Source organism: Lucilia cuprina, chromosome 2 (genome assembly GCF_022045245.1).
Source record: "Lucilia cuprina isolate Lc7/37 chromosome 2, ASM2204524v1, whole genome shotgun sequence".
Classification (NCBI taxonomy): domain Eukaryota; kingdom Metazoa; phylum Arthropoda; class Insecta; order Diptera; family Calliphoridae; genus Lucilia; species Lucilia cuprina.
In genome coordinates, this window is record NC_060950.1 from 54,436,128 (window position 1) to 54,502,453 (window position 66,326).

A 66,326-nucleotide genomic window follows, 5' to 3' on the forward strand; every position below is an offset into this window, starting at 1 on the left:
GTCTAGTCCATAGTGTAGTCTATAGTCTAGTCTATAGTCTAGTCTATAGTCTAGTCTATAGTCTAGTCTATAGTCTAGTCTATAGTCTAGTCTATAGTCTAGTCTATAACTTCGCTTATTACGAACAACTTTGCCCTGTCTCGCGGAGTTCGTTTTAAGCAAGTTTGACTGTATTATATAGACATTTATTTACTTATATTGAAGGATTGTCGTTTGATACTTAAAGCAATAAAACATTTGAGTTATCATTTTACTATTAAATAGTTTTAGCAAAAATTGTCGTTATGAATTGGCAACTAATTTGATTAAACAAATATTTATTGTTTAGAGAATATTAATACGATTACTAATGACTAAGTAAAAAAACAAGAACAATAAAGAGATTAATTATTTATTTTATTTAAAAAAAAGTTAAAAACGTTAGTAGCAAAAGTGAAACGTATTACAACCTTTCAATTTATTATTGAATTAAGTAAAACATTGGCATACTTTTAGGCTTTACGCTAAAAACAGACACTGGTATTTGAATTATGAACTCTTTTAAATATTAACTAATTGATAATATTGTTATGTTCCATGTTTTTTAATTGTTTTTTTCCGCAAAATGTGACAATTTATTATTTGATTGGTTTAGGTGGTTGGCAGATTTTGGATGTTTTAAAAGTGTGGGAACAAAACTTTAGAATAATAATTTTCTAGTTTTTTTTGTGAAGTTTTTATAATTTCTGTACATGTTTCATGTTTGAATTATTTCTAATGAACATTATATTTTGTTTTGCTATTAAATAATATTTAAATTTCATTTAATCGTTATTTATATGCGCAACATCAAAAGTAATTTAATTTCACTTAATGGGTGTTAGTTATTTAAGTTTTATTTTCTATAATTTTGTTCTTAAAACATTTTATTTGTTTTTTTTTTTGGCAATTAGCAAATCAGCGAGCGCGTAAAATTTTAAATATTTTATTTCAATTTTTTATTTCATTATTATTTTTTTATATAGTTTTTTATTGTATATTTTTCGGTTTCTTTGTAAAATACATAATTTAATAGAATAATTAGTGCGAAGAGTGTGGAGGGAAAATTAAAAAGTCTTTAATAATAATATTTCTTAATGTTCTTTTCTACTAATAAAAAAAATTATATTTAATATAAAAAACAGCAAAGTTAAACTTTAAACAATTATTACGTATTGTATTGTATTCATATTGTGTCATAAACTACGTGGCTTGTATGATAAATCGTTTCAAACACACGCAGACAAATAATTTATAGTATTTTTTTTCTTTTTTTTTGCGTAACTTCTTAAGAATAATTATTATATTTTTTTATATTTATCGAATTGTTCATTAGAAGAAGTCTTTGGCCGCAATATTAAAGTTTAAATTAATATTTTAATATAAAACATTTTTATCATTATCATAACCGTATATCATTAAATTTCGATTTTATTTATATTACAATCTATATAGTATTATCATTAAAAGTTTACCAAAATCAAAGTAACTGATGTTCATTATAAAAAAATTTTGATTGATTTGTGTAAAACATAAAAAAATGAAAAAAGAGGACATTTTTATCCCTTAATCGATATCGGTATAAAAAATTTAGAGAAAAGGTTTCTTAAAATGAACCAAACTTTAATTTTCGTTGGGAACATCAGTGCCTTATGATTTCTATACAACTTAGTCACCCTTATATATGGGCAATTCCATGAAAAGGTAAGCCACGACTGAAAAAAACTCTTTTAAGTTCTGCATTTTTGAAGGTCTATTTTTAAACCTCGCCGCCACACAAACGGACCCGAAAATATCACTATAATACTAACCCTTCAAAAATGTTTATAAGCCTTAAACAATATGCAGATTTTTATAACGATTGGACCTCTTTTGACCCTAGTGTTATTCAAAGTTTAATTTCAGAAATACACTTAAACGTCCGTAACTCACCTCTAATCACTAGTATTATGATAAAATTTGGCACAAATAACTTTTATATGAATTAAAATCACACCCTAGAATTCTATGAGGATTGGTCCATATTTGACCCTAGTCGCCATATAACGTCAGTTTTTTTTATTTTTATCTATAAATTGCTTAAACATGTATATAGGTCGGCCATGTCCGACTTCACTTTTCTACTCCTTTTGATTTCTTGAAATGTGTGTATGCATATATTTCCAAAATATATATTTTATTACCTAAAAAAATCAGGAGAAAAATCTGTCTGATATCGCCATATTTTGGAAAATAAGGTTACGTTTGCAAGTATAGTATTCTTTAAATGGAACAGAATGACAGAAGTGTTTTCCAAGTACTCCTAATTTTACAAAGTCTATATAACTCTGAAGGCGTGCGAATGTCACAATGGTATGGAATTGTCTATATATATGGAAAATTTCGTAACAATAAATGTGGATAAATTTGCGACAAGTTTGGCACATTAGCTTTACGGGTCTACAACTGTCAGAGTTGGAGTAGGTCAAAGAAGACTCATTCTTGAGATGGAAACCTGACTGACTAACTAACTAACTAATAAACAAACTAACTAAGTAACTAACTAACCCTTTAGTAATTACTATTAAGCTCAGAACCACTTTCAGAGTCGATTTAGCTATGTCTGGCCGTCCGTTTGTCTGTGTGTCCATGTAAACATTGTGCGCACGCTACAATTGCAATTTTCAAGATAGAAAACAAATTTAATAGCAAATATAGGCCAAGCCCTCTAGAGATTGGTACAATGAGGCGCAATATGTATAAATCGCTTAATGACGACTTTTAAACAGAGTCGATTTTAACGCCCGCAAGACTCAATGCTGATTTTAACACATAAACGTGTGACAAATAATGTTAGTCCATCTATATTTATTGGTGGTGTAAATATTAAGGGATTAGAAACGCTTGATGTTCCACATTTCCCAATTGTCCTAAAAAGAATTCAAGTGTCTCGGTTTTTAGAATCGGTGTAAGGCATACTTCACTACATCTGATCTTCTAACTATTTACACTACTTATATGCGACCGAAAATGGAATACAACTCTCATGTATGGAAAGGAGCTTCGAAGTTTATTTTGGTGCTACTCGACCGCGTACAAGAGAGGGTGAAGGTACTTATTCTATTGATTCACTGGAGCACCGTGTGGTGTATTTCACTGTTTTATCGATACTATAACGGAGTGTATTCCTCTGAAATTAGGGAACCACCTTTGAATAATACCGATCAAAAATTTTGAAATAGGCAAAACCTAGAGAGCAAAATATACTTTATTAAAGGATTTGGCTCAGTCACTTAAGACCTCCTTTGAATAATACCGGTCAAAAAAGAGGCAAAACCTTAAAAGATTAGGCGCGCTGCTTTCGAATATGGCTCCAAATTCTTCAATCATATCATGTCTTTGAGATATTGTAAAATATTTCTAACGAAACAACCCACATACAAAGTCTTATTTAACATGTTTTTAATAACGATATTTGTGTTTGATTTCAGAATTTTACAAAAGACTACTTAAGCATTTTGTTGTACATTTGTTCTAACTTCGTTCTAATTCCATTTAATGGCTCGTTGATTTTAAAATAAATTATTATATACTTATAATATACTTTAAAAATTATAATTGGTGAAATCACATAAATTATATAAACAATTTACGGTGATTTAACCTTTTTAACTAGAAAATCGAAATAGTTTAAAAAAATTCTAGAAATTAAGGTCTTTAATGGGTAAAAAAATACTTTTAAATAAATTTTATTGAAATTTATTTTACGAATCATTTTATATATTTTTAAATATATATTAAGGAAATATATTTTCTTAAAGTACATATTCCCACCTTCCTCGACATCACTATGACAACAATCAACATAAAAATATCATTAATAAAATATTAAATCAGGTTAAGGATGTGGAAATTTTAAATGCAGGAAATATTTATAATAATTTTCCATTGCATAAATTGTTTGTTCAATAAACCAACTGTTGATATGCATCTTTAATAAATATTTCGTAAAACTATTTACAGTGTCGAACAAATTAATTTGTCTACGAAATGAAAATAATAGAAGATTAATTTTAAAAATATTTATTAACATATTGTCGGATATATTTCCAACACACCACATCTCTTTTAATAGACGTATATTATGTATATCAAATGAAAGGTCTTTCGTTATACATATGTATGTATATTCATTTGAAAGTCTAGAAAATTTTGCGATTACTTCCAAATTTCGTTCATGTACCAGATTCAGCTTCACCAATTATTTGATGATTAAGTATGTGATCAATACTGTTTCTGTTGGGATGTACAAAGTAATAAGGTCCCTACTACTTTTATAACATACTATATATATATATGAAATTTCCGTTCAATCTTCTCGCGAATTTGGGTTTAGTGGATCGCGAAAGAACCAACTGACCAACAAGTCCTACGGACAACTTTCCACCCATAGTACCAGATTATGTAGTTCTCTGCTTAGACCTCATGTCAAATCATTTCAATGAGAAGTGAATTGATATCAACAGTTTACAGAACGGACTAGATATACTGATAGCACATCTTTTTCCCATACACCAAGATGAGTGTCTTCCATCAAGAAAACATGCATCGGGGGGAATGAGGATTTGTTTAATGGACAAAAGTAATATATATATATATAGAAGATTGTCATTCCGTTTAAAACTTCTACACTACGTGGATTCCGAAGGAACCCCAACCAACTGACCAGCCAGGACATAGTCATGCGGGCAACTGGCCACCTGGTATTAGATTATGCGGAGCTCTGGTATGACCTCTGGCAATCTATACAATGACTTTTCAGTCCCGGCCAGACTGGAGGTATTGGCCACCATAAATAACAGAGATATGAACAAAATTCTGCAACAACTCATAACAATATTACGTTTTTTTATACCCACCAACAAAAAAGACTTCCAAAAAACAGCTTTAACGGGCATAACTTACACGAATACATTATGTACGGACTTAAATTCTTTAAAGATTTTTCATAATCGGCTTTCCTATAAAGTCCGCTTCAGAAAATCACTTTAAAACAAGTAAGAAGTTATAGTTATATACCCTACACCTGTATACGAATAAAATGTGATTTAGTTTTCATAATAAAACATTTTAGTTGAATTGTACCTTGCCTCAGATATACTAAAGCCATTTACTATTTAATAAAACTGTGGATATTTAAGTAAAATTTTGATGGGGGCTTTTTAGAGGGGCTAGGGTCAAATGAAGCTCTATAATTATAAAGTTCATCAGGGTCATCAAGACTAGTATAGAACTTGGTTTTGTAGCTTTTTATCGAGATACGAGTATATTAAACATAATTATGAACTTAAAAGCCCTATTTGGCGGGTTCAGTTCTATGGAGCCTAGGTGAAATAATGGACCGATGTTAACTATTTTCAATAGACTTCGTCTACAGTACCATGAAAGATCATGTGCCCGATTTCGGGGGTTCAGTTGTATGGGGGCTTGGTGAAATAATGGACCTATGTTAATCATTTTCAATATAATAGAAGATCATGTGCCAAATTTCATTCATTTATCTCCAAAATTTCGACCTGTTGATTACAATGTTTACATGCCCTATTCGGGGGTACAGTTGTATAGGGGCTTGGTGAAATAATGGACCGATCTTAACCATTTTCAAAAAGGTTCGTTCCCTGTGACAATAGAAGAAATGTGCCAAATTTCATTTTCAAAATTGCGGCATGTATTTTGATTACAAGGTTTACATGGAAGGACGGACATAGCTAAATCGACTCAGAAAATGATTCTGAGCCGATTGGTACACTTTAAGGTGGGATAGGGTCAATATTATCGTACGTTATAAACATCAGCACAAACCCAATATACCCTCCCCACTAAGGTGGTGCGGGTATAATAAATAAGTCATGATTTAATGACTTATTTTTGGAATATGTTGTGTATATGTACAGTAGTTTTCCGATTTAACGACCATTCAATTCTACGAACATCGCATTTAACGAACAAGCTAATTTTTCCTATTGACTACCTTAAATAACGAACAAAACTTGTTTTTTGTACTCTGTTTAACGAACTAATAAAAATATTATTTTTTTAAATGAAGATAAAATGACATTTATCAAAAATAACAAATAACCTAAGTTGTAGCAAGCGTTGCTTTTATACACAAAACTGTAACACATTCTGGGTTCTTATTAAATTTTAGTTCGATGTAGCTATGTCCGTCCGTCCTTCAGATAATGACTTTAACGCTCAATACTCGCTTAACAATATTTTATGTACCTATTTTTAATTATTTTCCTATCAAAAAACCACGTTTTACTTAGTACTGCATATAACGAACTTTTCAATTTTACGAACAGGCCTGACAACATATGGGTTCGTTAAATCGGAAAACTACTGTATATACAAATCATTCTGTGAAAGTCTTTCCGATCGGCCCATTATTAGTCATAGTTAATTAGTTCGATCGCTACATAAGTGTAACAATTTTGTCTGTCACTGTTTATATAGTATTTCTAATAATGATATGATTAATTTCATATTATATATCTTAAAGGAAGAAGCCAAATTGTAATAATAATAACAAAAACAAGACAACAAAATGCTTCCAACTGAGTTGTGTTTTCATTCGTATATTCATTCATTAATTTGTGAGCGACAAAAAGCAACAAAATAATTGAATGTTAATAGTGGTTAACGGTTTGTGTTAGCTGTATGCATGCATGCACATACATATGTAGTTAAACTAGTACGAGTAAGTATCTCAGGTTTAAATAGTAATTTCATGGATTTGTATAGAGTTGACTTGAGTTGACTTGGGTTGTGGTTATTTCAATTTTGTGTAGAAAGCTTGCGCGCAAATTTAACGCTAACGTTAAAAGCGCAATTTCAAATTTCATTTTAAGTGTGGTCGACCGGCTGTACGTGTTTTTTTTTTTTCTTTTGGTTTTTGTTTAGAAAAGTATATTTTAGTTAAACGCAAAATGTTTTCAGCAACTATTCGCGATTTAACAACGTTCGTGTTAACAACGTAAAAGTCAAATTGAAAAAAGTTATTTCAAATTAACCTAAACTGTCAGCCTATAAAGTTTATTTGTCAGACTGACTGTCTGCTGCCTGACACAAGTACATACTTTTCAAATTCAAGTTCAATTATTAACGATTTGTTGTCATATCCATTCATTTATTCATTAATTTTCTTTAAATTCGATTTGTAACCGTAATAGAAATTTGATAAATTGATCATTTATCATTGTGGAAAAAAATAAACTCATCTTTATTAAAACTCTGTGGTTTATTTAGTGAACATCTTAAATATTGGTAGTTGGTTTTTATTGTGTTTTATTAAAAAAAAAAAAAAAACTTACTTTCGTTTTTCATTCAATCAATGTCGCTGCTGTCTCTATTATTAAATAATTGTCAATTATTCATATCAATCTCCGCCTAAAAAAAAACTAAAAACTCAAAGTGAAATTACATCAAAAAACTACTAATTTTGGCAAATTGTATTTAAACGCCTGTTAGCGCTTGAAGAGTTCGTTACAAAATTGATCGTGTAGCTTGAATCTTAAATTTAAAGTTTAATTTTTTATTATTATTTCTTTTTTGAAATAAAGCACCCACCTTATAAATAATAAATACTTTCTTTTAACATTAAACTAAAAGCTTTAAATTAAGAAAAAAATAACAATAAAAATTAAATTTAATTTCCGAAAAGAAACAAGTGTTTAAAATTGTTGAAAAGAAAAAAAATCACAAAAAAAACTAAACAATAAAAGTCTTATCGGCGACTTAAATACAAAACTCACTGAACAAAAGTAATTAAATCTTTTGAGAAAAATGGTTGAAAAAGTTGGTAAGTAAATAAAAATTAACAATTAAATACCTACACTTGTCCCTCAAATATCGCAGTTTGTTGAAATTCATAAACTTTTAACTTTGCGCAACTAAAATTAAAAGATTTTTACGGATTAAAAGTTATGGACCGATTTTGCTGAGTTTAAATAACATCCACCGAGGGCATGTTATTTTTGTGATTACAATTCCGGGATTATACTCTGGTGATGTTCAAATATATCGGCGGACCTTTCTTCGAATGATTTTACATAGGGTCTAACCAAAGAACCACATAATCTGGTACTACGAGTGGCTCGTTTCCTGCAAGACTTTGTCCTGGCTGGTCAGTTGTTTGAGGTTCCTTCGAGATCAATGCAGTGGCTGTGGTTTAAACCTAATTTCGTAAGTGGTGGTTAAAAGACGGTAAAATCTATATTTCCTCTCCACAGAAGATTGACTAAGGGCGAGTTTTTCTGATAAAGATAATCTTCATTCTTTGGTTAAACCTGGTTTAATATATGTTTCGTGTTTTTCAGTTATCAATAAAGTTACATATTATCTTAGTTTAACTGAGTGTAATTGGCCAATTAAACTTAAGTTATAAGTGAGGAAACACAATTAGCAAAAACAATGATTTCGGAAGTACAAAAACATAATATTTTAAGTAAATTGCATTTTTCTGATTTGTTTTATTTCATTAACTATTGTTTTAAATGTTTGTTTAACATGTTTCCAAAATTTTCCATTTTACAAAAGTATTATTTGCAAAAAACAGCTGTTCATTGTTTATGTTTTTGAGTGAAAACTTGGCAATACTAGCAAAGTTAACTGAGCTTAAATCTAAAACTGAAAAACACAATTATCGGTTAAAGTCCGCCTAAATTTGTTCCGATTTTAATCTAACAGCAAGTTAAGCTTAGTTTAACTAATGAGTAAGAAACCCTAGGGCGGGTTTGTTGGAATTGAGTTAGTGTTTTATGTATGTGATAGAGGATGATATATGTATACGGATTTCATCCGCTCGTATACCTAGTATAAGTTTGACGTATGTTGTTCTCTTATGAATGTGTAGGATGAATGAGAAGTGTGCAGAGTTGTGATGGATAAAAGTTATCTAATACAGTGATTCTCTGTTCGGCTTATTTGATAGATTCGTACTTCGGTCTAACGTTTACTTCTCTAGATGCTTTTGTCGACTAAACAAAGGCCACCCAGACGCAAGGGGGCAGAAATGGTCTGATATTATATAGCTTGAGCATTTGAACAAAGTGCATGTATACTGGACCGAAAATTCCATAACCGTAAATTGCCACCTGCGTTTACACAATGAGGCGGTAGTGAGTCGTCACAGAGGTTCAGCCAGTCGTTGAAAAAGAAATAAGACCAATACGTCCGATGTTCACTTGAACACTCATACACATGGACAAATAGACATTCAGGATCCAATATATAAATACATATGTCTATACTTGATAGAGTCAAAAATTATATTATAGTAATTTCAAACGGAATCACAAACTTATATACACAAACTTATATACTTTTTGCAAATTAATGAAAAGTCGACTTAAGGATTTTTTGACGTACGTTTGAAATTTTTCGCATTTTTCTTAAGCCAGCATTCAGAGGTTGACGCCTATTCATGCAGTTCGTTGTGTTGGAACTAGAAAAAACATATTGTTCGAGGGAGTATTGTTTGTGAATGTTTCATTTAAAAAATTTTGCATAGAAAGTAACGGGGAATATTTCAGCGAGAAATTTGTTTCACATATGGACTATACAGTCAAAACATTGTTAGCACTGACCAATGTAATTGAAAGGGCTTGGCGTATAACTTAATGAATCAGAATGACAAGTAGCTATCGTCTTTAGCCGACGATTACATAGTGTTGTAAGTTTGTTAAAAAGGTCGTTCATGAAAATATAGTCCACAGTTTGTAGTCCATTCGAGTCTATATCCGAATGTAAAGCTTCGTCTACAGTCCAATTAAAACTCTAGTCTCTACTCTATAGTATAATCTATAGTTTAATCTGGATTTTAGTCTAGTTTACTTTACGGTATAGTCTATTATATAGTCGAGTTTAAACTATGGTCTAGACTATAGTCTAATTTATTGTACAGTTAAAAATAAAAATCTAAAATATAATAGTTCCTCTTACATATGATTAACTTTTCTAATTTTTCATGTTTATTACTTTTTTTACTTTCAGCAATGTCAAAATTTGTGGGTCTAACCGATATAACGGAAAACAAAAAAATATGGCGAATGTTATTCGGAGAAATGATAGGTACATTTCTATTGGTAGTAATCGGTGTTGGCAGCTGCACCGGTGGCAGTGATTATTCGCCTACAGTGCCACAGATTGCGTTTACATTTGGTTTAACAGTAGCAACATTGGCACAGGTCAGTTCCTAAAGCATATAAGATATATTTAAAAAAACTTAAAGACGTACAATAACAGTTGATTATTAAAATTATTTAATTATTTTTTTTTTTTCTATTTAGACTTTTGGTCATATAAGCGGTTGTCATATAAATCCAGCCGTTACCATTAGTTTTGTAATTGTTGGCGAAATGAGTGTTTTGAAGGGTATTTTCTATATCATTGTACAGTGTGTGGGTGCTATTGCTGGAGCAGCAGTTTTAAGTGTAAGTAGTTTTTGTTTTTAATTTGAAGTATTTTAATATGATTAATTATTTTATTATTTGGATACAATATTTTTATGACAGATTGCCATACCAGAGACTATAGGTGGTATTGGTCTTGGAGTTTCTTCTATGACACCCACACTGGGCGAAGGTCAGGCGGTATTGATTGAAGCTTTAATTACTTCTATTTTGATTTTAGTTGTCAAAGGTGTTTGCGATCCCAAGCGTCAAGATGTTAAGGGTTCAGCACCATTGGCAATTGGTTTGGCTATTGTCACGGGACATTTGTGTGCGGTAAGTATTTTTTCCCTTTGATAAATAGATAGATAGATAGATAGATAGATAGATAGATAGATAGATAGATAGATAGATAGATAGATAGATAGATAGATAGATAGATAGATAGATAGATAGATAGATAGATAGATAGATAGATAGATAGATAGATAGATAGATAGATAGATAGATAGATAGATAGATAGATAGATAGATAGATAGATAGATAGATAGATAGATAGATAGATAGATAGATAGATAGATAGATAGATAGATAGATAGATAGATTGATTGAGTGATCAATTATTGAGTCCAATTTACTTACTTTTTAGATTAAACTCACTGGTGCCAGTATGAATCCAGCTCGTTCGTTTGGACCCGCTGTGGTGCATAGCATGTGGACGGGACATTATGTTTATTGGGTCGGGCCCATAATAGGCAGTATAATAGCCGCCATTATCTATAAACTATTTTTTCAAGTACGCAAAGGTGACGATGAAAGTGATTCCTATGATTTTTAATTGCATTTAAATAGTATATTAATAATTAAAATTTATATTATTTAGTAAGTAGGTTTATAACAGTTTTTTGTTGTTTTAAAACAAATCTAAAAATTCTAATAATAAAATATTTGTAATAAAACTAAATGTTTTACTTCAAGTTTATTTGCTACTATAATTTCAATATTTTATGAAAGCAAACATAAATATAATAATATGTTCAAAAAACTAATTTCAATGGTAAGTGATATGATCATAAGTATTGGCCATTGGCAAAATGTAATTTTGTCAATTAGATTTAATTTTATTAAACATTCTCAACACCTTAAAAACCACCTTCAATGACATTGAATTTTTTCTTTTTTACTTTTTTATACAAAATAATTAAAACATAAAGATTTTATTAATTATTTTGTAGCTCTTATTGGCATGACGTGCAAAAAAGTGTTTTATAAATATTTTTTGTTAAATCGATGGACCAATATTCTCCAAACAAAAGGTGCGTGTTTAAATAATTTGAAATACTCGCAAAGAAGAAAAAAGTGTATGCATGTTCACATATTTTATACATTTATAAATAACTGTAATGGACAAAACTGTTAATACTATTTTGCAAATCATATATTACACAAATCAAGTTTCTATTAATTGTCCTCCACTGTACAATAACACTTATCGTTAGACACGCTCATTCATGCATACATGGTTACAGTTAATAGTGAATTTAAATTTGCCTGAGGTTAAACAATTAAAGAATATGTTACAATAATTTTATTAACAAAACGTGATATAAAGTATAATAATAAATTTATTATCATATAGAAACACGAGTATCTATTTAGATCTGAATGCGTATATGTATTTGTATATTTATCATAAAAAACAAAGATATCGTTATAAATGTGTTAAAAATTATTGGCACCTTTAAAGAAATTGATTTAAATGATTTATAAATGTTTGACATGAGAACCAACACGTTCCAAATGGGTCAAGTGTAAACAACACTTATTTAATTTGGTTTTACTTTTAGTTATTTTATCCTAAATGGATTACTAGGTTGTACTTTTAATGATAAACAAAATACCCAAAACAGATGAACCACCGAAACCGAAACATATCATAACCAATTAGGACCTTATGTATTTCTTACTTCGTCATAACGTTTTTAAAATGACTTGGTCAACAAACAGAATATTAAATCTAATGATTACACTATAGAATGGAAGTAGATAAGACTATAGATTTAACTATACACTAGACTATAGGCTAGACTATAGACCAGACTATAGACTAGACTATACTATAGACTAGACTATAGACTAGACTATAGACTAGACTATAGACTAGACTATAGACTAGACTATAGACTAGACTATAGACTAGACTATAGACTAGACTATAGACTAGACTATAGACTAGACTATAGACTAGACTATTGACTAGACTATAGGCTAGACTATAGACTAGACTATAGACTAGACTATAGACTAGACTATAGACTAGACTATAGGCTAGACTATAGACTAGACTATAGGCTAGACCCGATGGAAGCCTAGATTCATTGGTGTTGCTTAAATGTTGTTCATGATAGGTAAAAAAATTAAAATTAACTTTCATTAATTCTTTTTTTTTTTTTTGAAATCTAAACATAAATATAGAAAATATTTCTATCTATTTACTTATAACTGAAATTTAACGTTTGCTTTATTTTTCTTTTTTATTTATTTAAAAAAATCATCGTGAGAAATATTATTCACATATAAAAATTTTAGGTCAAGTTAGCTAGATAATTGACTTCTAAAACTCCACTTGTAGAAAAATATATACGTAAGTAACTACTTAACGTTTGTTCTTCTTAAAAAATATTATTGGTTTTGCACCTTCAAATCAATTTTAAACACATTTTTAAATGATTCATCGACTATAGATTATTTGAATCTGAGGTGTTTTATGTTTAGAAATAAGTTTATTTTAAAAACATTATTTACAAAAACAAAACAATTTTAATCAAAATTATGTTCTAAATTAATTTTAAAATGATCTTGTTTGAGAAATCTTAATGATCTTAACGAAATATTATATTCTGTAATTTTTTACATAAAATTTATAAATTGTATCCCTTAATTAAAATGTTGATCATATTAAGTAATTACTTAACAGTTTTATATCAAATGTTTTGTTTCCTTTAATAATTTTCTTGACATTTTTCATGTTTAAATTAAAAATACGTTTGTTAACGTCTTTCCACACAAACAATAAGTAACGTTACGTTAAAACTCGCACGAATCACAACATCTTGCACATCCAGTTATCAACAATAAACTAAACGGTTGGCAACCCAAGCTAAACATATGTTTCTTTTTTTTCGCTGTTGTTATTGTTCGTACACAATTGTAAAAATTACAGAATTTAAGGAAAATAAATTTTCATGTTTTAAATATTTCTAAATATATAAATAACTTCAAATTTAACATGAATATTTCCAAAGCAACTGGAGAACAAAAACTTCAACTTTGTCGCACATATTTTCGTGCTGGTTTTGCTTTATTGCCGTTTCTGTGGGCGGTAAACTTCTGTTGGTTTTTCAAAGAAGCCTTTACCAGACAAACATATCCGGAACAGTCACAAATAAAAAAGTATGTCATTTACTCAGGCCTAGGGACATTCGTGTGGACAGTGGCTTTAACGGTATGGATTATTATATTCCAAACACAACGTGCCGAATGGGGAGCAACAGCAGACTATATGAGTTTTATTATACCACTGGGAAAACCTTAAATCTGGAGATGTTTCTACTCTTTTGATATATAAAATAAGTTAAGTGTAATGAAAATTAAAGTGTTAAATTATAAAGTTTTTGAATATGGAATCTATTGTTTGATGTAAACAATGAATATTTGACAAAATATACTGTATTATGATTCATTAAAAAATATTAAACAAATTTGTTTATATCAGGCCTGGAAAATGGTAATTTTGAAATAGTACTTTTTGGTATTGACAGAGATGTTCGTCAGATTTTAGAATCTAGACTAGTATAATAATAAACTGATGTAGGGATCGGACTATGTCGAGTTTGTAGACCCATCAATAAAGTAACATATACCCAAGTCTATGGACTAGCATATATGTTAAGCTATGTGATCATAAGCTTATATACTGATCAATTTCTATGTAACAAGAACTTTTTTGTGGACTAGTTTAAATAATTGTAACTAACTAGCACCAAGATTAGCCTATGGACTAACATGTTAACTAATCTATAGACAAGTTGACTAATCTACGAATTAAACTAAAGTTTAACAAAGGGGCTATTATATGGATTAGTTTTTGTACTAATCTGTTGACTATACTACGGATTAGTGTCTGATATATGGAAACTTTTTCTTGACATGGATATTCATTAAACTATTATTTTGACTTGTGTGTGGACTAGGGTATAAACTGTTATACCACATAATGACATGGACTAGTCTATCACAGGAACTTCAAAAATACTTTATTATTCAATTTACAAGCGATGTCGTATCGTTGTATGTATGATTTGAAAGACCTGGTTTACACTAGGACACTTTTTTGGAAAGCTGTTGATTTTTGTGTGGGAAAGAAAGATATGGTTGATATTTTTTCTCTTTCTTTCACACACAAAAAAACAAAAGTTTTCCAAAAAAGTTTCCTAGTGTGAACCTGATCTAAAATGTTTTATTCAAAGTTGAAAAAATTACAATAGTACTTATGTTTCCATTCCTGATTTATATTGTTATTGTTGATTTTTAGTGTTACCAATTTGATTTTTTTCTCTTTTGTATAAGAATTCGTACCTGTATGTGAATAATAAACCAATTGATAAAACAAAATTACGCAGTGCGCAGATCCATTAGTTTTGTTTCTTGCAATCAGCTGTGACGTATGTAAAGACCATTGTGTCTTCAATGAAAGAAAGCAAAGTTTTCCAACACAAATTTTAAAACTTAATAAAATGTTGTACCGATGTGCAGTAAGAAATTGTAATAATAACAATAAGATAAAACCATGCGCAATAAGTTTCTTTAGCTTTCCATCGGATCCTAAATTATTAAAGCAATGGAGAAGTTTTTGTGGTTGCGGCAAAGACATGAATCCAAAGACCTCACAAATATGTATGGAACATTTCAAATCGGAAGATTTCGAAAATGAATTACAATTTAAATTGGGTAAGTTAGGGGTAAGATATAAAAATCATCCAAAATTTATAGTTTTTAATGTTTTTTTGTTTAAAAAGGTTTTACCAAAAGACGCATATTGAAGTGTGGTGTAGTGCCTAGTGTACGAAAATTATCGACGGAGGAAAAAGAACGTGATAAGCGTAGACAAAAGCGTGAAAACAAAAAAATTGTAGAAATGCTTATTAAAGAACATGATGAGAAATCTGTTGCGCTTAAAGGTAAGAGGGGTGTAACTCGCAGATAACTAGAGTATTCAGAAACCCGATTTTAATGTGATATGGATACAAAAACCGACATGGTTTAATCGACTCCGAAATCTTTAAGGACTTTATAGGGTCAGAAAATATCGGATCAGATCAATTAGAAATATATAATATAGTTTTTGGTTTAAAGATTTGTTAACTTTTGTTATGGATCCGCAGTCATAAATTTCTATTTAAGCTTAGATTCATTACATTATCATTTTCTAGAAGCTGAAAAAAATCAACAATCAGAACAGGCAATGAAAACTGAAATTGTAGTGGAACCTGAATTTAATCCAGTATCTGATCTGCTTTCCATACCGCAGAAGGTATTCTCTTTAAATAATAATAATAATAATGATATGGACTCTTATAAAATGGAAATGTAAGTACAAATATAAGTATTTTGATTTGCTTTCAATACTCAATTGTGTTCACTTCCAGAGAACGACTGCGTATAGAAAACCTAATTCTAAATGAAAACTCAAAAAAGCAAACGGCTGAATTAAATGCTTTAATGAAGAAAAGAGAGTTGGAAAACAAAACTTATGTGAAAAATCTAAAAAGTTTAGAAACGAAATTATTGAAAGCTAATTACGAATTAAAAAATTTGGAAGAAAAGCTTTTAGGTATTTTTACTAAACGTCAAATTGCAAAATTGAAAGTAGGCGACAAGCGTATTGTTTGGTCCAAAGAGGATCTATCCCAAGGTCTTGTGTTATATGAAACGAGTCCTAAATTTTATAAGCTGTTGTATAGAAAAAATTTTCCTTTGCCTTCCGTACGCACTCTACAAGTATGGCGTCGAAAGTTTCAAGACATTGAAATAAATCGCGTTATAGAAAATGAAGACGCGAATGATCTAGAAAGAGAAATAAATGAAAATCTTCAGAAACAAATAGAACAAGATTTAGAACAACAAATTAAAATGGAAATTGAAATTGATGAAATTAATTAGTAAAATAAATATTTTACCAAATAACTTTTTACACTGTATAAAACCTAGTTTTTTTTTTTGGAAAATTGAGAAAAAAGAGAAGCTTGCATAGCAACTACATACAAACTTATGTTTATATGTATGTCAGTAACGGTTACCACACCCTGAGAATGTACCTAGTGTGCAAATGGAAAAGTTCTGGCTACCACACTTCGCAGATAGAGTTCTCAATTGTGAGATTTTTAGGAACATTTAAAAATTCAGCTTAGAAAATTTTCTAGATTTATCTTAGGAATTTGGCCATTATAGTGAATAAGAGTCATGACTACCACAACTTATTTTCAAATATATAGACATAATTGTTATACAAATTAATTTCCCAACTAGGTCAAAATACTCTGATCTTGCATTATGATTTAAAGTTTAAAAAAAAGTTCTTTTAAATATCAACAAAAAACTATTTACATAGTTTTTCATTGAATTTTGAATTTTTTGAATTTTTATCGATTTCAGGATTTTTCGAGATTTTTCAAAAGTTTTCATAATAATTTTTTTTACGTTTTAAAATAATATCTCTAAATTATGAGAATTTATTTAGTTTTTTTTTTATTAAAGGATAACTCTAATATTGAGCCCCAAACATGGTGTGGTCACGATCAGTGCTACCAACCTCTAAAATTGACTCCCAAGCCCGTTGTGAACACTACACCATTTGCAACAGTAATTCAGAAAAGCTCAATTGTAAATGAGATTTTCCATTTGCAATTTAGAAAATTCCAATTGGAAATGGTATTTTTCATTTAACATTTAGAAAAGATCAATTGAAAATTATAATTTTCATTTATACTTTAGAAAATATCAATTGAAATTGAGATATTCCATTTGAAATTCAGAAAAGAACAGTTTTAAATGAGATTTTTTATTTGAAATTCGGAATACAACAATTGAAAATGAGATTTTTCATTTTTAATTCAGAAAATTCTATTTAAAATTAGAATTTTCATTTGAAATTCAGAAAATTCCAACTGGAAATGAGATTTTTCATTTGAAATTAAGAAAAATTCAATTAAAAATAAGATTTCTCACAATACTAATACATTCTTAGAGTTAGGTACCATAGAAAAATAAATAGAAGTGTTACTGAGAGTAAGAAATATTACTCTCTCACATGTACACGTTCTGTGTGAATTTAATACAATTGTATGAGTATTTTTATTTTTGTTTACATAAAATAACAAAAATATGAAAGTACAAAATGTATCCGAATACATCATACCCTACCACATTGCGAGTAAGTAGCAATAAGTTATTTAGTAATTTTTAATTTAGAAGTTATATTCAAGAGATTGATGTTTGCTTAATTAATAAATGTACTACTCATTTTAACAATATATAGTCAAAATTTCGTATATATAAAATTTGTTGAGTCGAATTTTATAAATACCCTATTCTTGTGTAGCATGTACCGCTTACAAAATATTTCAATAGGCTAATTTATGGACGGATTACATAATTACATCGACGCAGGTGTTACAAACTTTAAGACATAAACAAAATGCCGTTCCCATTAGTGTGGTGTAGGGTGTACTTTGACTGCATTTGGGCTGCTTTGAAATTAACAATAATCGTTCATATCAAGCGTTAATTTTAGCATTAGCACAATTCCTTTGGCAAAATAGCCCCTGCTGCTGCAATAAACACTGCTAAAAGTTATGTTTTTCCTATAAAATTATTGAAAACATTTTCAGAAAAAAAAAAAAACAAATTTTTCAATCGTTTTTATTTTTTTAATATAATTTTTAAGTGTCAATATTGACTCAACCCAGCAAACACAAAGAGTTTATTTAAAATTAAGAATAATTTTTAACGAAGATGTTTCTTACATTGGTCAACTGATATTGAATAAAAATGGCTAATTCAAAACATTATTTCATAAAATATCGAAATATAATGTCAAACAAAAATATAAAAACTTTTTAAACGAAAGAGTTTGTGTTTGTTGGGTTACATATTTTTCAACTAATACATTCTCACGACTTAGGTTTTTGACAGCAGACTTAGGTTCTGTCATGCTCAGATTCGTTTCTATGTATAAAACAAGTAGGAAAGTATAGTCGGGCATGGCCGACCATATGATACCCTACACCATGAGTATATTTTTACAATTTTTACTTTTATAAAATTTTTATTTTTTGTAAAGAAACTTTTATGTTAAATATTACCATAATTCCAAAATATTTAAGCCATTTATTGATAAAAAACTAAAATTTCTTAATGAGGCTTTATATAGGTCAAATATGGGCCGATCCTCGGTAAATTTGGGAAAAGGATATATTTCTAAATAACAGTTAGTTTTGTTGAGTTTCATTGCGATACAAATGGTTACAAGTCAATTTTAGACGTTTAAGTCAATTTTGAAGGGGGGTTTGTATGGGGGCTAGGGTCAAATATAGGCCGATCCTTACGAAAATCTGCACTATCATTTATACTTATATAAAACATATTTGTGCCAATTTTTAGAGAGATAGCAGAATATTTGACGTAATTATAGCATAAAAAGTTCAAATCGGGAGGTACGGTTGTATGGGGGCTAGGTGAAATAATGGACCGCTTTCAACCATTTTCAATAGGCTTCGTCCTTGTGCCAAAAACATGCTTGGTCCAAATTTCATCAAATTATCTTGAAAATTGCGGCCTGTACCTTGCGGCCTTTACATGGACAGCCAGCCAGCCGGACAGACGGACGGACATGTCTTAATCGACTCAAAAAATGATTCTGAATCGATCGGTATACTTTAAGGTGGGTATTGGACCAATATTTTTGTATGTTACAAACATCAGCACAAACGTATAATACCCTCCCCACTATAGTGGTGTAGGGTATAATTATTCTATGTTAGGTACCGACTGACAGTAGACTTAGGTACTTTTTGACAGCGTTTCACTTCTTAGTGTTCAGTGTCCAAAACATTCAAGCTGATACAGAAGTTTAATTTTTTTAAGTATTCTTCAAAAAATTAAAAATTTCTATATAAACATATCAGTCTTTCATAATGTGTTGCCACACTGCTTAACTCTGTTTGTTTTGGTATTGTCATCTGGTAGTAAATTTTTGGTTTATGTCCTTACTAATTAATTACATCATTACCGACTGTTAAAAAAATAGTCTGTTAGTGGATATAACAGTGTTTAACTGCAGAATAGTAATTATATTCTTAATTATATACTTTAGTATGCTTTGTACACTGCTGTAACTTAATATGGTGAACTTTTCTTGAGGCGAATCTCCAGGTGCAGGTTTAGGGATCAAATTAATACTCGAAAATTGATTTTGAGTACGCTGTTAATTTTGTTTGCTAGTTTTAGCAAAGGAATGCAAAAGTGTAAACAGCAAATTATTACAATTTATGAATTTTTAAAGTAGTAAAAATTATGGAGACATCATAGTTTTTTGGCTTTAAATTTTAGACTAGACTATAGTCTAAACTAGACTATAAATAAAATAGACAAAAGACTAGACTAAAAACTAGGCTATAGACTAGACCATAGACTAGACTAAATACTATAATATAGACTAGACTAGACCAGAGACTAGACTAGACCAGAGACTATAGACTAGACTGTAGACTAGACTATAGACTAGACTATAGACTAGACTATAGACTAGACTATAGACTAGACTATAGACTAGACTATAGACTAGACTATAGACTAGACTATGGACTACACTACAGACTAGACTATAAACTAGACTAAACTATCGACTAGACTATAGAATAGAATAGACTAAAGACTAAACTATCGACTAGACTGTAGATCAGACTAGACAATAGACTAGGCAATAGACTAGACAATAGACTAGACTATAGGCTAGACTATATACTAGACTATAGACTAGACTAAATACTAGACTATAGACTAGACTATAGACTAGACTATAGATTAGACTATAGACTAGACTATAGACTAGACTATAAACTAGACGACCATAGACTAGACAATAGACTAGACAATACACTAGACAATAGACTAGACTATATACTACGCTATATACTAGACTATAGACTAGACTAAAAACTAGACTATAGGCTAGACTATAGACTAGACTATAGACTAGACTCGACAAAAAGCTGCAAAACTAAGTTCTATATTAGTCTTGATGACCCTGATAAACTTTATAATTATAGGGCCTAATTTGACCTTAGCCCCTCTAAAAAGCCCCCATCAAAATGTTACTTAAATATCCACAGTTTTATTAAACAGTAAATGGCTTTTGTATATCTGAGGCAAGGTACAATACAACTTAAATGCTTTATTATTAAAACTAAATCACATTTTATTCGTATACAGGTGTAGGTCGGCCTCGCCCGACTATAACTTCTTACTTGTTTAGATTATAGTTTTGTCTTAGTTATAGCCTAGCTTTAGTTATAGCCTAGTCTATATTCTTAGCTATAGCTTTGGCTATAGTTTCTTCTAGAGCATTGACTATTGTCTTGTCCATTGTGAAAACTACAGTCTTGACCATAGTCTAGTTTATAGTTTTGACTGTAGTTTTATCTATAGTCTTGAATATAATCGATAGCACTGTCCATAATCTTGACTATTGTCTAGTTTATTAATATTGTTCTAGTTTAAAGTCTTGGCCATAATATAGTTTATAGTCTTGACTGTAGTTTTATCTATAGTCTTGAATATAATCGATAGCACTGTCCATAATCTTGACTTTTGTCTAGTTTATTAATATTGTTCTAGTCTACAGTCTTGGCCATAGTATAGTTTATAGTCTTGGCTGTAGTTTTGTCTATAGTCTTGAATATAATCGATAGCACTGTCCATAATCTTGACTATAGTATAGTTTATAGTCTTGACTGTAGTTTTGTCTATAGTCTTGAATATAATCGATAGCACTGTCCATAGTCTTGACTGTAGTCTAGTTTATTAATATTGTTCTACTCTACAGTCTTGTCAATAATCCTGTCTATACCAGAAGAGTTCGTGGTGCTGTCTATAGTCTAAACTATGTTTTTGCTAATTGTCTTGTCTATAGCCTTTTCTTGTATTTTCTTATCTACAGTCTTGTCTATAGTATTGATTATATCTAGTATCTTTAATATAATCTATGGCCTTGAATATAATCGATAGTTCTATCCTACAGTCTTGACTTAAGTCTAGTTTATAGTATTTACAATAGCTTTGACTATACTTAGTCTAATCTATATTCTGTTTTGATTATGTTTTTGTGGCCTTAAATATATTCCAATCTATAGTATTTAATATAATGTATAGTCTTGACGATAATCTTGTTTATAGCCTTGAAAATAATCGATATTTCTTTACATAATCTTAACTTGTTGTTGTCGATAGTCTTTCTCCTAATATTTTCAATTCAAGTTAATTTCCTTGACTATAATGTTCCTAAAAGCCGTGATACACAGTTGTCGGATATTACAACGTTGTCAGTAAAATGTTCAGAAAATATCTAACAATCGTCTGAACTTACAATTTTTCTTTTGAAGCGTTTTCAGAAAAAACATATATGACAATATTGCAAAACAAAATTTGTAAAATGGTAATGTTATTAGACATTTTCTGCACATTTTACTGTCAACGTTGTAAGATCTAACAACCGTGTATACATAGTTGTATAAATGTGCTGTCTTCAGGAGAACAATTCATGTATATATCCATTTAAATAATAATGATTTATTTCTTTTTCAATATAGAGAATTTATATATTTTTCTTTTTTTTTCATTAACTATATTAATTTTTACATACAATTCTTAGGGAAATCTAATTATAATTAATTAAACTTAATATAATAAAAATAATTACTATTTACACATACCATTTATATAAAAAACTAACTAAAATTATTATAAAATATCCAAATAAAGTGACAGTGTTATAAGCTTAAGTTTAAAAGAAACTAAGAAAACATAAACTTACTTAAAAGTTAAATAGTTACATTGAACAAAAAAAGGAAAACGTAAGTCAGTCTAAACTTGGTTTAAATTATACAAATAAATGCATTTATTTTAGAATTGTGTAACATATAATTAGCCATTTTACAATCGGTGTCGTAGCATTGTATATTGTAATTGTTTTTATTATTATTATGACTTACAACGATACAACAACGATAGTGAATAGGACAAATATTAATGATTTGAGTTATTTTTTTTAAAAAAAGCTGTTACATATATGTATATTTGCACAATATTATGATTAAATATGGGTTTTAATTGATGTATATGTATAATTGTGGTTTAAACAAATGACTTTTGCAAGGTTAGTGGTTCCATTTCATAACGTTTCTGTAAAATGTTATCGATTTGTTTGTTTGTTTTATTAATGCTAAAGTTGGACTAAACTAAAAGAAGTGATTAAATATTTAAACGCTGATACCTTGCATTATATTGTTATACTACAGTTTTTAGTTTTTTTTTATTAGTGAGTGAGAGTTCCTTTGGACATTACTATAATCTATGTAGTTTAGGGGCTGTAAAGGCCTATAGATTCGAAAGACTTTTTTGTTTAGGGAGTTTGATTAACGAAAATGACTGCTTTTAAATATTAAAACTGAACAGTTTTTTTTTTTTTTTTTTTTTGATAAACTCATTAAACTTAACTTCCTACTAACCCTATAAAGGGTTAAGGTAGAGAGTGGAAAGTTTAGTGAAATGATCACCGTGTTTGAAGTTTTAATATTTTAAACATGATTGTCAATTGTTTTTAGAAAAACTATATTATTTTTAATGCAAAAGAGAAAGTGTAATTCAACAAAACTTTTTCGTTTCAATTCCTTTAGGGTTGTGGAATCAAAATACTTTAGTGAAAGTTTTTAAACGATTATTTTAACTATTCCTCTTTATCTTCATTCTCTTTTAAGGAAAACTTCTCAAGTACAATTGACAATGATGTTTCTCTTGCACCTTCATTTAGAGCCGGGCTCCAGGAAAGCCTTTTTCAATTGGATCTCATAGGCAACATGCCGTAATGTTGATGCTGCTGCTGCTGCTGCTGTTGCTGGGGATGAGGTGGAGGTGGTTGTTGTTGCTGCTGTTGATGTACCATCATCTGTTGCTGTTGCTGTAAAGAAGGTGGCCCCTGTGGTGGTCCTTGACTTGTGGTATATTGTCCCACCGTTGTAGAGGTAACTGAAGAGGCTTGTGATGATACTACTGGCGCGGAAACTTTACGTTCCGATTGTGTTCTCATGGCTGAGGGATTTGTGGAAGACACTTGATTGTGATTTGGTTGTGGAGGAGGATTGTACAACAACATTGGTGGTTCTGTGCTGGGTATACGGGCGGGTGGTGTTACCGAGGAACCATGATAAGAACCATAAGAACTATCATCTGATTGTGCTGATTGGCCACGATTACGGGGTACTGTCATGCCATAAACCGATTCAGGACGACGATCGTATTTCGTATTACCATCCATGGGATTGGGATTGTGTCGGGTGCCATAAACTGCCTGGAAACCTTGAGTATTGTCTTGGGTGGGATGTTGTGGTGGCTGCTGTTGTTGTTGTTGCTGCTGTGGTGGTGGTTGCTGTTGTGGATGTGGCATTAGTTGTCCTACATGTTGCATTTGTGTTTGATGTTGCTGCTGCTGTTGTTGTTGATTTTGTCTAGTCGAGGTGCGTACACCATAGATACTTTCCGATCTCTGTTGCAATTGATTTTGTAAGTTCTGATTTTGCAAATGAGAAGACTGTTGTTGCTGCTGTTGTTGTTGTTGCTGCTGCTGTTGCTGTTGTTGCTGATGATTCTGTTGAGCATTCATGCGATATAAACTTTGAGCTGGCACCAAAGGACCCGAACGTGGCACTATATCACGATTAATGGCAGTATTACTTTTAGCATAAACCGATTGTGAACGATTCAAATTAGTGCGTGTCAAGGTGGGGGAACGACAATACATAGAACGAGTGCCACCATATAAAGGTTCAGCCTGATCAAATTTGGGTGGTGCTGTATAGAGATTTTGACAATAATTGCCATTAGCTGCGGCATTGGTAGCAGGATTTTGAACTGGTGCTGTATTGGAGGCTTGAGCTCTTTGGAAAGTTCCCGGATATTTACCATGCATATTTTGTTTTTCCATATCCAAATCATAATTCAATTCATCCTCGGAATTAATCGAAGAAGATTCATTATCCATGGAGGCCTTAATATGGCGAGCATTTCTTTTGGTATTGAAAATAAACTCATAAACAATGCCCGAAGCAATGCCACCAACTAAAGGACCAAACCAATACACCCAATGATTATCCCATTTATTTAAAACGAAAGATGGACCCAATGAGCGTGCAGGATTTAAATAAGGCATCTGTAATTTGAGAAGAATAGAAAAAAATTAAACATAAAATTACAAAAACAGCATGTAAAAATTACTATAAAAATCACAAAGGATCTATGTTAATCTGTGTGCGTGTGTGTGTGTAAGTTCCTAAACAGCTGCCTAAAGATTTTCCCACAGTTTCTCGTTTTACTGAAAATTGTGTTGGATTTCCTTTCATTTGCTGTTCTATTATTTAAGAGCAGGTACCTGCAAACAGCTGCAGGTTTTTTTCCCATTTACGCACTTTATTTTTTCCTTTTTGTTCTCTGTAAACAATTCAGGGAAAACTTGTGCAAAAATTGTCATGGTTTAGAGAGGGATCTTTTCAAAAATAACTATAGTGTATAACTATTTTTTATCTAGTAGTTCAAATCAGGTTTTTATTTGTTTTTGTTGTTGTTAAGAAATGTGTCATTAGGGGATGTAAATTGGAAAAAGGGAATATTGTGGAAAAAAACTGAGGTTTCGAAATATAGTTTCAGCTTATATGCTATATATGTAAAATCTGTTTTACAGTCTTTATTATTCTAATATATACATATAGCACTGATTATAATCCTGACTATAGTATAACCTTTAGTTCTATATTCTAGTATATTGTCCTTACTTTAGTCTAATAAATAGTTAAGACTATAGTATAGCCTTTAGTCCAGTCTAGTTTATAATTCAAATTTCATCGTACTCTATAGCCCAGAGTATAGTATATTAGAATATATAATTAGTCTTCATTAGAGTCTAGTTTATGTTCCTATATATGTATACATATATCACTATTTATAATCCTGACTATATCCTAACCTTTAGTCCTATATTCTTGTATTTTGTCCTGACTTTATAGTCTATAGTTCAAATTATATCGTAGTCTATAGCCCAGAGTATAGAATATTCTAATCTATAACCAAGTCTATAGAAAAGACTATAGTCTAATCAATACTCCAGTCTATAGCTTATGCTATAGTCCAGTCTAGTGTAGTAAAATTTAAATTCTCGTCCAGTTTATAATCTAAGCTGTTTATACATCCATGTTGAGCTTTAGAAATGAGAGCTTATTGAAGATTATTTAAAGCAACTTGTCAACACTGCTATCACGTGTTGTCTTATTTCAATTTCAAAAAAAAGAGCTGCCATATCGTTATTCACCTAATAGCTGTTCAATTTTGATTGTAACGTTTTTTTTTTCTCTTACTTTGAAAACTGTGCTGGTAATACTATAGCGTCTGCTTAATTTATGGTCATAAATTCATTAATTTAACTATTTTTAGTTACTGTCATGAATCTTAAGGTTATTAAGGATAAGTTTTTTTTCTTTAATTTATCAAAAAATAAAGATAGTTTCTTAAACCAAGTTATTTTTTTGAAGGTCGCCCAATGAAACATCATGTTAAATAGGTAGACAAAAAATAAAGCCGCCTTTGAAGTCTGTCTCTGGCTGACTGGCTGGCTGTCTGTCTATAATGAAAATGAGAATCATATGACAACCTAAGAGACCCAGAGAAAGAAACCTTAAGATTTTACAAGCTCAACAACATTAACAAGGAGCGGGACGTTAAAGTAAATCTTTAGTAAATTGCTGGCAATATTATTATTATAATAAACAAGAAAAAAACCAACATGTTTAAGAAAATACCAAAACAGCAGGTGTTTTTTTTTTGGTTTTGGAACGAAACACACAAATTACAAGATACTAAAATATTACAAAACAAAAAATTAAATTGCGAAAAAAAACAGATTTTTTCGTAAATAATTTAACTTACCGAAACAAAACTGCACGCACTATAGGCGGCTGCTATGGCGGAGGCTGAATGTCCCATAACTTTTTTAACGGAATCGGTTGAAACAAAATATGTCAGAACAACAACAAATGTTAAAATAAATTCCACACCAAAACGTTCCCAAGCTGCTAAAGAGGCGCTGTGTGAAATGGCCGCCTGTAAATTACCCTGATAACCAGGCACGGTGACACTAAAAAGAAATAGAAAAAAAATTATATAAAAATTGCAATAATATGAATTAAAATTTGAAAAATCTTTTAAAATTAAACAACTTAAGGTCAGTAAGGAGTTTAACCTTTCATTTTGCCAAGTTTTGATTCCCAGGTAATATGAGATTTATCATTTAACAACAACCACATCAGAGACCAAAAGGGATAACAGAAACAACACTAATAACACAGTAAAGTCAAGTCAATGATAAAAATCCTAAAAATTCTCATAATTCACTTGGTACTAACTTCCCAAAAAAAACTTTAGCATATGATGTGTGAACAGATTTTGTTTAAGGTTTTTTTGCTTAAATATGTTGCTGCCCAAAAAAAAAGGTTCACATCATAACACCATCTTTCCTTTTTTTGCATTTTTCTGATTCCTTGCCAAGTCCATGAGTTTTTTTTTTTTTTTTTTTGCTAAAGGTATAGGTCATCATCAACACAATCATATTGTAAGACATCATGATCAACAACATCTCTATATACATGTGTATACAAATTGCTGCTAAGACTTTTTCAGCAGAAGCTTGAGCAGCGCCAGCTAACGTACAAATATTCACTTGGCATAAAACTAAAGTTTAATAAGACCTCGTCAGTTAAGGAAATAACAACAACAAAAAGGAAGAAAACTACAACAATATCCACAAAAACAAATCACTGAAACAAGTATATTTAAGTGTTGAACTTTTGTACTTTAAGCAATGTACCAAAAACTAATAGGGGTATTCATAGTATGTAAAATATTACATAACAATACTTTGCCAAACCAAAAAAAAAACCTAGCAAATCTCAGCTGTTTTTGTTTATTTTCTTCTCCTTCTTCTTGCAATCATTATCTTTTAATGTTATATCCTAACTATTACAGGACAGAGGTGGATGGAAGAGAAACACATCTAAAGATATTAGACAAGGGTTTCCTTTCTTCTTATCTGATCCGCTTTCTAACAAAATAATAGAAATAGCATAAACTCAATTATTCTAACGTGCTAAGAAAGATCCTTTTTAACAATTGTCAACACTGAACGCCACTAATGTCAAAGGTACTTCAGTTAGCCATTTTTACTACCAACACTTTATCCACTAACCCTGACATTCTCATCACTCTCTTCATAGTTTGTATATGTAAGAGTGAATGTGTTTTTTTTTTTGGTTGGTTGGTTTATATAAAGGAAGATGGTACTTTTTTCCCACGGTCATATAATCAACATACAATGGACCTGACTGCAACATCATTTACTTTGATTAAAGGTTGTTCAAACAACAACAAAAACAAATGGCTTTAAATTTGCAAATTTGTTTATAAATTGTTATTGTTTAAAATGGGAGGTCAACAGCAAAATTAAAAGCTATGAAAACAAAAAAAAAGTTAAAAGTATGTTGAACATTCACAGAGAATGATTAAGTTTTTCTTTTGATAGTAAGACCTGGTTCACACTAGGAAACTTTTTTTTGGGAAACTTTTGATTTTTGCGTGTGAGAGAAAGAGAAAGAAATATCAACCATCACTTTCTCCCACACACAAAATCAAAAGTTTCCTAGTGTGAACCAGGTCTAACATTCACACTAAATGATTAAGAAACTAAAAAGTTGTATGAAAAAAGTATTAGACATTGGAGTAAGTAGAGATTTACTAGAGAAAAAATTTTATAGATCTTAAAGAAATGTTCGAATGAGTGCTTTAAGAAAAACACTGTTCAAAAAACTTTGTTTTGATATATCCACTGGGAATGATTAACATATTTTTTACTTAGTGTTGATCTCATTCAGCAACTTTTTAAATAATAAGATGATTTTCTTAACAACAAATATACACAGAGAATCATTAACATCTTAACTTATATGATTTATTACTTCCATATTTCATAAGCCGAATAATAATGAACAGGTTGAGTTAACTCTTTAGGAGTTAAACATTCAAAGAGAATGATTAACAAATAGTAAACTGGTTTAGTAGCTGCCGGTCCACACTAGAAACATTTTCTGGGAAACTTTTGATTTTGCGTGAGAGAGAAAGAATATCATTCATATCTCTCGCGGTACGGAGTTTCTCGTACTCGGAAACTTGTTTTGTTTTGTTATTCTTCTCATTCGTACAACAACAAATCAATGCAATTAACACGTAGTTTCTGAAAGAAAAGTTTCTATGTGTGGACATTAAGGAATCTTCAAAAGAGAATTAAGAAAATGTTTCTCAACAAAAGTTTCCTAGTATGGACCAGGTCTAGGTTAAATTATATTAATTTGAAAAAGACCGAAAAAGAATAGATAAATATTTCAAAAGAAGAATATAAAAAAATACAAATACGGAGTAAATTAACATTATAACATTCACAGGGAATGATTAACAACTAACTATTATAACTGTCTTAATAATTACACAAAATGATAGCAGAAAATTAAAAATATTTGAAAAAATCGAAAGGAGAAGAAAGTTGTCATGATAACTATCACAAAAGTTCATTGAAAATTAAGGTACTTAAACGTTTACACAGAATGATTAACAATTTATTAACTTCTGATATTGCAACCTGTTGTTATTTATAAGAAAGTTCAATGATTTTGAAAAGTTTATCAAATTTATAGAAATTCTAAAAAAACTACTTTAAAACTAAAGATTATTGAACCTTTTTAATGAAATTTTTGATCTACATATAGATAACTTTTATTCTCAAAAGTAACCACCTGCTTAAACAAACAACCCAGAGGTTGATCTTAAAACAGTTTTTATTTTTGATTCAAAATCATTTTTGTCTTTTCAATGAACATTTTTTTTACTTCTTCTTCTGTAACATCAAACTGACATGTGATATTTTGTTTATGTGTTCAGTTATTGAGAAGAGAAGTATAAAATAAAGTATCAGACATAAGTGGTTGTCTTTTTGTGTCCACAAGATGAAAGAGAAGTAGTGGTAGTTGTTGTTGCTGTTGTTGTTTAATTTGTAATTGAAACCTTTATTGTACCGTTAAAACTACAAACCACAAGTTGAAAATGAATACATCCTGTTTTAAATTTATATTAACAACCCTCCTCTTGAGCAGGCAGGCAGCCAGACAAGCAGTCAGTCATCCCGTCAGCCAGACGAATCTATTGTTATGATCATGCTTTAGTTAGAGAACAATTAATCAGATTAACACGCTTATGATTTTCAATTGAAAATAAATGTCCAAAGTGAAAAAATTTATAGTTAAGCATTTTTGGCAATTTTAATTTTTAACAAAAAAACTAAGAGCACTTGTCCAGTTAATTGAAATTTTCAAAAAACATGTGTCCATAGAGAATTTCTAAGGGGTGTAGAGCGAGTAGTATTTAATGAAACAATGTCATAATTTCAAAATTTTATTTGTTTCCCGCTTTTTGGCAAATTTCTAAATTTATTACTTTGCCAAATTTTAGTTTAAAATTTTTTATGCTGTTCAAATATAATCGACATCTTTTTGGACCCTTATATGTGACCATAAAGTATAATTACTAAATTAATATTTAATTGTAATGTGTTCACACTTATCAATTGTTAAAATATGTTTGAGTTTAAACATTGATTTTTTCAAACAATAGATTTTTGAAATGTATTGTGTTATGCTTTAAAGAAAATATTTATTTTTCCCAAAATCTTTTACAGATAATAAATCTGTGAAAATATTTTTAAATTCTTTTTTAAGTTAAATGAAGCATTTAATGTAAATTTTATTTACTTAAAATTTGTTCGATTTTAATTCCAAAAAAAAGGGGCTCATTTACTTAAGTTTTGTCAATAAAAACAAGTGATTTTTAAAGTTATTTAAATTTTATGTTAATATAAATTTTAAAATATTTAAAAATAAGGGTGTCTTTTCGTAATTGTTGCTTTTTATGCGTTTAAAAAAATAAAAGTTTAAAGTTTAATCAAGCATTTAAGTACATAAGCTGTACAAAACAGTACAGTTTTTTTATTCGAAAAGCTGAGTTAAATAATGGTACTTTTTTTTAGGAAGTGTAAATCAATTCTTAAAGTTTTAAGTTTCACACGCATAATTTGTTAAATAAGTTATAAAATTATTATGTATTTCAATGAGTTTTTTTTGCTTTTGTTGCTTGTCGTCAGCTGCCGTCATCATAATCATGGTGTTTTGTAGTAAAAGAAGGTTTATCATCTGTGACAGAATCATTCACACTAAATGAATAGCTTGTTGTATTTCTTTGTACAATTGAACTAGAATTTAAGTAGAACTCTACTACAACTGAACTAGAACTGAACTAAAACTAAAGTAGAACTAAAGTATAACTAAACTAGAACTAAACTAATACTGAATTAGAACTGAACTAGAACTGAACTAGAACTGAACTAGAACTGAACTAGAACTGAACTAGAACTGAACTAGAACTGAACTAGAACTGAACTAGAACTGAAAAAGAACTGAACTAGAACTGAACTAGAACTGAACTAGAAATGAACTAGAACAAAACTAGAACAGAACTAGAACTAAACAAGAACAGAACTAGAACGAAACTAGAACAGAACTATAACAGAACTAGAACAGAACTAGAACAAAACTAGAACGGAACTAGAACAAAACTAGAACAGAACTAGAGCAGAACTAGAACAAAACTAGAACAGAACTAGAACAAAACTAGAACAGAACTAGAACAGAACTAGAACAGAACTAGAACTGAACTAGAACTGAACTAGAACTGAACTAGAGCTGAACTAGAACTGAACTAGAACTGAACTAGAACTGAACTAGAACTGAACTAGAACTGAACTAGAACTGAACTAGAACTGAACTAGAACTGAACTAAAACAGAACTAGAACAGAACTAGAACTGAACTAGAACTGAACTAGAACAGAACTAGAACAGAACTAGAACAGAACTAGAACAGAACTAGAACAGAACTAGAACAGAACTAGAACAAGGCAGAACTAAAACAGAACACGAACAGAACTAGAAAAGAACTAGAACAGAACCGGAACTGGATTAGAATGAAATTATAAGTGAACTGGAATAAACTAGAATTGAGTTAGAATTGAATTATAACTTAATTATAACTTAATTATAACTAAACCAGAACTTGATCTCAACTAGAACTAAACTAGAACTGAACTAGTATTGAAATAGATCTGAACTAGAACTAGAACTGTACCAAAATGGAACAAGAACTGAATTAGAACTGAGTTAGAACGAAACTATAACTGAACAAGAACTGAAATAGAATAAGCTAGAACTGAGTTAAAACTGAACCAGAACTGAAAAAGGTTAGGTTAGAATAAACTAGAACTAAATTACTAGAATAAACTGGAACTAGAATAAACTAGAATTGAATTAGAAATGAACCAAAACTTAACTAGAACTGAACTATAACTTAACTAGAACTGAACTAGAGCTTGATCTCAACAAGAACTGAACTAGAACTAAACTTGAATTGAACTAGATATAGAAGTGAACTAGACTAAAACTGAACAATAACTGAAATATAACTAAACTAGAGCTTAACTAAAACTAAACTGAAACTATTAATTTCAATAATAGCAGTTATAAGGGTTTTTTATTGTTTTCTACTTAAAAAATCTAATACTAGCATTAATGTCCCATAAATATGCAAAAAAAATTGTTTATCGGCAAAAAAAATCCTCTTAACCAAAATGTCTATAATCAAATAAAACCTTCAGATTATTGATATTTTATCAGACATATTTAATCAGAAATAAAAATCAAAATCCTATCAATTGATTAGGCATTATAAACAATACTCCAGAAAATAACAATAAAAAAAACAAATTTATTTACTACCGTTCTAGACCCAAACATGTAAATGTGTCATGTAAATTATTTCCTTGTTATTCAATACACAATAAAAAAAGGAGGAACAAAGCGATCACTGCACTGAAAAAAACAATAAACAACAATTTCGTGGTTTTGTTATAATTTCACCGCAAGAAAATGAATAAAAAAAACACAAATTAAATTAACCCCTCTACTCTTCTTTGTGATTGCTGCAATCATGATTATAGGGGTTGTTCACTGTTCCTCTGTGTTACACTTTCTAGTGGGTAAATCACTCCCTATGCTTGTTATTTTCCACATATAGTGATACTTTTTTTGTATTTTATTACTTGTGACACTTTTTATAAGTGTCACTTAATTTTGTATTATTTATTTATTCTTGTGTCTGCTGCACTTTTTATTCAATCGTTTATTTTCGTGTCATATGTTTAATGTAACTCGAAAAAATTATATCACATTCAAATTTATGTTAAAATTTATGACCAAATGTTTGTTCATAATATGTAAAAGTACAAGTTTTCGGATGATGATCTGTAGTAAAGAGGGTGGTGGAGAAGAACTGTGGGTGCATTACAACTTGTTAACCGTTATATTTAAAAAAAGACTAGAGTTTTAATTGTTTTTTCCATGGCATATGCAAACATTTTAGGAAATTGTTTAATTTTTATAAAATAAATTAACATATGGGTTAAATTTTGTATGTAATTTCAATACAACAGGTAGCCTTGCTTTAAAAATTGAAATTTTAACAGATTTTTTATTAGAATTGAAAAAAAAACTTTCAATTAAAAAGGTCACGATGTTGATTTAATTAAAAGAACATTTAAAATGTCATGTTTAAATAATTTATAAAGAAAATAACAAATATATGGGTTAAAAATTGAAATTTTAATAAATGAAATAATAAAAGAATGTTAAGAAGTTGAAATCATTATTTTCTAAACTTCCTTAGTTTCTGCCCTTATATTGAATGTTTTCATTCCCTAACCTTTAAATTCAATGGCAACTCTTTCTTTATAAACATGTCATCAATTTCCAGTGAATGCAATCAGTAATGCTTATCACGGTATTTTTTAAAGTTTAAAGTAAATAAAATGTTTTAAATATATCATTTACTTTCTCTCAAGGGTAGAGTTAATTAAAATGCCATTTTCTTTTAATCAATTTCTAAAATTTCATGGTTGATAGTTAAATTTTGCCAATAATAACTTTCAAGTGTACAAAATGTTTATTTTTAATAAAATATGCAAATTATTTTTAAACTTTTTGCCACCCTGTAACATTTTGCCATTATATGCAAAATTCAAACAAACTATTGAAAACCTTGTCATTTCCATGCCATTTTGACAAATCAATAAAATATTACAAATTAATTTTAAATTTTCTAAAAAATCATTAACATATTTTTGCAAATTTGCACTTTAGTTGAATTTGCAATCGTATGAAAATTAATGATCAATTGTTATTTACACGCTTAATATTTTAATTATTCTCATCATAACTTTTCAAGAGGGAGGAGTATGCAAAATTTTTATGAAATGTTTTTATTAAATATGCAAATTTGTAATAAATAAACAAATTGTTTATAAATTAAATCATAAAAATTTTGCAAACCGTTTAATTTTTTAAAGGATTAGTTTTAAGTGACTGTTAAGAGCTGGATCGGAATTCACCCCTAAGTGATCGAATAAGTTTTCGTCTCTATATATTTATCTGTACTTGTAGTTTTGAGCAATTTTAAAACGTTAGAGGCATCTTCTGAGAAACATCTTATATGAAGTTGATGCTGGGTCAATATTGGGCCGATTCTTTTTTTTTTTGATTGATATTGAATATCAAGCAAAATGCTCTCTTGCTTCTCTCGTATAGGTTCTATCGTGTTTTCATCATTATTAAATATTGATATATTAAAGATTGAAAGAACCCTATAAAATATAGTCGAAATTTTAAAAAATTGTCTTAATGCAGACCTGACGAGATCGTCTAGAATATTTATTTATATTTTTATAAAGTTAAAACTAAACAATGTTAGGGGATCGAATGTCCTATAAGTTTTTATTTTCACTATTTATAATTCCTTTTCTTATAAAGTTTCTTCCACATTTTCTATTTGTAAGACTTTCGTTTAGATTTATCAAACTTTCTCTCTCAATAAAAACAGTGTTGCAATAATGTAATTGTATTGTAAAAAAGCCATGTTGTTTTATATTTTCTTTCAGATTTTTTTGCAATCAAATCTATATCTTAAAACTTTTGATTGAATTAGTAAATCATAAATCAAATCAATTTAACTTTTTCTTACCTAAATTGTGGAAAAAAATTATCTTTATCTTTTAATTCTACCCCATAAATCAATTAAATTTACCACAACTTGCAAATATGCACACATACACATATACACCAGGCATGGACAATTTAGTGCATTAGTAAATTGTGATTTCGTAAATTATAGCGATATTTTATGACAAAGACTAGTGTGGACTAGTTTGTAGTTTAAAGTACAGTGTGGTCTAGTATCTTGTCTATAGTCTTGACTAGAAATCAAGTCCCTAGTCTAGTATTAAAAAAACTAGAAACTATATTAGAGTCTAACCAAACTAGACTAGAAAATAGACTATAGACTAATCTATAGTCTAGTTTAAAGTAATGGACTAGTCTTTAGTCTTGTATATTGTCTAGTCTATAGTCTAATCACAAGTCTTCTCTATAGTATAGCCCAAACTATAGTATAGTTTTTAGTATATTCCATAGCCTTGTCTAAAGTATAGTGTGTAGTCTTGCCCTTATCAAATCTGAAATCTTGTGTATTCTAAAGTTTAGTCTATAGTTTATCATATCGTCTAATCTATAGTCTTGTATAAAGTCTTGTCTATAGTATAGTCTATAGGTTTTGGTCTAGTATCTAGCCTAGTATATAGCCCTGTCTGTAGTGTAGACATGAAACTAAACTATAGTCTTATTTATGGTCTAAAATAGAAAAATAGACTATAGTCGAATGTACAGTCTGGTCTATAAAAATGTTTCTACTGTAGTCTAAAGTCTTGACTATAGTCCAGTCGATAGTCTTGACTATAGTCCAGTCTTTAGTCTTGATAGTCTTGACTGTAAAGTAGACTATAGTCTAGCCTGTTGTCTAATCTCTTATCAAGTCTATTGGCTAGTCTATAGTCTATTATACAGTATTGTCTAAAGTCTAGTCTATAGTCTAGTGTACAGTCTGGTCTAAAGACTAGACTAAAGTCTAGTTTATAGTCTTGTTTACAGTATAGCCTATAGTTTAGTCTGTAATCTAGTCTACAGTCTATAGTCTATATTGTAATCTATAATCAAATCTATAGTATATTCTAAAGTCTAATCTATAGTATAGTTTAACGTAATTTCTCTGATCTAGTATCTATTCTAGTATGTAGCCTTGTTTATAGACTATATACTAGTCTAGTCTAGGCTATAGTTTAGTCTACAGACAAGTCTATAGTCTAGCTTGTAGTCAAGTCTTTAGAATTGTCTATAGGCTAGTCTTTTCTATAGTCTAGTTTATAAAATTTGTAGCCTTAAAGTTCAAATTCAAAATTTCGTTTTTCCACACCTGGCACACACGGTTTAACAACAACCCTTTTTTTAAGGCCAACTAAACACAAAACAAGCACCCGGCCTAAGACAAGTTGACAATAGAGTGCAATGTAAAAGTAGGCCCATAAATTTGCAATTTGGCATAAGAATATTGAACTAAATGACCTGGTTTCTTTTTTTGGGGTAAATTGTAGCAAAATATCTAACCCTTTATAAAAATTGCAATTTTTTTGGATTTAATTTGTAACAGATTTTTTAGATATAAACAATATTTAACAAGAGTTTGATAAAAAAAGGATTATTGCAATTTAAGATAAATGACGGTTTAAGTTGCAAATAATAAAAAAAAAACTCTTAAGTCTTGTGTCATAAAATAACAATCAAACTGAAATAATATTTATATAAATGGCGACCAAAAAAAGGGGTAGAAATGTCAGACTGATGTTAGAAATATTGATTATTATTAATAGTGTTTGAACAAGGAGAACTTTATTTTCTTTCTTTAGATCCGTTTCAAGTGCCTGTCATTGTAATATTACCACAATTCACACTTTAGTTTACTTTTGGCAAATATTTATTGATCTAAAGGATTAGTTTTGCTGGTAGATATATTGGAAAATGTGTTATTGCAAAATTTTGCCTTTTATAAGAGTTTTTTTTCAATAAATGCAATATTTGTTAATATTTTTCTAAGACGTTTGTTATTGAAACGTTATTTAAGATTTTAAGGTTTAAGGTTTTAAACAGTTTTTTTTATTATTATAAAACAAATGTTAAGAAATCTAGGTTTATTGGAAAATATATGTGCTTGGCATAGTTGACATTTTTATGTTACATGTTATAATATTTAATGGCCTGGCAAGAGTTTTTAATTAATTTTTTCTTCTCTGAGACAGAGTCCTTGTTAAAGGTTTACTTAATCTTTTGAAAAAAATCTTTAAAAAATATTTCTTGTAATAAACTTTACTTTGAGTTTTGTATTTATACAGTCCTAAATGATTTTTTTTAGTTGTTTTTAAGGTTAACAAAATGCAATAACAGCGCAATATCCCTTGTTATTATAACTCTTCCTTTGTTTCGAATGTTTTTTTTTTTTTTTTGTTACACAGGAGCAGGTGGTTTTTTTCGGTGAATCAAATTAAACTCGTTTGTTTAAGCAGATGATAATATAAAACCAAACCTGAATTTTAAAATTTAAACACGTGTTTAAAGCCGTTGTTTCCCAAATGGACAGACAGTTCAAAACCTAACATGATGATGACTTCTCAATATGTTTTGTTTTTTTTTTCACTCTCTTTCGTATGCTTGCTTGATTTTAAGTATCCGTTTTGGTTTTTTCTTTAAATTGTTCAAGTTTTTTCTTTATATTTTTATAATTTTTAAGGGTAGTGTAAGAGAAAAAGAGTTAACGACAAGTAATATTATACACAATGACCAAAAGTTATAAACTATAATATGCAGAAGTTATTGTTATTAAGGAAAAAGTCTTGCAGGGACAAAAGCAAATCAAGATATGTTATAGGGAACTTAAAAATAAAGTGTTAGACGAAGTTTTAAAAACCCTACAGATAATTACAACTTAAAATATCGATATTTCAAGAATTTCTTGTTAAATCTAGTTTCAAAATGGAAGTAAACACTATCATTACCGATTCTAGAACAGCAATATCGGAACTAGTATTGTCGTCTTTACATTTGAAACCTGTGCATAGAACATGCTATAGAATTGGTGCTAAATCTAACAATTTGGAAGAAAAATCTGTAAAAGGAACTAGTTCTATAGTTCCAAAAGCTTCTTGGTTAAAGCTTCTCTTGGACTAGTTCTGAAGGTAATAAATTCAAGCAAAAATCATTAATTAAAAAACTGGAACCAGAATCGTTGCATAGAACTAGTATCGACTCCAAATGTTTTCAAAAACAGATTCTGAACATAACCAGATCGATGAACAGAATGGTTTTAACTTCAAATCGGTGTAAGTATTGACAGCAATCAGAAGATCTTGAATAGTGGAATTAATAGAAATTTCCTTAAGAAAGGATGCTAGTTTAAGAACAGTGAAAGGCAGAGAGTAAAAAATTAGTTCTGCGACCAGTTTTTCTTGTTTTTTATACATGTGTGAGCATACGTAGGCGCAAAAGAAAGAGTACAAAAGAACTCTTTTGAGAGCTCATTGCGTTTGACTGTTCTTGAACTACGTCAGATTCTAATATATATATGTGATGTTTGATGATGTACCTAATAGTTATGGAAGCCGTTCTTTATAAAATTATTGTATAATTGGTAAAAACGATCCTAAATTAAACACTTGGAAACAATTATTGCTGTTCATTTGTTCAAAAGCAACCGATTATCTAAAGCTTATCTGAAACTAGTTTCGAGATTAAAAAACTGGTCCTAGAAGTGTTTCCCAGAATTAGTATCTACTCCATAATGCTTTCAATGAACAAGTTGTAAAGATAATGATCTTAACTCCCAACTAGAACGACTACAATCAAGTGTTCTAGAACTAAGTAGACGTGGAAATAATAGATATTAGACGGATTTGAAAAGGCAGTTATGTGATTAGGGATAATCTAAGACTATATTGGGCTGTTTACCAAATCTCTCGCTAATAATTAGCTATGACGAAGACTGAATAAAAACCAAGGACGAAACACTATGTATAGCACCACAAAGATCCAATAGGGTGATCCTAATAAAGGAGCATTTCCAGTGTAAACCTACAGGATTAAAGGAACAGATTCACACGAAATTAGTTTTAAAAAGAACCATGTGAAGGAGTGCACAATAGGGATCTAGGTTTATTTCTTCGAATGCTAAGTAATATACATCGTCCTTCTAACCTAACAAAAATTCATATATTTCGAAGTGAAATTTAAAAAAAAATATGTATTTTGTAGATAAGTATAATTGACAACGCTGTTTTCTATTTAGAGAAAACTTAAGAATTTGTTCTAACGAACGCAACGTTAGAAAGGGTTAGAACTTTGGTGAAATAGTAATTTTAAGTGTAAAATAATTTGACAGGCCATCCTAAGAACTGGTTCACACTAGAAACTTTTTTTGTGAGAGAAAGAGAAATATATATCAACCATCTCTTTCTCTCACACACAAAATCAAAAGTTTCTCAGCAAAAGTTTCCCAGTGTGAACCAGATATAACATGTCTTAACAGAGATGTAATTGCTCTAGTGTTGCCATAGTGTGTCTTTATAAAACGTAAATAGTTCAAGAAATTAAACGGAAATGTTAATAATAAAAGAAAATAATAACAAAAAGCAAAAGTAAGCAAATAAATTATAAAAATTCTTTAAAAAATCTAGTATCTTGTAAAAATTAGTCACGATTTTTATAAAAAAAAAACATATAGATGTTACCAACTATAGTTACAAACCAAATATACCTTACAAATCACGTTTAAACAAGAAAAACCAAAAACAAATTAAGTAAATTTTTGTTTTTTGGGGCCTTAAACATAAGTAAAAACAAAACACCACGAAAATTTTAAGAAAAAAAAAACACAGAGAATCAAAAAGATAAGCGCCGCCAACCGAGTGGTTGATTTTACACATGCGCGCATATGGTTGAACCTACCGCGCGGTTTGCATATTAACAAACCAAGCAAATGAAAAGGGTTTCGTGATTTGTTTTTTTTTTTTTTCGTTGGTCAAAAAACAAATCAAAAGAAATTCTTTAATAGTAGTGTTGGCTTTAACAAAGAAGCAGGACGCTAAAAAATGGAACGTGCTCAGACCAATAAACATTAAAAAAAAGTTTTTTTGATTATAAACCCAAAACAAAAGAAATTAGATATTATTTAATGAAATGCTTAATGAGTTTTTACCTTTAAATACAGGATATTTAATATTTTCGAAAAAAAGAAAGAAGTTATAAAAAAAACTTTAAAATATGTTAAAGAAAAAGATTTATAGTTAAAGATAATAGATTTTTTATATTTTCATAAGAAATTACTAAAATAAAATACTTTGTTTTAAAAAGTATTTATTAAGTACTTTTCTATAATACTTAAATCTTAAGTATTCTTATTTAAACATTTAATTTATTTCAAGTATTATTTTAGTTAGTTTCCTTTTTTTTAATATTTTAATGTTTTCATTATGTTTATATTTTCAAGTGTTTTCTATAAAAAAACACTTATATTTAAATACATGTAAATATGTTTAAGCAGGATACCACATGTTGAATATTAAAAACAGGAAAAAATAAATTTTTTTATCAGCTGGTACTTTTTAACACATTATTTTAAGTACAAATGTACTTAATATTTTTTTAACATGTGTAAAGATTAAATTGTTTTTTCTTCGAGATTTTTAAAAGGAACGTGGTGGAATTTGAAACAGAACATTCTAAAAATTTAATAAAATATTTATGTTTATTAAGCTCTGATTGAGACCTGACAAACTAACTTGCTCAAGTCTTAAAGTTTTTGGCAGAGAGAGAGAGGAAAGCAGCATGATCTCCTCTTTCTCTCAAGGCTTAGAAAAGTTTTGTGACAGAAAAAGTTTAATTGGCAGCACAGACCTGGTCCGCACTGGAAAACTTTTGTTTGGAGAATTTTGATTTTGTGTGTGAGAAAAAGAGATAGTTGATATTGCTTTCTCTCACACGCAAAAATCAAAGGGTTCCCAAAAAAAGTTTTCTTGTGTAAAACGGCACACTGGAACAGTAAAAGCAGAATGTGCGTTTCACACCGAGCAAATTTAGATTTTTTCTTTCCCTAAATTTCAAAAAATGGCTTACTTTGAAACCGCATCTAAGCCCTGTTTTATTGAAGTAATAGAGAGAGTGGAGAGTAGCATAATCTGTCTTGTCAAAATTAAAGCGTAGACAAGTTAAATTACCCAGTCTTAAACATAATTGGCAGCTCTGCTTTAAGACCATATAACAGTTAAAGCAGAGAGTTAGTGCCGTTCCCCACAAAGCTAATTTTGATCTCCTCTCTTCTTCAAATTCAAAAAGTTGCTCGGTGTAAAAATGCACGATGTATGTCCACTCAGAGACCATAAGGTCCATTGTGGTTCCCTTCAAGAAGTGAAGTTTCAGAAGATCATAATTCTGTATTTTGTTCTCTTATACAAAATCAATACTTGAGCAAAAAAATTGCCAAATCTGAATCAGTATTTGCTGATCTTCATGGATCTTAACAAACTTAAAAAATAGTTTGATTTTCCTTTTACAAACAAACCGATTTACAACAACAACTAACATATGTTTTCTCAAATATTTTCAACAAAAAATGACAGCTGATAATTTTGAATAACTAAAAAAGAAAGATTTAAAAAAAGTGTAAAGAAAAGAATACCTATCATTTCAATCCCTATTGAGAATGGTCATCGTAACGTGACTTTAAACAAAAAACAAACAAACACATAAGACACTAAAAAAGAAACACATTATATACACATTCCTGTAGATCTCTATAATGGAAATGGAAGCCGATACACAAAAAACAGATGGTACACAACAGTCATTTATAATCAAATATAAAAAATCTTGCTTTCAAAAGATAGACAGACATGCTTAATAATTTACTCAAAGTATTAAAGTAGAACAAAGATTTCTTTAAAAAAAATCTTAAAAAAGAATTTAGACAAAACTCATTAAAAAGGATCTTTACTGGAAAAAGGATCAAGACGACAGCAGCAGCAGGTAATGAAATAGTTAAAAACTAGATAAAGAAAAATTTACGCATGTCATAAATAATAGCAGGGTGTGTATTAGACAAATACTAAAGCACCTACACAAATATAGTAAAGAAATCTTTTTAACAGGATATGTGTACTTTGTATGAAACACAGGAACCTTTCAAAAAACGCTTAAGAAAATAAGATTTTTTTAAGTAGATTGTCGTGTTTAAAGATAATATGTAAAATGACTAGAGCAGCTGCTTTTTTTGTAAAGAGGTCATAGAATATCATAGATTTAAGCAAACAGGATGCCAAATATAGGATAATAGATTTTAATTTTCAAAACTAGAGCAGGTAGTTTAAGAAAGATTTAAATACTTTTTATTAAGCACAAATAAATTTCATGATTTGTTTAACTCAAAGGAAGTAGAAAAATTATATTTGTGGTATTTTTGTTTTTATTTTAAAAACCCTTTTTAAATTACACTCTTCTTAAAATTTCTATAAAAATATGTTTTCTTTATCGCCACAAGAATTAAGCAAAAAAACGCACATAATTTTACACAAAAAATTTAAATGAAAGCAAAAAAAATGAAAGTAGCACATTTGGCTTAAACAAAATACAGCTGCCAAAAACATACTCTTACACATAAAAAATATTTACTTTAACATATTTTATTTAAAAGGAAAAAAATCTTTAGTTATATGAATGTAACAGCATATGTAGCTTATAAATTTTTACGATTTTTATTTTTGTAGTATAAAGAAGATACTGAAAAATTAAGTTCAACTTTTTGTTTTGTAAAGGATTAATGCGTAAAGAAACCAGAAAACAGACACTTACACTCACACAATGGAAAACACAAACACAATTGCAGCGTTAAAACTGCCTTAGGCAATGTAAATTGTTGTAAATTGTTTTACAAAGTAGAATTAAAACGTTAAAGAAAAAGTTAAATTATTTTTGGATATTTTTTAGGTCATAAAAATACACAGAGAGAATGTTTTTTACGGAATCTTCCGATTTAGTGTGAGAGAAAAAGAGACAAAAATGTCATAATTGAAACTAATGTCTGTCATAAAAACCCACTGGCAACTCTTCAAAACTCCCAATGTTAAGCTTTTTATATATTTTTATAAACATTGTATTATATTTTATAAGTTTTTTACTGTTTTTTATAATTTTTTTTTAAAAGTGCTTAAAAAAAACTTTTTTCGCTATTCAAATTCGCTGGCAACCCTTTAATACTGTTAAATTCGCTTTTTCTTCATTTTTTGATTAAAATGTCATATTTAGCCTAAAAACTCTCAATCTTTAGCAATTTTTTCAAGTTTTCACGATTTTTTATAAATTTGTTTAAAAAATCTTTTGAAAACATGTTTCAGCTGTTCAAGATCACTGGCAACTCTTAAATTTTGACAAATTGCTTAAAGTTTAGTTTTTTTTAACTATTTTTACACATTTTCTACTTTCAATTTCTACTTTTTTTTAGATTTTCAAGTTTTTTAATAATTTTCTTATAAAAATTCTTTAAAAAACATATTCACATTATTCAAACCCACTGGTAACACTTTAGTAATGTCAATTAGACCTGTTTCACACTGGGAAACTTTCGTTGAGAAACTATTGATTTTGTGTGTGAGAGAAAAAGGTGGTTGATATTTCTTTCTCTCACACACAAAAATCAAAAGTTTCCCAAAAAACTTTCCTAGTGTGAAACAGGTCTTAGTGTTCAAAAAATAGAAAACTCTGTAGTTTTCCTTTACAGTTAACTTTTCCTCCATTTTTTTTAACAAAAGTTCTTTTCCTTTGCGTTTTTGTACAATTTCTACTTTTTTCTCAAATGTTTAATAATTCTGTTGAAAAAACTTTAAAAACATTCGCCAGATATAAGGACCCACTTGCAATCCTTAAATAATACTAAATTCCCATAAGGAAAAGTTAGCAACTTGTTAGTCAGCAGTTAGTTCTTTACTATGCATAAAGCGACCTTTAAGTATGAAAAATTAAATTAAATCCGCATTTTTATTAAGAGTAAAAAAAGTCATATGATTTATATTTTTGCTTTTACACTATTGGTATAACACAATAACAAAGTAGAATGGAAACAGCTGTTTCTTTGTTTACATAAAAATACATCACTGATCTAATGAGACAAGCTTATTTTTCAAAATCATTTCAAAAAATGAAGAGAGCCATAAGTTTCTATCCTGATTTTCTCTCAATGTGTAATGGTTTATTTGAACACAATACTTGGACTGATAATATTACTTGTTCTATATTGTAAAAGGAGCTTAAATCTCTTAGTAAGCCAGAAACACGACAGTCTTTTGCAATTTTCTATACATTTTACAAGATTTTTAATAAAATTATACTTTTTTAAAGTTTTCAGAATTTGTTTATAAAAAAATCCTTTAAAAACAAATTCCTGCTATTCCTGACAATTCTTTATTAAATGAAAAAAAACGTCAATCATATCTATTTTCTTTTTGCTATTTTTTGTTTTAAAAATTACAAAATAAAACTTTTTGTTTAATTTAACTAACTGGCAACTCTTTAATTTACAAAAACCGCATTTAAAAACCAACAAAATAATATTATTTTAGCATTAAAATAACTTTTCCCCACTTTGCCTTTAAAATCTCTTATAAAGCAAAAAAAAAAAACTTCTTCTCACTTGTGTCAAACCTACTGGCAACCCTTTTAACATACACAGTTAACGGTACAAATTGCAGCAACAAGTAAATAAAAACAAAGTAAACAATGTTGTCACCTAAACAATAACATAAAAAAACGCCTTATTATTAAATTTTAACGCTTGTATGGCAAATTGTGTTTTAAAACAGTTGCTTTAACAGTTAAAGAAAGAAAACTTTTAAACATACATGAAAACTTATAAATAACTGTATAACTGTATAAATATTAAATAATGTTTTCATGTTGTTTGTTTTTTTTTGCGAATTTTTTGAGGTCAAAGTTTTTTTTTCGGTTTAATTCGTTTTTCATTTTTTTTTGTAATTTCCCCAGTTAAACCCTTTCTCCTTTTTGTGGTTAGTATAGAGTTTATGAAAGTTTTATTATTTGATTTCATGTTTCAGTAAGCAACATAATTATGTTGTTTATTTATTAAGAAAAACTTACCCATAAAGTAAAGCAGCTCCCGCTATACCTCCACCACATTGTGCCGTTATATACATACAAGCACGCATGGGTGAGATATTACGTATTACACAGGATGCTAATGTAACGGCTGGATTTATATGAGCACCTGTTAATAGAATTTTAAAATATATATTAGAATTTATGGTATTTTTATAAGGGGGTGTGGTGAAGGGATACGGTTTTACAAATTTCTAATAAATTGAAATTGTTTTTTGGCACTTGTTGCTGTCGGGGATGAGGAAGGTAGACGGAGTGTTAAAGTTTGTTAATTTTGTGAAAAAAATGTTGTTAGCAGCTTTTCTAACATTATAATAAACTGCAAAAGTTTTTGGAGAGCCTATTAGTTTTACAATAGATTATTTTGTTTTTAATTGTTATTTTAATGAGTTTTAAACAGAAATATTTTTGCAAAAGTTTTAGAAAAATTGTTTAAATTTTAATTATTTAAAATATTATGAAATGCTGTATGTTGCAAATCCGCTTAAATTAAGGTTTTTCTTTAAACTATTTGAATTCGAATTACAATTTAAGAATCTTTGGTAATTACAGGAAAGCTCTATAGGTGCATTCATATGTAGCTCTACATATATCTTCTATTTGAAAGAGTTTTTCTATTAAACCTTTGATATCTAAATATGCACGATCTCAGAATATTCTAGGGGTTTTCAGTAAGATCGAAATGTTCAAAATTATTAAGAACAGTGTTGCCATTTAGAAAACATATATTCTTCTGGTAACTCTAAATCTAGACAAATTACTTGTATATACAGACATAATTAAAAATTTGTATTTTGATTTTTTTGAAAGACTTCATCATTATTATGTATTTGGTTTTCACAAATAATATAATCTTTTAAATGAAACAATTAATTTCATGTTTTACACTCTTAAACATTAAACCACAAATATAATAATAATAAAGAAAACAAAATATCAACAACACATGTTTAAAATTTGTTAATAACAACAACAACAAAAATCTCCATATGTATATACGTTTCTTTAAGACTTTATCACATTTGTTTATATGCACATACTTATACCAGTGACAGACACCCTCCCCAAAATAAAAACAAAAATACTTTTGAAACTTTTCTCCCCATTTTCCCACGTACTAAAAAGAAATCTATTATGATTAAAAAAACAAAAACAAAAACACAGACTCACAACAGTTTAAAAACCTACAACAACATTTATACAACAACCCCACTTGAAATTTGACAATGTCTGTCTTTCTGCCTGCGTGTCAGTCAGTGTATGTTTAAAAAGCGATTTTTTTTGTTATTGTTTTTCTCCATTATGTTTGTGTTTTACTTACCCGATATATGAAGAAAACATTGTGTCAGGGTGCCCATGGCTAAACCAGAAGCTAAGGCAGTAGCCAACAATACTGAAGAGACACTGGCACCCACACCAGCTCCAGCCGCTGCACCACATACAATAAAAACATAAAAGAATGATGCCAAACATTCACTAATAATGGATCTGCGAAAAAAAAAACAGAAGAAAAAGGATTAAAAGAGATTCAATTAATAAAATGTGTTACAATCGAATTTTTTAGAGTGTAGTTTGTAATAGAGAGGAGCATATATAAATTTGGACTTAAGTTTAGACTACAGATTACTGTTCAAACTTTAATTGAGGTTATGGTTCAGTATAAGTATAAACCCGACTATATATTAAACTCTGGTCCAGTTTAGATTCCCACGCACTAAAAAGAAATAGACTTCTGTGTACACTGTAGTTTAGATAATGGTATAGACTATAGTTCAGATTAGAGTCTAGACTATAGCCCAGATTATAGTTTAGACTACAGTCCAGACTATAGTTTAGACTACAGTCCAGACTATAGTTTTGACGGCAGTCCAGACTATAGTATAGACTACAGTCGAGACTATAGTTAAGACTTCAGTCCAGACTATAGATTAAATTACAGTCCAGACTATAGTTTAAAATAGAGTCCAAACTATAGTTTAGAATAGAGTCCAGACTATAGTTTAGACGTAGTCGAGACTTTAGTTTAGATTACAGTCCAGACTATAGTTAAGGCTACAGTCCAGACTATAGTATAGACTACAGTCCAAACTATAGTTTAGACTACAGTCCAGACTATAGTTTAGACTACAGCGCAGACTATAGTTTAGACTACAGTCCAGACTATAGTTTAGACTACTGTCCAGACTATAGTTTAGACTACAGTCCAGACTATAGTTTAGACTACAGTCCAGACTATAATTTAGACTACAGTCCAGACTATAGTTTAGACTACAGTCCAGACTTTAGTTTAGACTACAGTCAAACTATAGTTTGGACTGTAGTCTAGTTTAGAATATAGTAGTACAGTCGAGACTATAGTTTAAATTACAGTCCAGACTATAATTTAGACTATAGTCCAGACTATAGTTTAGACTACAGTCCAGACTATAGTTTAGACTACAGTCCAGACTATAATTTAGACTACAGGCCAGACTATAGTTAAAACTATAGTCAAGACGATAGTATATATTTCAGTCCAGACTATAGTTTAGACTACAGTCCAGACTATAGTTTAGACTACAGTCCAGACTATAGTTTAGACTACAGTCCAGACTATAGTTTAGACTACAGTCCAGACTATAGTTTAGACTACAGTCCACACTATAGTTCAGTCTATAGTTAAAACTATATAAAATATAAAATTCGTACTATTGAACAGTTTATTGTTCAAACCATGGACCAGACTATAGTTCAAACTTAAGTCTTGACTATAGTTCAAACCGACGAAAGTAACAACTAGATTTCAAATTACAGTTGAATTTTGCTACAATTTTGCAAATATTGAAACAATTTTTTCTTTAACTGTAGACTTTAGCAAATAAGCCCCAGTTTTTTTGTTTCAAGAATATTTCAAAGAAACAAAAACATCTGCACAATATTTTTTTTAATTTTTATAGACTTTAACAGTAAAATAATTCGAAAGTGTTGGTGTCATCATTTTCTCAATAAAAACAAAAATAAACATGACTTTCAAAAAAAATATATGAAACTTTAACAGGAAAATAATAAATAAACAAACAAATTCATTGTAATCTTTAGATAAGAAATCAAGAATTTAAAATCAAACAGCTGCATTGTCTTGGCAGATAGCATTTACAACAATATGATAATAAAAACCACAACTTACCTCCAAAATTCCAAAGTTCTGATTTCGGCCTGCATGCTCCTTTTGGGCTGTAAAGTACTGGAGAGACGATTATTCAAAGCATTGCATTGAGTATCTTTGCGCATGGCCTCCAGACGTTCGAATAATGTAACAATATGAACATCAATATTGTTTTCTAACGGTATAGTGTGTAAAGTTTCGTCCGCCATATTGATAAATTAATTAACTTTAAGCGTTAAGTTTAAAAATATTTAATTAAACAAAGTCTTTTAAATTTTACCGCTTATTTTTTTCCTCTCGAAAACAACACAATTAAAAATGTTGTTTTGTATTAATTTTTATCAAAAGTATTTTTATTAACAATTCATTTTGTATTATTTTTCTTTTAATTCAATTCTTTAGGGGGGACGTTTGTAAAAATGTTTATTATTTAGAGAAAAACACACTATAAATTGTTCACTTTTAATTGAATTAAATTCAATTAAATTTTTGCTTCACTTTTTATTATGTGTCGACACACAAAAAAATTCGTTTTTTTTTTTGAAAATGTGCAATTTTCTTTTTTGAAATTTAAATTCTCTTAAAAATCACTAAAATGATCTTTTATTCAAGAACTCGAATAAAATTTCTTTAATAATTATTTCAATTTTATTTGATGCGTTATAAAATTGATTCTGTAGCACCCGCGTCAGTGGTAGTTGGTGGATATAACAACCGTTCTTAACCGAGTAACAAACACGAATGAATTGTAATGCTAGCGATTGCATTCAAGCCGGTGATGTTGTCGATGACGACGACAATAATAATAATAATAATGATGATGATACTCTTCTTCTTCTCCTTGTCTGGTTTTTGTTTGTCTGTTATTGTTGTTGCTTTTGAGGATGAAAAAAACCCACTAGTTTGCCAAGTGAAATGCACATGACAAGAAACAAAACAACCACACATTGCATGAAAACAAACACACACACACACAGAGACAGACGTTACTCACACTCGCCCATTTACAGGCAAAACAAAAACAACTAAAGAACATAATAAAACTCACCACCAAAAAGAACAATACGAAAACAACCTGAGCCTATTTGCCGGCAAATCCACCACACTAACTTATGTTTGAATGAAACACTAACGAACATGTTGTTGTATTTGTTGCACGTACAAGTTCGTTATAAAAATCAACCACCCTTGCCACCAACTCGAAACAGGCAAAGTGCTAGTGTAAAAGGGAAGTAAGATATAAATAGAAAATGAAATAACAACAAAAACTTGCAAGTGTTTGCCTAAATAATACATGTTGTACACTCATTCATACATACAAACATATTTATGTATGTTTGTATATATGAAAGAGTGGGGTATACAATGGCATTGAAACACTTTCAGAAATCGTGGAAATACAATTGTTGAAGGTTTCTTAAAACCTTGCTGATTATTCAAAATAAAACTATTCTTGTGACGTTTTCCTTTTACGATTGTGACACGTTCTGATTATAGAAGTTTAAACACATGTTTATTTTAATATTCCATGCGTATATTTAATTTTAAATAATAATGTTTTTTTATTCTTCCGATTTTAGATTACTTCATTAACCAGTTTTGAAATTCCTTTAGTAACGGATGTTCGTAAAACTCTACATAGTTTGATTGGTATTTAAAAGTAAAGCTGTCAGTTACTAATAACGAATCCATCAACGATCCAGTCTTTAGGATTAGTGTTAAGTTGAAAGGAGGTAAAGATCCATTTCGTGGAACACATATGAATGAGAGTAAGTCGAAAGCGTGGCAATGACAGAGAAAGTGTTTCCGAGTATCACAGTTCCCACCGCATTTATTTTTATACTCTCGGAAACTTTCATCCCTTTGCTGGACGAGTATTTGCTGGGCTGGACAGTTGTGTATGTGATGGGTATCATTAGGACCATGTCTATATGCTGGGCATTTATTGAGAACGGCACGGTACCAGCTCCATCCCGATGTCAGTTGTGCCAGAGTAACTCCAATTTTCCGCTGCAAGTTATTCTCTATTTCAGCTATAGGCAGTTTAAGTACTCTAAGAACGACAATGCAGTAACCGGGAACCGCAGTACTGAAACGTCTCTATGAATGTAGTATAAAGCTACTGTCTACGAATTACGATCCAAAGGGATCCAATTCTCCTCTACTTGTATACACGAAGGTGCTTCTTGACATGCCTCAGAGATCATACGACAATGTTATGTCAAAGTGTAATGACTCCTGGGGGTATGAAATATAGGTAGTATATCTTAAAGCCTTGAAACACGGTTGTCAGATCTTACAACGTTGTCATGAAAATGTTCAAAAAATGTCTAATAATCGTCTGAACTTACAATTTTCTTTGGCAACGTTGTCAGAAAAAGCATTACCGAAAATATTGCAAGACAAAAGTTGTAAGTTTACAGTATAATTAAACATTTTCTGTGCATTTTACTGTCAACGTTGTAAGATCTAACAACTGTATACATAGCATTAGTTTTGGGAGTTTCAATTTAGTTCCGTTTTGTCTCCCTGAAATATCTATAACATTTCACCTATCTAGATTGTTAAAGAAACATTAATTGATTGGTCATCTATGATTAATATCGAGAGTCAAATCCACAGAGAATGCGCCCAAAAGACTGGGCCATCGTACAGCTCAGTTTTAAGCTACATAACGAGGAAATTTTAGTTCTGGAATAATAAAAGGTCTCTTTTCTAACAGTTAAGAAGAAGTTATATTTAGTAAGAGATAAAAATAGGAGGCAAGCAAATGAGAGAAATTTTAAAAAGATTGTATTTAGAAGAGATTCTTACATTCGAAATGGTACTGACTGAAATTCTGCTGTCAAATTTCGGCTTAAAATCGTTTACGTTATCCAAATAACTCTGAAGTGTCCTCCAAATTCGATGTTCCAGATATAGGTGTCGGATGTCCTCTAATGCCGAACATTGAGATAGAAAATGATTAATAGATTTATTTTCTTCCTTATCTTGACAGCTTCAGCAGTAGTCATTGGGGACATACTCCTACCATAGAAATGATCAATTTCCGAAACGGTCTTTTGTACACTTTATTTTCTCATACTAGTCAACGACACATTTTCCGGTAGAATTTCCGTGTTCTCGTGCCTAAACGAGTACGATGCTTGAATGTCTCACCATGCTGCTTAAGTATGTTCGCTAGCAGCTATCAGAGACTTAATTGCATCTTTACAGTCGGTAAAGATTAAGATATCTCTCTTCATTATCCTATGATACTAGGACAGTTTGGCTTACATCTTACCCGAAATGGACAATAATTCTTAAAATTATCCCGACACGTTTTCTCGTTTAAAAGAATACGTGTACAATGATTGGTTTCGTGGAGAGCAATCTTCATTCTGTTCCGCATTTCCTATATGACAGATATGTTTCGTGAAGAGCCATTTTCCTTCTCTTCCGCATTTCCGAGGTGACGAAACTCAATTTTCTCAGGTGTAAGGTCTTAGGGATGAAATAATCAATATATTTAATGTCCTCTTAGCAATACCTGCCTGTACACAAACTAAATACTGTTTTTAGTGCCATTTCTCTTCCCAGCAAGTCTTTTGGAGTCCAGTTTAGCAACACAAATAGGAATTTAGTTGAAATTGTCCCCTGTGATCCATTTATAAAGATCAACATTCTACTTAGAATTTTGTCATTGAATTTGCAATTTGGGTTTATATTAAGCCATTTTCACCAAACAATAACTCCATAAAAACGACATTTGAACAATCCGAAAGTGGGATTACAACTCCGTTCAGACAAGGTAGTGTAGAGGAGTTGATCTTATACTTTCTGGTGTATAATACATGTTCGGGTTTCCTTTGATTTACAGCCGATGCTCCATGGACTTCCATTTCCATTCTTCAAATTCTTTGTGATATTATTCTTAGATGGAGGCCTAAAAGAGCTACAATGCGTCGTCTGCCGATGTTCCATGGACTTCCATTCTTTGTGATATTGTTCTTAGTTGGAGGCCTAAAAAGCGTCGTCAGCATAGTCCAAAGTTTTGAAGCTCATAGAGTCCAGTGTTTTGAGCAAACAGTTTATGGGAACATTCCATAGACATCTCCTTGTGGCGTAACTATGTTTGTCTTTCTTTGGATCATTGCTGTAACCATGTTTGAGTGCCTTTTTCTATTCTTTATGATATTGTGCTTAGATGGAGGCTTAAAAGAGCTACAACGCGTCGTCTGCATAAAGCTCATAGAGTCCAGTGTTTTAAGCAAACAGTTTATGGCAAAATTTCATAGATATCTCATTGTGGTGTATATCTGTTTGTCTTTCTCTGGATCATTTATGTACCCACGATGGAACAGATAATCTGATGTCCGAGCATCAACGTTAGGTTTTTGTAAAGCTTAGAGAATTAAATCAGACTTAACGGTGTTTAAGGTATGTTCTACTAATTTGCAATTTCTGAGTGCAGTCTCCTACGATTGAGAAGAGAGAGAGAGAGGATTTCGGTGACGATGTAATATGAGCATCAATGATTGTTCATAAGTTTTTTTTAGCAGAAAAGAAGAATACGGAGAAGCTACAACCCTTTCAAATGGTTTAAATCAATGGTGTACAATTTTAAAAATAAAAAAGCGGTAATTCAACAAATTTTCGTAAATTTTTATTACAATAAAAATCCTAAAAAACCGTATGATATTTATTGCAAATACAATGTGTTTACTTTGCATTTTCGTCCTAATGATAAGAGTATAAATAATAAAATAAACATGACAACCTGAAGTTTTTTTTAGTAAATCCAGTTTTTTATGCAACAAAAAAATTTAAGAATATTCATCCTTTTAATGACTTTGCAAATTAACTCTAACTCCATAATAATTTTGAATATATAACCCTTTCGTACTGCAAACAACAAATAATGGAAAACTATTTTTATTATTTTAACCAACAACTCATCATTTTAGTGGTTGATTTATACGTTTCTTTTATTAAAAGGATCTGCTCTTATAAAAAGGACATTATGTTGTTGTTTTTTTTAGTGCGTGGTGCATGTTACAATTTAAATTAACCCTTTCGCTTGGTTATTTTTTTAACTCTTTCTCTTCATTTTTTTTCTGTTGAAAGTGGGTTTGGGTGTTGTTTACATTGACAGTGACATACGAAATGTATAAATAATATTCAAATTCGTGTCAGCATCATTAACGGTTACAAAATCACAAATTAATGATGTTACATTATGCGTTTCTACAGAAAAATAAACGACCTAGAGTTTGAGAGTCTGTGTGAAAAGTTCATGTGTTTCTTGTGGAGAACATGTGTATGTCACGACCTTTACAAGTGATTTTACATTATTATAATGCTTTTTTTGGTATTCTACAATTTAATTCAAGTACATTTCACATTTGTTTATTTCTAAATGTTGTAAATAAATAAGATTCATATTGTTATTCAAATTTAACCCTTTTTGCCTTGAGTCCCTAAGATTAGAACATTTAATTGTTTGTATAATGATTTTATAATGTGATCTGTATTGATATGCTTCCCTTAAGTAAATTTTAGTGTTAAAGAGTTGCATATGTATTTGGTTTAAGGTTAAAGTGGTTTTGTTAAATGTACATATGTATAGGTTGATTTACTAAAGCAAATAATGTGAAAAATGGTGGAAGAGAAACGTTTATAATAAATTAGAGCAGTGAACAGCAAACGAAATTCTTTACTTTACTTCGCACCCACTTCGATATACATACTTGATCAAATACCGAACTCTTTCTAGGTAAAAGTTCTTTCATTAAGCATCGACACTAGCAACATCCTGTCATTGAGGATTGGAGTAAACGTAATCAACGTTGTAGCTTCATTTTACTATCAGGGTAGTAACCATCATTGAAACAGCGAATGGAGAATCAATGGAGAATATACAAATCCCCACGATCACAAAATTTAGAATATTTACCGAAAGTAGCAAATCAGTGAACTTATACGGATTCGAAGATTAGATAGAAGTGATACAAAGAACTGCCCTGCAGATGAGAGATTGAAGATGTCTTTCGGGGTTAATAAGGCAGCACCTAAGATCTTAGCTCGACAAGACCCTGGTTTAGTAGATGTGAGATTGAAGATATCTTTCGAGGTTAGTAAGGTAGCACCAGAGATCTTAGCTCTGCAAGACCCTAATGTTGGGCAGTTACATAAGATATGTTCTGAGGTTTCTTTTTGTAAGCCACAAAATTTACATATATTCGTTGCCCAGAATTGCGCTGACCACAATGAAGTGTACAGTAAGTAATCTCTTTAGTCATCTGAGATCCTTTTTATTCAGCTCTAGTAGCTTTTGGGATTTCACCCAAGAGTCCCCTTTAGCTTTGGCGTATCCTCGGGGAATACCAAAGAAGGACTCCGTTTCTATTAGTTACCGACGAGCGCCCCTATTTGTTAATAAAATTGCAAGAACTGCCAGCATTTCATGGGGAAATGTTGAAGAAGGGCTCAGGACCGATTAGTTAGCGACGAGTGCCCCTATTTCCTACGAATGTGAAACATCAAACTCATCGAGAAGGAAATTGCAAGAACTGCCAGCATTTATTAACCGATGTAAAAGAAAGATCATGCGTGTCAGTCTGGTGGTCACCTTTGACAGCGTATTTACCAATTGCCCATGACACAGCATTTATGAACAGATTTTGAAGTAGAAACAAGATCCCCAAAGCGCTAGCTAGCTAGCATCTGGGAAATTAACATTGTTAACTACTTATAAAACAATTGGCCAGTCAGTGAGTAATTATGCTGCCCTTCGACCTGTAATAGGCTGCATGCAAATAACCGTCGAACACCATCTACACAAGGAACATAAGGTCTTCTTAGTGATGAAACATAATATCATGATGAATAAATATTTGTTCCTCGGATATCACAGAATCACCCCAACTTCACACAGTTGGATGATCCCGTGAGTCGTTTTGTATATAGTGGGGACATCTGTGTATATGAAGAGAGCATACGAAAGTATAGAACCGACATTAATACCGTTATTCTAGGTTATCGAGTGAATATCGTTCTTGAAGATCGCCTTCCGTCTACAGCAGTAATAGAGAAGAATCTGCAGCAAAAAAGTTGATAATTGATACCCATGATACCCACCACATGTTCAACTATCCAGTCCTCCGTACTTTACTTAGCCCAATAGATTTATAAACTAATCCAGTAAAAGTAATCTAATTTCCTTGCTTGGACCTTAATGCAGAACCCCTGGATGAAAACTAAATAGTTTAAACTATTATTGATCATTTTACGAAACTCTTTAAGAGGCTAGAGATCAATGAGAAGTCATGGAAGCTTTCTACACATGGCGCAAAACGAAAAACATGAATACAAAAGTCGAAAGATATATCTTCAATATTAACTCTTATTTTCGGAAATCCCAATAGAAAGATCCTTTATTTTGCGAGCGACTTCTGCGAGCTTTACTTCCATCATTCTGAGGCTTCTTATATCACAATTTATTATTTCTTAGATTCATTTGAACCAGGTCAATGGTACTATTAGAAAATTGAATTAAGGGTTAAACACGTTTCCAAAGTCGTAATTCTAATTTCGATAACACAGACCAACAAATATTTCATTCAGAAACCAATATATACTTTTTTAAAGGTCTAAACTGCTCTAAAACAGAATCTGACCTAAGAATTCTACAATCACATTAGATATCACGTTCTGAAGTTGAAAAAACTCCGTTTTTGGCCATTTTGCCAGAGGTTGTCTTAGCGCGAATACAAAATCTTGCATGTCATCATCTCAAAGTCCAATCTATCGCCGTTAACACCTTTTATATGTTCTTACATCTTCGCGATTATAGAATAACTAATTATTTAGTTTTCTGAAACGTGCAACGAATCATAATCTTTCACCAGACTAAGATACGATCATAGGTTACAGGAAACCGTTAAAAAAAACTGAAAAAATCCTGAAAAAACTTCAAGAATTAAAAATTTCCAAGCTGAAGTCATTAGAGGACATTTAATCTTTAGTAAACTCTTTTAACGACAATATAATGATGTAAATTTTAAAAATTGTCCAAGTATGAAGACCAGACTTCGTCCTATATTAATTACATTAACTCATTTGTCCACCTTCTAATTACTTTCATGATTTGTATGCCAAACTTTTTATCACTTTATATGAGTCTTTCAAACATAATGAATTTCAAATTATAAATAATATGATGGAACAACCTACAAATATTTGAATAGTTATTGAAATGATCTTTGATATTTAGTCAATAAATTATGATGATCCCTGCGACCAACAACCACATGTTTACTTAGTTTTGACATTCTTTATGAATTTTCAGTGTTGTCAATTAAGTATTTTTTTCATTTGAATTTCTTTTTACCTTTTCTAAATCTAGAATGTTATAACGAATATAATAGAAGTCTTTATAACATTTTCTTGAAAACCTCCTCAGACATTGAAGTTATCATTACTGGTATTCTGTTATTGTTGTTGGAACAGCAAGAAAAAGATGTTTAGAAACAATTTATGTGTGTTTTCATTACTTTAACAATAGATAACAAATATTTAATCATTTCTATGGTCGCAATGTATAAGTTTTTCACTTTCGTAGGTAAAACATTTTCATCAATATTTTTGTTGGTTTTTCTTCACCTTCGATTTTAAAATGTGTACGAAGCGTGACAAAAAGAAATATCTTAAAATTGTTTAAGAAAATTTACCTGAATGTGTTTATTATTCGTTGTTGTATGTGAGTCTATAAAGCTCGATCGTACAGGGTGACAGGGAATAGTGATCATAAAGATAGAAAGATAATTATAATTTTTGTATTTTTTTTTTTTTGAAATCGGGAGAAAAGGGAATAAGGATCGACCATACTTATAAAATATGGTTTTCGTACAAATTGATTACACATAACGACAATTTTGTTCACTGAATGTAAGTATTATCCTTCAAACTCAGTTTTCTGGGAGTAATTCTTAAGAATTTTCCAAGCAGTGCTGGTGAGGAATGTTATTTCTGGAATAATATCACTTATAAGATACTTGTGTCTCTCTCTTCGTCGAATACCTACCAAAATGGTAAAGAAATTGCTCCAGAGTTTCACTGTCCTTTCCACATGCTCTACATTCTGTGTGTCCACTTAGAATACGTACCATCATTCTAAACACAGATATGCTCAGCTTGAGGAGATTTCTCTTCTTACTCTTATCAGGGTCACCTATTGAGATCTCTGTTGTTCTACACACCGCTTCATCATTCCAAGAGTCCTGACAAAATGGCAAAGAAATGCCTGAAAAAATGGCATAGAAATTGCTCCAGAGTTTCTCACCCCTTAAATTCTTTGTAATTCTACACACCGTTTCATCATTACAAGATATAGCAAAGAAATTGCTCCATAGTTTCGCTGTCCTCTACACATGCTCTACATTCTGTGTGTCCACTTAAAACACGTACCCTCATACTAAACACAGATATGCTCAGCTTGAGAAGATTTCTCTTCTTACTCTTATCAGGTTCACCCCTTAAGATCTTTGTAGTTCTACCACCGTTACCACACTGTTTTATCATTCCAAGAGGCCTGACAAAATGGCAAAGAAATGCCTGAAAAAATGGCAAAGAAATTGCTCCAAAGTTTCGCTGTCCTCTCCACATGCTCTGAGGAATGTTATTGCCGGAATAATAACACTTCAAAGATACTTGGATCTCACTTTGAATAATGCCAGAAAAAGTTGCAAATAAATTGCTCCAGAGTTTCACTGTCCTCTCCACATGCTCTACATTTTGTGTGTCCACCTAGAATACGTACCATCATACTAACTTCAAACTTTCTCATTTTGAGGAACTTTCTCTTCTTAAACTTATCATGGTCACGCCTTAAGATCTTTGCGGTTCTACACACCGTTTCATCGTTCCAAGAGGCCTTATTCTTTTATCTTTTTCACTAATTTCAATTCAGCTTACGTTGCGTTTTGCATTTGTCAGCTTAACTTCATGGAGTTATGTTTCCTTCGAAGCTAATATATTCGTCTTTTAGTTGACGACTACTACCGAGTGGTCTGGTATACATATGATGTAAATCTTACTTCTGGGAGAGTATTCAGTTAATGCTTTATTACATTCCGATACGATCTTAAATTTAACTTTATCGCCTAATATCGCCCTTTTGCCTTATGGCTGTCGTTAAATTTGTCAAGTCCTGTGGGTTCCATACTAATTCTAATCCAATTTATACAATTCCTTTTCTCTCAGACTTTTGCCTGGAAGCTTATGTTATGATTAGGTAAACAGTGGTATATATTTGTTACTGGGTCTTTAATATAGAACCCCAGAGTTACTTTATCTCATAACGTAGAGCCATCCGTGAAGCAGCGATTTCTTATCAGTATTTTATCAAAAATTCCGCTTGATCAAGAGATTCTATATGGGATCAGAGTTGCATAGTTTCCCACATATTCTGTGTCTGGTATGCGTTTAGGAATATGTATAGCCTTCCAACGTATTCAGTATACAATAATGTCGTGTCATATAACCGCTTTTAGCCTGTTAACGGAAGATCCTAGGATCTTTACAAGCTAAAACCCAGACGGCTGACATATTTATTCTAATCCAATTTATACATTCTCTTATTGCTCGTACTTCTGCCTGGAAGTTTATGTTATGATTAGGTTAACGATGTTTCTGGGTCCGTAATATGAAACCCCAGAGCCAATTTATCACCCAATGTAGAGCCATCCATGTAGCAAAGGACTCTTTTTGGTATTTCATCTAAAGTTTCGCTTGACCAAGTCATTATATCTGCGATCAGCATTGCGAAATATCCCACATATTCTGTATCTGTTATTTAATCAGGAAGTTTCGCTGATTGTAGGTAGCCTTCCAATGTGTACAGTATACATAGATGTCGTGTCCTATAACCGCATTTAGGCTGTTAACGGAAGATCCTAGGATCTTTACAAGCTAATAAAGTACTCCTTTTGATATTTCATCTAAAGTTCCGCTTGACCAAGTTATTCTATCTGGAATCAGAAATGAAAAGTTTCCCACGTGTTCTGTGTCTGACATGCGTTCAGGAACTTTCGCTTATTGTATATAGCCTTCCAATGTGTCCAGTATACATTGACGTCGTGTCCTATAACCGCTTTTAGCCAGATAAAAGAGGATCTTTGGATCTTTACAAGATAAACCACCAAAAACTGTTAAATTTTTAGTTTGTTCCAACAAATATTTCTCACCCTGTACACGCACACAAACATACATTTTATACAAAAATTCTATGTCCATCTACTTGTAAAATCACTGCTAAAGAACCCCAAATATCACGAAATAGGCAGGTGGTCACTGAAAATGCTCGTGCTATTGTTTGTTCACTCGTACAAGTAAATATGTACACACCATTTTTTTTAAATATGTAATCACTCGTTTTAAATATGTATGTATATGACAATATGCTACCTGATTTTTAGGGTTTTTTTTGCCTCAACAACATATTAAGAACATGACTAGGATTTTCCTTAAACGACTTGTACAACTAATTTGGGAAATTTTCTGAATAAAACTAAGTACTACTTGTAAAATCTACTTAAAAATCTTCTAAACAAAAAATTCTAACAAATTTAAAGATCATTCAAATTACTTTAAGTAAAGTGTTGAACATGTCAGTGTTGAAAATTTAACATTGAGTGTTTTTAAAATGTAAGGACTATTATTCTCTCTAAAAGGTCAATCTTTTGTTGGACTAAATTTAATAGTTTTCTGGAATATCAAAACTGCGAAACAATGGTTTACTGGATTGTTTGTTTAATTAAACAAAGGAAAAAAGTGAAATTAAATTTTAAGAAACTAGTTCAATAGTTTTCTAAATATTTAATGTTGGAAAAGATTTTTTGAAATTTATTGCATAACTGTTACAGCCGCAGAACTTTATTTTATTTGTATTTATTTTACTACTGTAATATCTAAATACTTAAAATAAATTGTATTTAATAAATACAGAATTTAAGAAACCCAATTTCCCAAAATTACATGATTTGAAGTGGTATTTATAATGAATTACGTCAAGGTCGTCAATGATCTGACACTAACGGTGTAGAAACTCGACATTTTGGTCTTTCCTATCGAAAGGCTTTACAGGTCTACTAAGTATTTTAGCCGTTTTCTCTGCTATATAGGAGACCAATAAGCTTGAAATAGGGTCTAAATCCAACTATAACACACTTGCTTTAAAAAAGTAATATAGGAGCAAACCCTTGTGATAATCTTTTTATATACGGATAACTTTAAACTGATAGACTAAAAGAGTTTCGGAATCCGAGATATACTATGATCTACCTAAACGCTAAACGAGTTTCTAGGCGAAAGTCCGTGTTATAAGATTTGGATCTTTCGATTTAAAATACTGTTTGGAATATTTCAAACAAGATACTGAGATTCTTAAAAATGGATGATAATCCCATTTATAGATCGACTATAGACTATACTATTCTAGGCTGTACCATAGACTAGACTATTTATTATATTAAATACTAGCCTAGACTATAGACTAAACTAATGACCAGTCTATAGACTAGACTATAGACTAAACTAATGACCAGTCTATAGACTAGACTATAGACTAGACTATAGACTATACTATAGACTAGACTATAGACTAGACTATAGACTAGACTATAGACTAGACTATAGACTAGACTATAGACTAGACTATAGACTAGACTATAGACTAGACTATAGACTAGACTATAGACTAGACTATAGACTAGACTATAGACTAGACTATAGACTAGACTATAGACTAGACTATAGACTAGACTATAAACTAGACTATAGACTAGACTATAGACTAGCCATAGACTAGACTATAGACTAGAATATGGACTAGACTTTAGACTAGAATATAGACTAGACTTTAGACTAGACTATAGACTACACTATAGACTAGACTATAGAATAGAGTGTAGGCTAGACTATAGACTGGACTCTGGACTAGACTATACCATAAACTAGACTATAGGGTTGACTATAGGCTGTACTATAAAGTTTCTCTATGCTACAGACTAGACTATATATTAGACTACAAGCTAGACTATAGTTTATACTACAGGCTGGTCTATTGACTACTGTTTGGACTACTTATCAAAAGTTTATATGTTAGAATATGTAGTTGTTCTCATCGCTTTGCTTTTTTAAAGACGACACATGTTTTAGTGGTTATTATAGAAGATACGACTTAACTCGCTTACGTTTTATTATTAACCAAAAATTAAAATCTCATTTTATCTTCGTTTTAAAATGAAAATTTAAATTTTCTTTACAAATCAAAATTTTCACGCAAAAAGAAATCAGTAATTGATACACATGTGTTAAATTTTCCAACTATAGAGAGCAGAATTCAATTTGAATATATTCACAAGGATGCAGCATATCCTTTAATATAATCGTTTTTGTATTGTTATTGTTAAACAAAACACTTAAAACCTGTTCGTGTTTTTTTTTCGAAAAGTTCTATAAAACGAGTATGTCAAGGACAATACTATATAGATTTCGTACTGTATCATCACACAAAACTTAAAACACAAAAGGATGTAAATGTTTTGTTTGTGAGACCAACAACCCCTGTCTGTGGATTTAAAGTAAAAGTTTAGAAAATTGTTGAAAACATGTAACAATTAATCAAATTAAGTCACTTGAAATTTTAAACTTCACAGATCAAGCAGAAGTTTGTGTGTGTGTGTGGATTTTTTCCACGCAGACAGACACTTGTCCATCTTTTTGTTGATGTTTTTTTTTAACAAAAGCCTCTCACATGTGTTCAGATTTTTTAAAAAATTTTAAAGGTTTTTTTCTCGTTAAAAAAAATCAAAATTGATGATTTGAAATTTACAAGTGCCAGTTTGCCAGTCCTTCCTTAACAATTAGCTTTTGATTATGTTGCCTGTCAAAAAAGGTCAATCAATGTTTTGTAGGTTTTCTTGTTTTTTGGGTTTCACAATTTTTATATATTTGTGTAGATGTGGTTGTTAGTTGTTTTTTTCTAACACAAAGAACGCTTAAATTAATTGTTTTGATACCTTCTGATAAAAATCAAATGATCTGATAATTTTACAATAACAACCCCTAAAAATATGTTCATAATTAGAAATGTGCGGTTTATTGCATTTGTATTGAGTATGTCGCACACAAATTCATTTCTTTAACAGTAGTCAATAAATAGTTTATTCGGCTTAATTTTAGGGTCATTGTTTGTTTGCTTAAGTTTGGTTTTTATGTTATTTTTTGTCGGCATTTTTTTAGGAAAATTATTAAAAAAACACAAATATTCTTATTTGATTTACAATCCTAAACAATGGCTAATTTGCATACAAAAAAATTGCCAATAATAAATAATCGTTATTGAATAATTGAGTATAAAAATTGTATTAAACTAAAATACGAGTATTTAAATGGTCATTGATTAAGAATGCAAGGGGACCCTTACATTTTGAGAGCATACATATGTTATGGTTGCTTTTTTATGATATTTTTTTACATACATTTTCAATATTTTATTAAATTAGAATGATTGTCTGAAGTTAGTTAGTTGTTGGTAGATAAAAATTAGCAAGCTAATTTCATAACTCTTCCTAAAAAGTAAAGCAGTCATTTGACTTGATATTGGTAAGCTAAACTGTTTGCAGTTGTGTAAAATATGGCGAAGATATTGGCGGCTATAGCTTAAAGTGTGTATCTACTGAAAAAGTTAAGTTTACCAGATAGAGCCGTAATTGAGAACATGTTATGAGCTTACATAAACTTCCAAAATCTATAGTTTTGGCAAGATATCACACAATTTACTAATTGATCAATCTTTAGCTGACAAAGATCAGTAATTATCTAGTCTATAGTATAGTCTAAAGTCTATTCTATAGTCCAGTCTATAGTTTAGTCTACAGTTTAGTATATTTTTTAGTCAATAGTCTAATCTATTGTTTAGTCTAATGTTTAATCTATTGTCTAATCTATAGTCCAGTTTTTAGTCTAGGGTACTGTTTAGTCTATTGTCTAGTCTATAGTATAGTCTTTAGTCTAGGCTATAGTTTAGTCTATTGTTTAGTCTATAGTCTAGCCTATTGTCTAGTCTATTGTCTAATCAATAGTCTAGTCTATAGTCCAGTCTGTAGACTAGTCTATAGTTTAGTCTACAGTTTAGCCTATTGTTTAGTCTATAGTCTAGTTTATAGTTTAGTCTTTTGTCAAGTATTTAGTCTAGTCTATAGTTTAGTCTATAGTTAGTCTATAGTTAGTCTATTGTCTAGTCTATAGTCTAGTCTATAGTCTAGTCTATAGTCTAGTCTATAGTCTAGTCTATAGTCTAGTCTATAGTCTAGTCTATGGTCTAGTCTATAGTCTATAGTCTAGTCTATAGTCTAGTCTATAGTCTAGTCTATAGTCTAGTCTATAGTCTAGTCTATAGTCTAGTCTATAGTCTAGTCTATAGTCTAGTCTATAGTATAGTCTATAGTCTAGTCTATAGTCTAGTGTATAGTCTAGTCTATAGTCTAGTGTATGGTCTAGTCTATAGTCTAGTCTATAGTCTAGTCTATAGTCTAGTCTATAGTCTAGTCTATAGTCTAGTCTATAGTCTAGTCTATAGTATAGTCTATAGTCTAGTCTATATTCTAGTCTACAGTCTAGTTTATAATCTAGTCTATTGTCAATTCTATAATCTAGTATATAGTCTAGCCTATAGACTAGTTCATAGTCTTGTTTAAAGTCTAGTCTGTAGTCTAGTTTATAGTATAGCTTATAATCTAGTATTTAGTGTGGTCTATAGTCTAGTCCAAATACTAGTCTATAGTCTGATCTAAATACTGGTCTATAGTCCAGCATGAAGTCTAGTCTTTAGTATAGTCTATAGTCTAGTATATAGTCGAGTATATAGTCTTTTCTATAGTCTAGTCTATAGTATAGTCTATAGCCTAGTCTATAGTCTAGTCTATATTCTAGTCTACAGACTAGTTTATAATCTAGTCTATTGTCAATTCTATAGTCTAGTATATAGTCTAGCATATATACTAGTTTATAGTCTTATCTAAAGTCTAGTCTCTTGTATAGGTTATAGTATAACTAATCATCTAGTCTTTAGTGTAGTCTATAGTCTAGTCCAAATACTAGTCTATAGTCTAATCTAAATGCTGGTCTATAGTCCAGCATGAAGTATAGTCTAAAGTCCAGTCTATAGTCTAGTCTATAGTCTAGTCTATAGTCTAGTCTATAGTCTAGTCTATAGTCTAGTCTATAGTCTAGTCTCTAGTCTAGTCTATAGTATAGTCTATAGTATAGTCTATAGTATAGTCTATAGTATAGTCTAGTCTATAGTCTATTCTATAGTCTAGTCTATAGTCTAGTCTATATTCTGGTCTACAGTCTAGTTTATAGTCTAGTCTATTGTCTACTCTATAGTATAGAATATAGTCTATTCCATATTTTGCCTAGCCCCCATACAACTGAAACCCCGAATAGGGCTTACCCAATAAGCAAAAACCTTTGAAATGATGTAAATATGTATTTAAAAACCTATTTCATACATAGCCTTTGAGAACAAATTTGAAAATTTTTGTCTTCAAATGGAAAATTATGGCCTTCTCAAACAAAAAGGCAGTTAGAAATCAAACGTATTTTTCAAATGTATTTCAAATTTAAAAAGAAGGCTAGAGGTAAGCTTGAAACTAAAAAAATTTTCAAACGTATTTCAAGTATTCTTTATTATTATTTTCATACATATTTCAAACCCTAATTATAATGCTAACTATTGCAAAATTCATATATTTTTTTACATCACCTGAAAATAAAACATTCATACATTTATTTTAGCATATTTTTCTTTTATATTTCTGATTATTTCTCCTATATTTAAAGTTTTTTCGCTCCCTTGCTGTAGAAAAAATGTTCTGTTTTTATTTTTCTAAAATAATTTATTTTTTGAAAGAAACTTTTCTAAGTTCAATTAAAACAAAACTTTGAAAATTTTATAAATATCACATATTTTATTTTTTTAACGTTTTTTGAAATTATCATGTTTATTTCAAAGGCTAAACTTTAAAATTTGAAAACAATTTGGAAAATACATTATTTAGTTAAGAAAATTTTCAAAAATATTCACAGGTTTGAATCAATGTTTATTGGGTAACTATGTTTTATATACTCTCTTCTCGACAAATAGCTACAAAACCAAGTTCTATACTAGCCTTCATGACCCTCATGAACTTTGTAATTATAGGGCCACATTTGACCCTAAAGTATATCTGAGAAAATCTTAAGAAAATTTATAAAAACATAAATCGGTTTCCACTATATAATAACAATTAACAACCGTTTTTGATGGATATACCATAAAAAATTAATCAAAAATGTCTCTTTAATATATAAAAAACTCAAAAATTCAAACAATTTGTTCCAGATTTTAAATTTAAAATAAGAACAAAAATCAATCATAAATGAATATAAAAATTTGTAAAAAATATAAAAAAACTTAAACAAACATCTAAAACAATTAAAAACTTAATGAAAACCACCCAAAAAATTTCACACCTCAATAACACGCAATGCAAACCCAAAAAAAAATAAACAATCAACAAAAACCCACAAAAAAAAATATGACACACAATAATCATAAATTATTTAGAAAACAAGTACAAAATAATTAACACACAAATAAGGGAGGAAAAAGTAACGTACCAAACCAAACAAATACCAAAAAGTTTAACAATAAAACAAAACCACACGAAATTCCCCTCAGCATTTGAACCACAAAACAAAATCAACATCTGGCAACACTTTCTTAACTACAATACACTTCTCATACAATCGATTGCTCAGGAGATAGAATATAATTAAATAAACCAAAAAGCTTTATGCGGAACTTTATAAAAACCTATCAAAAGCTATATCTTAACTTCAAACATAGACCACATTCTTCCGCCAACGACCATACCACGCTGAATACATCGGTTCTCGTCCGATCACCGAAATTAAGCAGCGTCGGGCGCGGTTAGTACTTAGATGGGGGACCGCTTGGGAACACCGC

General features: G+C 30.2%; 4 protein-coding genes and 1 pseudogene across 7 annotated transcripts; 4 read left to right on the top strand and 1 right to left on the bottom strand.

Moving 5' to 3' along the window:
* The first annotated feature begins 6,983 nt into the window (after positions 1-6,983).
* LOC111684356 (aquaporin-like) lies at positions 6,984-11,418 on the top strand. 4 transcript variants are annotated; one of them, XM_046956618.1, is made up of 6 exons: positions 6,984-7,128; positions 7,721-7,858; positions 10,051-10,244; positions 10,347-10,490; positions 10,572-10,784; positions 11,099-11,418. In XM_046956618.1, exons 2-6 carry the CDS (start codon positions 7,843-7,845, stop codon positions 11,285-11,287), a joined length of 756 nt encoding a protein of 251 aa, XP_046812574.1. In that variant the 5' UTR covers positions 6,984-7,128; positions 7,721-7,842; the 3' UTR covers positions 11,288-11,418. The 4 variants fall into 4 exon arrangements, with proteins under 4 accessions (XP_046812574.1, XP_046812573.1, XP_023302271.1 ...); XM_046956617.1 differs by having other exon boundaries at positions 6,992-7,323; XM_023446503.2 differs by having other exon boundaries at positions 6,992-7,858.
* A 2,204-nt stretch (positions 11,419-13,622) lies between these two features.
* Positions 13,623-14,205, top strand: LOC111684360 (gamma-secretase subunit pen-2). The gene has a single exon (XM_023446507.2). The coding sequence runs from the start codon at positions 13,739-13,741 to the stop codon at positions 14,042-14,044; it is 306 nt and encodes a 101-aa protein (XP_023302275.1). The 5' UTR covers positions 13,623-13,738; the 3' UTR covers positions 14,045-14,205.
* A 745-nt stretch (positions 14,206-14,950) lies between these two features.
* On the top strand, positions 14,951-16,709 carry LOC111684361 (THAP domain-containing protein 3-like). Its single transcript, XM_023446508.2, has 4 exons — positions 14,951-15,459; positions 15,528-15,689; positions 15,942-16,098; positions 16,158-16,709. Exons 1-4 carry the CDS (start codon positions 15,246-15,248, stop codon positions 16,669-16,671), a joined length of 1,047 nt encoding a protein of 348 aa, XP_023302276.2. The 5' UTR covers positions 14,951-15,245; the 3' UTR covers positions 16,672-16,709.
* Positions 16,710-22,420: 5,711 nt separating this feature from the next.
* LOC111684359 (neurogenic protein big brain) lies at positions 22,421-48,637 on the bottom strand. Its single transcript, XM_023446506.2, has 5 exons — positions 48,293-48,637; positions 46,448-46,614; positions 45,109-45,235; positions 26,758-26,965; positions 22,421-24,991 (listed from the first exon to the last, which is right to left on the bottom strand). The coding sequence occupies exons 1-5, from the start codon at positions 48,478-48,480 to the stop codon at positions 23,621-23,623; spliced, it is 2,061 nt and encodes a 686-aa protein (XP_023302274.2). The 5' UTR covers positions 48,481-48,637; the 3' UTR covers positions 22,421-23,620.
* Positions 48,638-66,219: 17,582 nt separating this feature from the next.
* On the top strand, positions 66,220-66,326 carry LOC111684365 (annotated as a pseudogene).

Bases quoted from the DNA above. Each gene is read 5' to 3' on its own strand.
- LOC111684356 (XM_046956618.1), top strand. The intron at 10,245-10,346 runs GTCAGTTCCTAA...TTTTCTATTTAG, and splicing joins CAGTAGCAACATTGGCACAG to ACTTTTGGTCATATAAGCGG. The intron at 10,785-11,098 runs GTAAGTATTTTT...CTTACTTTTTAG, and splicing joins TCACGGGACATTTGTGTGCG to ATTAAACTCACTGGTGCCAG.
- LOC111684360 (XM_023446507.2), top strand. From the start codon at position 13,739: ATGAATATTTCCAAAGCAACTGGAGAACAAAAACTTCAACTTTGTCGC.
- LOC111684361 (XM_023446508.2), top strand. From the start codon at position 15,246: ATGTTGTACCGATGTGCAGTAAGAAATTGTAATAATAACAATAAGATA. The intron at 15,690-15,941 runs GTAAGAGGGGTG...ATCATTTTCTAG, and splicing joins GAAATCTGTTGCGCTTAAAG to AAGCTGAAAAAAATCAACAA. The intron at 16,099-16,157 runs GTAAGTACAAAT...GTTCACTTCCAG, and splicing joins GACTCTTATAAAATGGAAAT to AGAACGACTGCGTATAGAAA.
- LOC111684359 (XM_023446506.2), bottom strand. From the start codon at position 48,480: ATGGCGGACGAAACTTTACACACTATACCGTTAGAAAACAATATTGAT. The intron at 46,615-48,292 runs GTAAGTTGTGGT...TTTTTTTCGCAG, and splicing joins AGAACTTTGGAATTTTGGAG to ATCCATTATTAGTGAATGTT. The intron at 24,992-26,757 runs GTAAGTTAAATT...CTCAAATTACAG, and splicing joins GTGCGTGCAGTTTTGTTTCG to ATGCCTTATTTAAATCCTGC.